Raw genomic sequence first — 72,089 nt, 5'->3', positions numbered from 1 at the left:
TGTCCGAGACTGCAATTAACTGTTAACTTTGGCTTCTGCGAGGCCTCATTGACTGTTTTCTTTTTGATGATCGAGTTGGGTAGAAATGGTCTTCAGCTAGCAGTAGGTAGACACGATATAAGCTCATTCAATCGAACCTTCGCTACGTTGGAACGCGCCTCGGGGACAGACATTCAGACTCCCGATTATTACCATTCTTTTCTGGTCTACTACTTGTTGGTGCTCATTTAAAGCTTTTAGAGTATGAAAATTTTTCACCATCTTAATTTTTCGAAAAGTTTATTTCTCCCCATAGGGTTAACACAGAGATGGCGGCCATCAGGTAATTTGTTTCTCAGTCCAGTACCAAACTTTGCACTGCGATCCCTGATTTTTGTTCATGATTTGATAATAGCTGAAAGTTTCATTGAAGAAAGTTTGAGCGAAAGTTTAAGTTTTCACTCACGAGGCGCGTACTTCCTTAACTACGTATGTCATCGGTGTCCCTGAAATCAGCATTCATGTATAGACCAGAATAGCATGTATCCTTTTGCAATAAACGCTGTTGTAGGTTAAATTCCCCTTAATAAACCTTCTATTTGACTCCTTTTTACATTTTCATCTTCAAAGAGATGAAGTAAGTCAAGCGGTCTTTAGCCGTCATTTTTCTTTGTAAACTGTGTAAAAGCAAGTCAGAACCTTAAAACACAGATGCTAAAACAATGGGTAAGAAAATGAAGAAAATAGACCCCCAGCCTTTCTTGCGGACGAAACTGACGAAGGAATACCATGTGTCTATCAGAATGTATACATTGTTGCTAACGACTGCTTCAGGGAATCAACAACTTTGGTGTAACGTACAGCTAAGTTTCACTTGACATTCACTAGAGAACACGAGTGGAATTTTTGAAGGCGTCGTATGATTTACAAAGGACCAAAATATTGACCTTGTTCCCTTTAAATATATGTGTATCAAACTCTAAGGCACTTCTTGTGATTAATATCCTACCAGACCTAGCCTCTTCGCCGTCAGGAGAGATGCCTTTGGATATTGCAAATTAAAAAAAGGAACAAAAAACCCGAATCGTGTAGAGATGCTGTGATGAAGGCAATGAACGCAGAATAGGTTATGCTCAAAGAGGAAGTAAGCTGAGCAAAAATGTACTGTGTGATTTGTGTTTGTGCTTTCACTTTGATTTCAGGGAAAGAGGTTACGAGCGGATGTTTCCCCACATTTACCTTTACCTACCCACCCACATATCGCCCCAGGAACGTTACACGGCCATGTTTTCGTATCAGTTGATCACTTCACCTGGTGACAGATGGCTAAATATCTCAGGTTGGCTGCATGGTAGTGTGACGCAGGTTGGGAATACATTTACGTTCATATTAATTGCAACCTTCCGGCACGTTTTGCGATTCATGACGATAGTATATCTAGGTGTTGAGTTTGATATTACTGAAATCGTTCTCACTTCGATTAAAATAGATTCTACATTAAACTTTCTGTTCACAAACTGTTGTTTAAAACCTAAAAAGACCCAATGACATACCACGGAAAAGTACACGTGAAATGCAATCACTTGTACTCCAGCTACTAACTAAGTGATAAACAGTATTAAAATATAGCTGCACTGTCTTCCATTTTGTCGGACTTACCAGTAAACATTATGCGTAATTCGTGTTTCTCATTATCAGTCATTAGACCATATAAACCACACTATCTGTCCACAATAATGCTTTATATAAAATCTTAGGGAATATTTTGATCTTGGCTGATTTAAAAGTTTTGATTAATAGTCAGCCTAGTGTTTAGAAAGAACTATTTTCATGAGGTGTGTGACGTATCTGTCAGAAATTGAGATTGGAGAACAAGTCTATAAAAATCTTGTGGAGATAAGGATCGAGTTGGTGACGTGATTGCGCATACAACGTGCGTCGTGTATAACACGCTGTGTCGTGGTTTCTCGATTTGACGAGCATCGGCCGAGGAAAGCACGTTTCATGCCCACCATGAGCATAGAGCTTTCAGCATTTACTCAAAGATTACGGTTCATTCAACTGTTGCGAGTGAGGCCTTGTCTTCTCCGCAAACACAAAGTCGTCGCGACCTTGGCTTAAAGCTCACTCGAAACTTTCTTGTCCTACCTATATTGTTAGCTCGAATCATCCTTTTCTGAAAGCCTTTCTGGTACATTCAAATTAGCGTCACCATCGATGTGCTTGAGGGAACGAGATATATATCGTACCGCTTTGAATATCGCTCTTGACTATAAGCTTACTTCAAAAGCCATGAGTTACCGAGGATAAACGATAAACCTATTCACAAACTGAGATAAAAGCCCTGATGGCCGGCAATTCACAAATCTCATTAAAATAAGATGTTGAGATGGCGATGTTTCTATCACCATTGCTTGTTCATTGCTGTTCTCGTTGGTTGTATCTGGGCGACTATCTTCCAACGAGATCAGCAACGATGGAAACGTCGCCATCTTTATGTCTGATTTTCATCATACTGCATTGGCACTTCACAAGATGTTGGCAGCCTCTTATTAGGCTTGTCTCCTGAGAACTCACGATAGTGATCAGTACATATGGGAGAGATTGACAAGTGCATTCTCACTTTAGAGCTGTGATGTACAGGTATTGTGCATTCACGGCATAAGATGAGTATTGAGGAAAGAATCCCCTTTTTGCAAATATCATCCCAACGACAGATGGCGATCACAGGGAAGCAAGTTGCCATCTCTCACTCTTTCGACGCGGCATCATGCATCAAGACCGACCTGACAGGGCGCCCTCTGAAGGCTCGGTACGAAACTGCTGAATAAGAAGACCAAGATACGATACAACAATTAAAATTTAATTTAAGGTAGAATGCGCCTCGGACACAGATATTCGGACTCAAAGTTTTACAAATCTTTTCTAATCTAAAACTTGTTAGAGCTCCTTTTAAAGCTCTTGGAGTAAGAAAGATTTTCACAGTCTTAATTTTTTCGAACATTGAAAAGCTTGTTTTTAGAAATAAATGTTAAATTAGAATTGAGAAGCGAGGTTGTATTACACTGGGCGCTATATTACCAGTACTAACAGCCCATCAACAACGCACATTACGTTCAGATGTAGATGTAGTCGGTTACACAATGTGAAATATAGCGAATTTAAAATTTACTACATTTGGTGAGCGGGAAGTCTTAAACGAAACTACAGTGGACTCTCTAAACCGCTTACGTGGAATGCTTGAGTCTGTCATCTCAGTAGAGGCCTACTTGAGAGAAAATGCATCTCTTTGTAATTTGTTGTCGTCAACATATCTTTTAGTTTGCTGTGATATTCTTTGAATTCTACCCATCGAATGGAACATCCTTTATCACATCAAAATAAGAATTCATGTGAGAAAGAATAAACAAATACATTTACAGTTTTCATTCACAAGAACAAAATTTTGACAGAATAAACAGGTAAGTTAAAGGGACGAGTAGCAGCAAGTTTTGATGATTTTTTTCATTATTTTTGTTTTTTATGTAAATTGTAAGATCTTGTTCTACTCCCCGAATCATGCTAAATACCTATTTAGCTTGTCAACACAGCTTATTGACGGGCAAATGCATGGTCAATGTTTATATTTGAATTCTAGTCTGGCAGGAATTTACATAGACTGAAAGATCCGTCGCTCGAGGACGCTCCCTACTCTCCTCTCCTTACGAGTCGTCGGGGAGCGTAGAGGGCGCCCTCGAGCGACGGATGTTCCAGTCTGGAATTCACTAATCAACATGCAGTGTAGGCTTAGTATTTAAATTTTAACTGGTTTCAAATCCTTTAGGACCTTGCTAGGGGTTTAATGTGATTGTTAATTCACAAGCACATTTGTAACAGTTTAGGGAGTCACGTTTACCATACCTCTTCCAGCGCAACTAAGATTTGACACATGTAAGCTTACAGGTTGCGTTTACAGCTAGATACTGCGTATCTCAACATGCTTTGGGGAGACGACCTTAAAACAGTTTTAAAAACCTGGTTATATAACAAAGAATGCAGAGAATATGTCATATAAGTGGAGGACATTCTGCGCCATGTAATCCAACGGTTGCCATTGATACTTGAGTGGAACGCCCATTTATTATCCATCTAGTTCAAACGTGCCAATTTAGTACAGTTCTGCTGTTCATAATACTTGTCAACTTAACCCATAGCAAGTATAATAATTTCAACTAATTTCAGTATGTAAAATCATGAAAATAATGAAAAAAATTGCAACACAAGATCCTTCAATAAATAGCATAATAAAACAACGAGTGATTAAATATAGGTGATACTATAGTGTCTCGAATCATCACCAAATGTGTCCGTCGTAAGCTGGTTATTATCACCTAGCAACGACCTATCACCGTATGGCATATTCTGTTACCACCCGAATGTAGCTTACTGACACTAACTGCAGTCTATGTGCATTTACACCTAGGCGCGTAAAAATTGCAATTTGACGCTCTACAAAACATCCAGACACCAAGTATCTAAGCCTGTGTACCGTGACACGTTACCATTCTTTTATACCTGCATGTGTCGGAGAGCATTTATGAAAGTCCTCTTACCCTACCACTGAAAGACTGACACATGACGCGCGACGTGCTCCTTGTTACATGAAAAAGATAGCAAAATATAGATGTCATCATAAAAAGTGAGGGAAAAATATGCCCCCCTTTGAAAGTGAGGGACATTACCCCCCGACTCCTCCCACATTTCTTAGGCCACCGTAGTGGACGTTGTGGTTGGATGCATTCTGCCTTTTGATTCTGCAAATAAATTCGAAGTGCCTAAATCTGGCCATCCAATATGGTAAAATGGAATGTGTGTATTCTTCGCTGAACCTGTCAATTATTGTTACGAATGTTATCCGTTTTCTGTAAAGGCACGATGTAAGTAATATTTAAGCAATAAAGCACACCCAGCGACGGTATACAGTGGTATACCGTCGTTGGGTGTGATTATTGCTATTATATCATAACAGTATATTGAAATTCTGGTGTGGAACGTCAAAAACAGATTTTTCCTCAAGCTGAGAGCACGCGCGTATGCCAGCCGTGGTATATCGTCAATATACCACGGTTCTTTTCGCGCCTCGACCAATCAGATCACTGTATTTGCGCCATCAATATACTGGTATGATATAATTTCGAATATTTTCATGATATTTTTCTGTACAACAAATACATATCCCTCCTCTCAAGTATATTTAATTACCAAGAATAAACTTGGTGGACACATTGCATTTCGTCGTCTATCCACAATATTTGTTGCTGACAAATGAATTCAATCCAGATCCACACATCCAGTTTCCATCATTAACATGGGACTTCACCCGTAAAGATCATGTTGACGAGGTTAAACATTTCAACATGTCTTGTAGATTATAGTGAGCAAAATATTATGGGATTATATGAAAAAATATCAGAAAATACATTAGAAATTACCATTACTAAATATATATTTCTGCCGTCTATTCCATGCAGAGCTTACGAGGGCAAAGTAAGACATTCATATAATAATTTTATCTAAATTTGTTTCATCTGAGATGTGTTTCTTTCAATCGCAACAACCGAAACTTGCCTTGTGATTGGCTGTAAGAATCATACTTTTACCAGCTCCTTGGAGTCAGAAAACTCCAATGGCGCAATGATATATAGACACAACTCTGGAGTGAAACAATATACACATATTGACTGGCCATGAGGGCAACAGCATACGTCTTTAACCCCGAGGGACTGTGAGTCACCCCCAAAAACAGACTGTTTCGACGGCCGAGGGAAACAGTCTGTTTTTGGGGGTGACTCACAGTCCGTCGGGGTTAAAGACGTATGCTTTTGCCCACATGGCCAGTCAATATGTGTTTTATAACACACCTCATCCGTAGCCATGCATAAGAACGTACTATACACAAAACTTGTCGCATGAATGATGTAATACGTTGAAGTGGTTCGGCAAAAAAAGTTTTTCCCGACAGGGTCGCAATAGCCAATACTTCTGCAAAAACGTTCAATGCACCTTTGATTATAGTTTTCGTTCTTTTCGAGTCCTTGTTGGAAACCAGAGCATTCAGTTCTTCTTCAGAAAGTAGGATAAACCGAGAAATTTCTCGACTATCGCTTCGCTCGGCCGCAGACGATATCTTTGTTTACATTCCAGTTCGCGCATGCGCCAATGTTTTTTTGACGTCAGCGGCATCATTTTTCGGAACTGATGCCTGGCAGGCAACAGTTCCGACAAATGATGCCTGATGACGTCGTTTACGTGGATCAGCACAAAAAGAACGCATCCCACGTGACTATCGATTGGCGAATTTGAACACAGACTGCGGATGAGGTGTGTTATAACAGAGTATGATGACCAAAGGACGAGTTAGACCTATACCATATTTGGATGGATACCTTAGTTTTTTCAAATTGCAAAGTTCGGGCATTGTGAACTGGTACAATGTTGTCAAACCAACGTACATTGTTCAGTAATGCAGATTAAAACCGGCTGGTGGCATCTCTCTATAAATCTGGGATTCAAACAAATAGTGTTTGGCGACGGTGTAACATGTCGCGTCATCAGCTTTATTCAACATGTTTCAAAACGGCATGCATTTGGAAACTGCCTTGATAAATTTGTGTTACTGCAAAAAGTAGATGCTCGCTGTAAACAAAATAAAGATTATGATTTTTAAAACAAGTCACAGGCTTATATAAATAACATCAACTTTAATGTTTAAGATAAAAACATGGAGTTTGTTGCCTTGACAACTCCAAATTAACTATGGAAGAACAGATTCGCTATAAATGTTATCATTTTATACGATGAGTCGGCAACGGTATACAATTTATCAGGATAAAATGACCTCTTATAGGGGATGAGACAGGAATTTCTCAAATTGAATAGACGAGCATGTGGTTAAGATTTTACAAACTGAAATATTGTGCATTTCAGTGACCGATTTGAGAATTAAGTTTTAATTTATAGGCATCCTGGGTTTTAAACCTATAAATTTTACAATGGCATTAAATTTCAAAGTTCACATTTCACGTGTCTCTTGTGACCTTAAGGTTTTGACAACCTTAACTGTATCGATGATTTCGTCCTACTTTGTTGTGTTTGTTTGCTTGCCGATGCGACTTGTATACAGCTGCTGTTGACAAGTCATAGCGCATATGTCCAAACTTTAGTAAACGAACAAAGCACATGGACTTTGCTTACATTTTAGATTAACTTGGCATTTTGACAGTGAAGTAGCATCTAGCATAGGACCGAAACAAAATTATGTCAGTTACACGTAATCGATCAGTTGTGCAGATGTTAATAGTCGCGCCAGCGGCTTACTGGTTACGCATGTGCAAATTCATAATATACTACGCGAGTAACCGGAAGTGTACCCTACTTTCTTGGGCGCCGCCATGCTTTTTGAGTACTCGTAAATAAACAAATATGAAACGTGCAAATTGTTATTTTATAACATGCCATTTATAAAATATATCTCTTTTATTAGCCAGTAAGTATTTTATTATCCACCTTGTCGCTGGTACAAAATATCGTTAATATCACGCATAAAAAAATAGAAAAGGGAGAAAACTGACGTGCATATGAACGGGGGGGGGGGGGCATACGCAAAGAATGCTAGGATTGAATTTTAGAAAAGCGCCCCCTGTGTCAATATCTAGATTCAAAAATTGCCAGTTTTTAGACGGAACGCTATAGTTTTCAGCTTGCAAGTGGAAGATGGGCAGTTAGGTTACTATTGCAATGATAATGATGGCATAATACGTCCCTTGTCTAACACAATAGGCTGTTATCATGGTAAAAATTGCCCAATTTTTGTCCAACACTTCTACACAATACAGAAAATCTATATCTGCACAGCTGCAGGGTTTGACTTCGTGTACGTACGTGAACTGCTTTCATCAGAGGGAAACTGGGTATAGTTGTCATACAAATGTATATAGCAAGTAACAGTTAATTCTATTTTATCATGAATCAATACAAATAACATTGCCAATCTTAACTCTTGGCGCGACACTTAGGGCTGAGCCCTATATAATATTAGGAAATATGGAACCCCATCTCTTGCCAGCAGGAACACAGTAAAAGTGATATTTCCTTCATGATGGCGCCTGAACAGCAGAAAATGTAAAAGTCAATGCTAGAAGGTAACGTCCGATATTTATTTTTCTTTTGCGCTAGCTTGGTATCTTTTTTCAGTCCAAGCATTAGTTGCTGAAGTTTCTAATTGACGCTTTCTAGGACCCCCAAGTTGTTCCTTATCCTTCACTAGAATATGAATATGAAATGATCCACCTATTATCATTGGGTATTCAATTTTCTTAATGGTTGTACAACGTCATTGTTTTGACCAGCGTGTGTTGTCGTGTGTATTTGCCCTGCCAAAGGCATGCAAATAAGAGATGGACCATTTGCTATTTGGGAAGGGGGCTTGGAAGATTGACTAAGTAGCATTATTTTTTCCTGCCTTCTTCACACAGAATACTTTTTTCAACTCTGTAAATTTTGGCAGTTTTCTTTCACTTACTCTCTCAGAGGAAACTTGAGGGACGCACGCAATGCGAAATGTCAATGTTTGCTGTTCTTTTGCTTCGACTTGACGTGGCAAAACTGTATTAGGAAAGAAATGCTGAGCACAAAGTCTACATGGAACTATAGGCAAACAGCATCTGCTTCAGAATGCTGGAAAGTTGGAAAGAAAATAGAAGCATCCTTTACTGCAGCAAAATTACTGATGGAGACAAATAAGAAGTCATTTAGGTCTCAATCTGTAAGAAAACGACTATCTGCTGTTAGTGATTAAGTTTGTTCTTAGGCTAAAAGCATGCGGCAAAAACCGACTAAGGATTTGAAAGACTGCAAATGCATAGAGATAGTTGAATACTGAAATGACACAATTAATCAAATTACTTGGAGGTGGCGAGGAATGGGGTATCCCGCCCCTACACAGAGCATTAAAATATTAAAGTGGGGTTATTTGACAGCCATTTTGGGTGTTTTAAACATGAAGAATTAAACTTACAAATGGTTTCCCATTCTTACCTTGTCAACAGAGACAAGTGAATATCTCAATAGGATAAATTTCTGTGTTTTTTCACTACTTAAGGTAGTATGCACCTCGAAAGTGAAAGACTTAAACTTTTGCTCTAACTTTCCTTAAGGGATCTTTCAATCATTCTCTTTCAAAATCAAGAATAAAAATAGGGGGTCACCGTGCAAATTTTGGTACTAGAGAAACAAATTACCCAAGATTTACCGATTTTAGAAATGCAAAATGGCCGCCGTCCCTGTGTTAACTCTATGGAGAAAAATAAAAATTTTCGAATCTCGAAAAACTAAGCCGGTGAAAAGTTTTCTTTCACCAAGAGCTTTAAAATAAACCCCCACATGTGGTATATCAGAAGAGAATTGTAAACGTTTGAGAGTCCGAATGTCTGTCCCCGAGGTGCGTTCTACCTTAATGCAAAGAAATGCAAATTGATGCAAGTAAATCAAAATGAAGCTTCTGCATATGTATATGCTCCAGAAGCGCTTGGGATTTTTAATGTTTCAAAAGTTTATGTGATACATTGGTTCAAATTCAGGGAATGGCTATTCATTTTGGAATGCAGCTTCTATTTTGATATTAACAGGCATATCCTACGACATGCTTTGAAAGACAAAATAAATCATATAATAGGCATATTATGAAGGGATTTATTAGTGGGTCTATTTTATGTCAAATTCTTGCATCCTTGTCCTACCGCCGTCATTTTATTTTGGAAATGTCGTGCATAAAGTTGTAGTTCTAGAAACATTCAATATTGGGGTGAGTGCGGGAACCACTCTATGTACAACAAATACTTTGGTTGACAAGTCATGATTAGCCTAGCACATCATTGCAAAGAACAACAATGGACACACGATAATCGGTGCAATCTATGTGGGCAAGATGAATTGAGTATTCAAGATATTTTAAGGTGTAAGGACAAGAAACAATTGCAGAAGCACAACATAATGAATAGTGCTAATTCATGTTTCAAATTGAAATACCAGTTACATGTTAAAATAACAACAAAATTGAGATATAAATATTATTCAAATCATGTCGTGAATGAAATGAAACGTAATGAATTGAGATGTCATTAAACTGTCGTGTCCAAAGGGTGTGCAGAAAACGAAAGATGTTATGAAAATAGGGTGCCCGAAAGGTGTGCCGACACTGACAGATATTACAACAAGAATGCAAGAAGGGCACAGTCACTAAAATTTAAAGTTGTTACAGAATCCGGGCGCGAAAATGAAAAATAAAGACTTAAAGTAACTGTCCTATGTCCTTGCATTATATTTACTTCATATCTGCTGGCTATCTTTTTTATTTTTTTCTGCCATCAGATCCACATTTTTCGCTCATAGAACGAGGGAAACACTTACAGGTGAACCCTTTGATATCAGGGGAAAGGGGGGGGGGCTTTGAAGATTTTGGGAAAAGATTCCGAAAGGTTGCATTTGAAAAAAATAATGTTCTGTTGACTAGCTTTTCTGTGCATATCGTTTGGATTGCGTGTCAGAGTCTCACATAATCTTGTTGAGTCCAGACTCTCCGTCTCGTTGGTTACGCTGTGTGGCTCGATTCTTAAGCTTGTTGCCGTTGTTTCAGCACGGTATTGTCCCGCTTCGGCAAGCTGGCGTAGCCCCGAGGCCTGTGTCGCGATGGGTTCACCTTCGGGCTTGCTTAGGGACAGTAGATAATTAAAACACACGAATGGTAAATACAATTTTTGTTTTGTTTTGTTTTTTTGTTTTTTTTGGGGGGGTTGGCTGTATTTCGATTACCGTGCACAAAAATCGCAATACATGTTTATTATATCGCATCCCGCTACACATTTTTATGTATCGCAAAATATCGTGGTATATTGTTTGGCGTGTACCAGGTCAGTGCGGCACCAGCGCTACACCCACATTCCTTTAACATACATGTGATTCAGCCTACGAGTAACATAACGTAACATTCATTTTGGATACACTATGTCAATTAATCTCATTCTATATTGTCGAGTTGGCGCCGAACAAAGATTAATTTTAGAGGGGCATGCGGGGGAGGGGGACCATATGCGTGATTTCATAGTGACATAATTACCGATTGTAAGTATGCTGATAGTTTCGCTTACCGTGCGCATGTTTTAATTATCCACGGCCCCTTAGCCGAGACTGTTGCGAGCACAGCAGTTCAGGAAAGAGATTGGAAGCTGCGTACCGAACCAAGGGATTTGAGAAGCTAGTCGAAATCACACGAGCCAGTCGCAGCTGAGACACGAGTTCTAGCTCAGACTCTAAGGCTGCAGTCAACCGACGTACGCGTACTTCGGTATCTCGCGGCAACCTGTCGACGTCTGACTCGTTGGGGTTTGAAGGTACAACAACCGAACAGTAACGCTGGACACAACCCGCCAATTTTAGTGCGCTACCTAGCTACCGGCAAAATATTGACATTTGTACAGCCTATCCGGTAGGCAAAGTTTGCGAAGTTTGTGAAATGTGGCACCGCGGCAGCATACATCAACCGTCAAAATAAACTTCATAAGAACTCCACTGAAGTACTTGTTTGTATAAGGATAATTGGTTTTGTAGTCGTGAATGTTTCGCACTGCAATGACTTTGCTCATTATAAATCAAAGAATGTTTTTGGTTCTTGAAGGATTGAACTGGATGACAGGCAGTGTGCCAGGAGGTAATCGGGCACGAAGGGAAGTAGAAATAATTTGATGACTAAAGAGGACTAAAAAGAGCGCCCCAAGTTGTTTACTCAGGCACACACACGGCCTTGTATCAGACAGAAAAATGATTCTATTTACAGTCTTTCCCGGGTTGCCATCCAGCTCCGTCCTCTTTGAGTTTATGTCAACATTTGCAGTAGAATTCATCGTAGTTTGCTCATTTCGACAGTTGTCACTCATTTTGAAGACAACTTAAAAAGGAATGGCGCCATGGAACTCGCAAACACACCCAAGGCAAGTCCCTGCCAATGCAATCATTAGAAAGGAAAGTAAACTCCCTATGTGAAACTTAGCTGTCCTTGTTACTTATCATTAACACCCTGTAACTACAATCAGTGTGACACCTAGGATCAAGGTAGCAAATGTATCACAGTGCAAGATGCGAGATGGGTATGCATATTCATCTATGCAAATTACATTAATCAGCATGTTTCGGTATCAAAATTTATGTTGATGATTCCTTGTCAATGTAGAATATTCACGTGCCTCGCATCTTGCATTGTATATCAAATTTCGACTCTGTTTAAGTGTTTTCTTCTCCCAGCAGGAAAACAGGGCATTGAGGCCTGAACACATTACATATAGCTGTACTATTAATTGTTAATATTTTATATTTTTGGCTGTTGAAAGATTTTTCTGTTGTCAGTAGTGTTGACAACAAAGTTAAAACGGGCTGACTCAGAACGTTTAACGTCTTTCAGTATTAAGACTTTTTGCCTTTTATCTAAGGGTTTGTTTACTCTTGTCTTAGTTACCAGTACTGTCAAAAGTCGGGAAGAGTGACAGACCCGGAAACTATATGCAAATATGCCCAGCTGGCTAAAGTAACAGATGGCGTATATTTACGTAGATGTTCATGAAGGCTGTTAGTTACAGCAAATATTTATACTTGTCTGGTGCAGAATACTTATTTAGTACACACAGTTTAGCAGGGGATTTCAAAATTTGATAATGCATAAAAGGATGGACATTTACATTAAGCTCTTGTTGGGATACTTGCAAAAACTATTTTTTTCTGTCACTACCAGCCGCGCTATTACAAAGACAGCATAAAGGTATTTATGCAATATCAATTCCATGCAACTTTTTCAACGATACAAGTTTCAAAACTTCAAATGTATTGTATTATATATTATTGCCTGAATACATTAGTTTATGTGCCCGAGAGCAGGTGACAATTTGCCCGACGCCAGGAAGGCGAATTGTCTCCTGCTGCGAAAGCACATAAACCCATGTATTCGCGCAATAACATTTTTATTACATGCCTTTTCACAGTTAATGCTATATGACATTTAGTTACATGCAGGGCATTCTCAAACAATTTTACCATTATAGACCAGCATCAAACAAACTTTAACGAAAGTAAAAAATAGCAGTGTGCGCGCGGATATTTTACATTTAGCGTTAAGCGTCTACCTTGATGTCGAAAACGTCGAAGGGCTTCACAGGACCGAGTGTTACGTGCAGAGAAAACGAACAAAAGGGTGAACTCAGCAGTTAACGTTTAAACAAAATTTATTACGAAAATAAAACTAATTGCTAAGTCAGGGATAGAGTACAAGCTTTAAAAGTGTACAGACTACTTATCTCAGCTGGGACGGCAAAGCTCCAGTCTCAGAGTTGTAACAGTCAGTCTGATGAATGAACAGTCCTTCGGCTTGCAGGCTTGCAGTTGCACAAAGTCCACAGTATAAATCCAGCGTTGACAGTGAAGGTCTTGAAAAGTCTTGAGAATGACTACTGCTGGAGTTCAGTAATGCACAAGAGACACGATCCCAAAAGTCTGACTGCGAGCCTGAGCACGTCCCTTTTATAAAGGCATATAAGAACAATCTAGAACTTTTATTGACATGCTAATTACTGTTCTAAAATTATCTCCCTTACACAACTAATCAACTTTCCAGAACATTCCAAACATGACTAATTGAATTCAAGGTGTGAGGTCATCAAGGGCAGTGACCTTGAGAATGTTCTAGACTAATTGAACTCAGGTCATGATGAGTGTGGGGGAAATGACCTACATAACACACCCCCTCTTCAAAAAAGAAAATTTTTCAAAGAAAAATCTTTCTTTTACAAATGTAATCTTAAAAGTGTGAACAACAATAAGTTCTAAATACGAGAGAGACAGTCTGCAATTAAATTGTCTCTGCCTTTGATATGTCTAATGTCAAGATTAAACTCCTGTAACATTAAACCCATCTTAGCAATCTCTGATTTTTGCCTTTAAATTTCTGCAGAAAAACAAGAGGGTTGTGATCAATATAAACCACTATTGGCTGATTTGAAGAAGTAACATAAACTTCAAAATGCTGTAAAGCTAATATCAAAGATAAACACTCTTTTTCAATTGTAGAGTAGTTTCTCTGGGATTTGTTAAATTTGCGTGAAAAATAGCAAACAGGATGATCTACACCATGACTATCCTCTTGCAATAAAACAGTACCAGCAGCCGTATCACTAGCATCCACAGCTAATTTGAATGGCAAAGTGAAATCTGGTGCAGACAACACTGGAGCACTTTGCAGTATGGCTTTAAGTGTATCAAATGCCTGTTGGCATTGCTCTGACCAAACAAACTTTACTTTCTTTTTAGTAAGTTAGTCAAAGGCTCAGTAATTGTGGAGAAATTTGGACAGAATTTTCTGTAGTAACCAGCCATACCGAGAAAGCGCATCAGTTGTCGTTTGCAGTTTGGTATGGGAAAACTTGAAATGGCACTGATTTTAGCATCAACAGGTTTTACCTCACCCTGTCCTACAGTATGTCCGAGGTAAGTTACCCTTGCCCAACCAAACTCAGATTTGGCAAGGTTGACAGTCAACATTGCTTTGCTCAGTCTCTCAAAGAACTTCCGCATGAGCTTGATGTGTTCCTCCCAGGTGTCACTATACAGGACGACGTCGTCAACGTAGGCTGCACACCCGTCTAGTCCGGATATGACGTCGTTGATCATCCGTTGGAACGTTGCCGGAGAGTTCTTCATTCCGAATGGCATCACCTTGTACTGGAACAATCCGTCTGGTGTAACAAAGGCGGATATTTCACGAGCACGATCCGTCAGAGGACTTGCCAAAATCCCTTCAGTAGGTCAAATTTCGTCACATACTTGGCTTTTCCCACTCAGTCGATGCAGTCATCAATCCTCGGGATTGGGAAAGTGTCTGTCTTTGTTAAAGTGTTGACCTTCTAAAGTCCGTGCACATACGATAACTGTGATCTGATTTGGGAACAAGTATGCACGGCGAACTCCAGTTACTTTTACTGGGTTCAATAAAGTCATTGTCCAGCAGGTATTGACTTCTTCCTGGAGATATTTTGCTTTTGTTGGATTCAGTCTGTATGGATGTTGTTTTACAGGCTTACTGTCCCCAACATCAACGTCGTGATAGATGACGTTTGTCCTCGTTGGAACATCTTGAAACAGGTGTTTATATTCGTGGAGCAGTTCTTTCACCTGTTGTTGTTGTTCTGGCTGGAGGTGTGCCAACTTTGTAGACTCCAGCTTCTCCAGGATTTCTGAGTTCTGAAGCTTGACCGAGCCCAGCTTTGAGTTTAGAGTATTTTCACTCAAGTCAGTTTCAGTATCACTATCTTCATAATGGTTTGAACTGACTGCACTGACAGGCTTTGTTTTAGTAGGATTGTCCCTATCCAAATATGGCTTAAGCATATTTATGTGACATAGCTGTTTTTGTTTTCGCCTGTCAGGTGTTATTATGATGTAATTTAAATCACTCAATTTCTTATCAATTAGATATGGCCCAAAGTAACGAGCATGGAGTGGTTTGCCAGGAATTGGAAGTAGAACAAGAACCTTTTGACCTGGTTCAAACTTACGTTTTGAGGTGCTTTATCATATTTGATTTTCATTGACTGCTGAGATGACTCAAGATTTTCTCTGGCTAATTCACATGCTTTAGAGAGTTTTGTACGAAAATCTGACACATATTGCAAAATATTCAGACAATCATCATCGTCTGATAGGAATTTCTCTTTAACGAGCTTAAGTGGGCCACGGACTGTATGTCCAAATGCAAGCTCAAATGGGCTAAAGCCAAGAGACTCCTGAATTGACTCTCTAACAGCAAAGAGCAGAAAATGAATTCCTTCATCCCACTGCTTCTCTGTGTCAAAACAGTAGGTCCTAATCATGTTTTTCAAAGTTTGATGAAATCGCTCAAGAGCACCCTGACTTTCTGGATGATAGGCGGAGGACCTATACTGTTTAATGCCTAGCTGATCCATTACTTGTTGAAAAATTCCAGACATAAAGTTGGAGCCTTGATCGGACTGGACACATTTAGGGAGGCCAAATAAAGTGAAAAATTGACTAAAGCTTCACTATAGTCTTTGTCTTTATATTTCTCAGTGGTATGGCTTCGGGGAACCGAGTTGATGTACACATTATTGTCAGCATGTACTCATTTCCTGATCTTGTTTTTGGTAGGGGCCCAACACAGTCTATTAGTATCCTACTAAATGGTTCTTGAAATGCAGGAATTGGCTGTAAAGGGGCCTTTGGAATGGTCTGATTTGGCTTTCCTACCATTTGACATGTGTGACAAGTTTTACAGAAATGTGTTACATCCTGCCTGAGATTAGGCCAATAAAAGTGACTGAGAATTTTATGATAAGTTTTCCTGACTCCTAAGTGACCAGCCCAGGGCGTTTCATGGGCCAGGCTGCAATATTTCAGCACGGTAGGGCTTTGGAACCACAATTTGATGTTTTATAGCCCAATCGTCATCAACCAAAACATCTGGAGGTCTCCATTTACGCATGAGAATACCAGATTTTGTATAATAGGAAACAGAGCTATCTGAAGTTTTACCTTCATCATCTACCCTGTCAAACAAAGACAAAATATCTGGGTCTTTGTGTTGTTCTGCAATGAGATTTGATCTAGAAAATGTCTGACTTTGGTCAGCAGAAGTTTTACTGGAAGTTTCAAATCCACGAGGATAACGGAATGATCCGTGTCAAACACCTGACTGAGAAAGGTGTCATTTAAGTCAACATCTGTGACATTATTTTTGAGAGTATTTTGATTCTCGGAAGTTTTCTTTGACATGGCTCGAGTAATAGCACACGAAGGAAATAAATCGGGTATCTCTTGTTCAATTGGCTCTGGATCCTGATCTAAACTAGGATTATCAGTCACAAGTGGATTAGTAATGACCTTGTCCCCAGCAAGGTCGTTTCCAAGAAGAAGGTGAATCCCTTCAAAAGGCAAAAAAGGCCTAATACCTAAAGCCACAGGTCCAGAAACAAAGTCCGAAGACAAATAGACATTATGGAGAGGAACAGGAATAAAGTCATTGCAATCTACTCCCTTAATAAGAACTTTAGAACCTGAAAATGACTTTTCAGAAAACGGCAGGGTATCTGCCAACAAAAGAGACTGGGAAGCCCCGGTATCTCTTAAAATTTTGACAGGGGTAGCGGAAGAGAAATCACTAGAAAGTGATATAAATTATACGGATAGTTTTCAATCGGATTCGAACCCACAACATACGGCATCAGTCGCCTAGCTGAGAGGCCAGAGACAGAACCAGTCGGCTAAATCTCCACTCCCAAAAAAGAGTGGTTCAATAGCCGGCTAAGTTGTTACATTTTTCTGACTGAGACCGCTCAACACGTTGTAGAGTTCGTGAAGCACTCACGCACGCATGCTCACTATCATACATCGCACATACACACTACATCGAAGCGAAGAAACGAATTTCATCGCTTTAACTGGGCGAACGATAACCTCGGGGACAATTCTGTCCACCAGCAGTGTTACCAACCCAGGATAGAAAATACGGATAGTTTTCAATCGGATTCGAACCCACAACATACGGCATCAGTCGCCTAGCTGAGAGGCCAGAGACAGAACCAGTCGGCTAAATCTCCACTCCCAAAACCATCATGAATAAATGGTTCGAAAATACCCATAATGCTATCTTGAGAAGAATTGACCTTGACCTCATTAATTGGGGATGAGAGGGATTTAACCTCAGAAAATGTGTTGCACACATTAGACTCTAATTGAGTTGATGAAGAAATAAAGCCGGTGGGCTTAGATCCACTTTGACCACTTTGACCTTCACGTTTTCTTTTCAATTTGAAACAATCTGACATTAAATGGCCGTCTTTCTTACAATAATTACAAGAAAGTGTACCGAACTGTTTGTCAGAAGGAGATTGGATGGACTTGGGATCTGATGATGTGGGAGTGTTACTTGAACTCTGTGAACTGCTGTCATTTGATTTCCTACTCTCCTTTGAGAAATTCTTGGATGAAAAGGAGGAGTTAAATTTACCTGCATTGTTTCTGTAGGAAAAGGACTGGGATGGTTTGCTGAGAAATGAAGATTTGTGAGTCAATGAATAATCATCGGCCAAACGTGCAGCAACCTCCAATGTATCTGCCTTTTGTTCATTGATAAACGTCTTGATGTCACTCCGGATGCACCTTTTAAATTCCTCAATCAAAACAAGTTGTCGCAATTTGTCATAATTCTGACTGACCTTTTCAGAAGAACACCAACGATCAAACAGTTGTTCTTTTGTTCGAGCAAATTCAACGTAAGTTTGATCTTTCACCTTCTCACAATCCCTAAATTTCTGACGGTACGCTTCAGGCACCAACTCATAACCCTTGAGAATTAATTCCTTCACAGAATCATAATCTGAAGCCTGCTCTACTGACAACTGAATGTAAATTTCTCTGGCTTTACCCACCAAAGCACTCTGCAAAAGCATAGACCAGGACTCCTTAGGCCAATTCAGACTCTGAGCAATTTTCTCAAAATGAAGGAAATATTTATCAACATCCTTTTCTTGGAAAGGGGGAACTAACCTGAAATGCTTAGTGATGTCAAACTTGTCTGAAGGGAAGAATTTTCCTGACTGTCCAAGCTCTAAACGTTTTATTTCTACCTGTAGTCGCTGTTCTTCTAATCGCAATTCTTTTTCTCTCTGTCTTTCTTCCATTTCTAATCTTTCCTGCCTTTCTTTTTCTTTCTGTCTTTCTTCCATTTGTAATTCTAGTTTCTTAATCTCCAAATTTGTCTGCAATTCTAATTCTAATTTTCTTAGTTCGAAGGTAGACTCGGGCTCATAATCTTTCAAGGTGGATTCCTCAAATTGGCCTAAATTAACTAAATGTTTTGCAATCTTGAACTGTATTTCTCGCTTGCGCATAGATCTTTTGACATCTACTTTAAGGAAATTTGCCAGTGCTATGAGGTTGTCTTTTCTGAGGGAATTAAATGTGTCCTGATCAAGGTCATCCATAAATTCGTCTGGCTTGAATTCCGCCATGATTAAATTTCGCTGAGTTAACAGTGTAAAGTAGTTTTGAAAAGGTAGGCAAAATGTTGTCAAACGGCTCAAAATATTCGTCTCCCGGATGAGCCCCCAATTTTGTTACGTGCAGAGAAAACGAACAAAAGGGTGAACTCAGCAGTTAACGTTTAAACAAAATTTATTACGAAAATAAAACTAATTGCTAAGTCAGGGATAGAGTACAAGCTTTAAAAGTGTACAGACTACTTATCTCAGCTGGGACGGCAAAGCTCCAGTCTCAGAGTTGTAACAGTCAGTCTGATGAATGAACAGTCCTTCGGCTTGCAGGCTTGCAGTTGCACAAAGTCCACAGTATAAATCCAGCGTTGACAGTGAAGGTCTTGAAAAGTCTTGAGAATGACTACTGCTGGAGTTCAGTAATGCACAAGAGACACGATCCCAAAAGTCTGACTGCGAGCCTGAGCACGTCCCTTTTATAAAGGCATATAAGAACAATCTAGAACTTTTATTGACATGCTAATTACTGTTCTAAAATTATCTCCCTTACACAACTAATCAACTTTCCAGAACATTCCAAACATGACTAATTGAATTCAAGGTTGTGAGGTCATCAAGGGCAGTGACCTTGAGAATGTTCTAGACTAATTGAACTCAGGTCATGATGAGTGTGGGGGAAATGACCTACATAACACCGAGTAACTATGGAAACCGGTGGTAGCTTCATCTACTTCGGTCGAGTCAATTCAGATATATATCCCTGATTAAGAAAGTTCATCAAATATGCAAATTAGAAATTGGTTGCAGTAAAAATGCAGAACGACTTTCAATAATGCTGTATATCGTATCCTAAATATATGTAGCAAGATTCATCAACTTTGGTCGAGTCAATTCAGATATATATCCCTTATTAAGAAAGTTCATCAAATATGCAAATTAGAAATTGGCTGAAGTAAAAATGTTTAACGACTTTCAATAATGCTGTATTATTGTATCTTAAATATATGTAGCAAGATTCATCAACTTCTGTCGAGTCAATTCAGATATATATTCCTAATTGGAAATGTTCATTACATATGCAAATAAGGAATTGGCTGCAGTAAAATGCTTGATGACTTTCAATAACGGTATTTCATAGTATCACATTGCTATCATTTTATTGTTATGGCGATGCCAGTGAATTTGTAGATGTACGTAGAAAACATCTGGGGCCACGAGGCTGGATAATCGGATACAGCAGCAAGAGTAATTTGTGGAAATCTCAAAATGTCCTCGTAAAATTCTCTGACATTTACAAAGCTATAAATATAATTGACAATATTATAATAAACGAGTCTCGCGGACCGTAAAGCTGAAACCAACAAAGGATTTTGGAATTTGTCAAGTATACTGCCACGGAAGTACCTGGCGGACTGAACCATTATTTTTAGGGGTGTCTGGGACGTGTGAGGGGCTGAATATAATAATAATAATAATAATAATAATAATAATAATAATAATAATAATAACAAGGCAGTATTGCTGAAGGCAATGAGTACTTGGGCTGAGATAGAGTAATTTTGAGGACAATATATACTACTATTCAAATATGGTCTTGAATTTCCTCCTGTCAATTAGGCATTTGATTAACTGGTTATTAAACGAAGCAATGGCATGACAACGGCAAAATATGTCTAGCAACTTTTGTGGAGTTTGAGGCAGGGGTTCTTTATTTATAGTGAAATTGCTTATACTCCTTAAATATTCAAATTACAGCAAATTTCTTTTGTTCTCGATGGTAAATGTCTAATATTTAGATGGGCATATTTAGATTTCTACCCTATAGTTATCCCTATATACCAAAAATCGGACATCCAGCTCTATTGGCTTGCTCAGAATTAGATATGCGAATAATTAATGAGGTACAATATGTGGTGTCATAAGGTGTCCCATCATACCAAATATGAAGGGTGTAGCACTTGTGGTTACTGAGTTGTGGACAAATATATATATTTGAGGTCAAAGGTCATTGAGGTCACGTGACATTTTGTCAAAATAATTGTATTGCTAAGTTATTCCTATATACCAAAAATCAGACCTCTAGCTCTATTGGCTCGCTCAAAATTAGATATGCGCATAATTAATAAGGTACAATATGTGGTGTCGTTAGGTGTCTTATCATACCAAATATGAAGGATGTAGCACTTGTGGTTACTGAGTTGTGGACAAATATATATATTTGAGGTCAAAGGTCATTGAGGTCACGTCACATTTTGTCATAATAATTGTATTGCTAAGTTATTCCTATATACCAAAAATCAGACCTCTAGCTCTATTGGCTCGCTCAAAATAAGATATGCGCATAATTAATGAGGTACAATATATGGTGTCATAAGGTGTCCTATCATACCAAATAGGAAGGGTGTAGCACTTGTGGTTACTGAGTTGTGGACAAATATGTATATTTGATGTCAAAGGTCATTGAGGTCACGTGACGTTTTGTCAAACAAATTATATTGTTAACTTATCCCTATATACCAAAAATCAGACCTCTAGCTCTATTGGCTCGCTCAAAATTAGATATGCGCATAATTAATGAGGTACAATATGAGGCGTCATAAGGTGTCCCATCATACCAAATATGAAAGGTTTAGCACTTGTGGTTACTGAGTTATGGACAATAATGTATATTTGGGGTCAAAGGTCACCAAGGTCACATGATATTTTGTCAAAATGTCTGAGATATCTGTGTGGACCGATGGACTCACTGATGGACTCACGGACGGATATGACCCAATCTATAAGCCCCCTGGACTTTATCCGTGGGGACAAAAAAACTGTGTCACTGCATCCTTTAGGCAATATGAATACGATGAGAAACTAAATTTTTATTTTTCTTGGCCTTATACATGAAAGTCTATGGAGAATTGCCTTATACATGGGAGTCTATGGAGGTGTAAACTAAAAAGTCCTCTAACACGGCCAAATTCGATCGCATTGTGAAACAAATCGACGTGCATCTGTATGGGGTTGGGTACTATTCTTGTGCAAAGTTTGAAAGAAATTGACCAGGGCATGTCTGAGATATCTGCGTGAACGGACGGACGGACGGACTGACATGACCAAACCTATAACTCCCCCAGGACTTCGTCCGTGGGCACTAAAAACAACGCAACAGTTATTACAGCTACACCGGCGGTAGGTTCATATCTAGAGCCCCGTACGGTATGCCGCCGTCGCTTGAAAACAATCTCATAAACCTGGCCATATGGGCAACTGTGTATGAGCAGCTGGATGCTTGACTTCCCGGAGAAGGCGAGCTGTCACGTTCAAGCTCAGGATTATTTGTCGATCAAATTTCAGTAAATTTACCTTACCTAAATGAAATTTTGTCTATATGCTGAAATTTCGCCGAAGTTTGACAAAATTGCATCGATTTTTCAGGTTCATATCCGACATTTTTGAATTTTGATTGCAGACAGAAATAAGTTTTGAGGCAACATGGCTGCGACCCCATGTTGACCCCTAGCCCTGCGTACGATGCTATGTGCTACAGCTAACACACAGCATCGTACGCAGGGCTAGCGAGAGAGTTGCCGACATCGACGGTTATTTACGAGAAGTGAATAAAAGACTGTCATTTTGGAAGCGATCGAGTAGCTGAGGTAGGCTGGGATACGACTTGGGCCCAAAAACGCTGAATTTCGGCAGTAATTTGGCTTTTTACGTCAAGTCCCAAAATGGATTTGAAGTCACCGACCCTACGTACGCGTACGGGTCTTTGCAGGGCTGTGGTGTGCGGGGCGATTAGCTGTAGCGGAACACACAGCATCGTACGCAGAGCTAGTTGACCCCAAGTGAAAATGTGTTCGCGATCAAATCTTCCTATATTTTTTTCAGAATTTTCGACAAAATCATTGCTTCTTACATCTTTTGTAAAATATAAAATATTAAAGCCCCAGTATTTGTAACTTTTAACCTCTTTTTATGTTCGAAATTACATATTATTCTCTTACATCCATTGTGAAATGTTGTTCAGTAAAGAAATAAACCAAATTTGTGCTCCTGTAGTGACATACAAACGCTAAATATTGCCCGATCGAGTTGGATTGCCGCGCGGGTTTGTTGACAATTTGTAGGCTGTGCACGTGATCGAGAACGCCGATACTGATGACATCATCGAGCCTGCAACATTCCTGGGGCCTTGCCATGCCACGCTACACTGTCCGGGTAATCGCCCATGGTCGCCGTCTGAATGACCTGCGAGTGGTTTTATTTTGTTCTTCTCCGTTCAAATACGTACTGCTACAGTATTTCAGAGGATACAGAACTTTGGTAGAGGAGGCTAACATTCTATTCTGGTACCGTGTGCGTTATATACGGATTATCAAACTGCAGTCGGCAGCAGTGCACCGATGCGCACCCTGCAGTTGGTCACTTAGAACTCCGGGTACCGATGTAAAATCAAGACGACACTATATACACTTGGCTCACTTCTGTAGGCAAATAGCTATCAAAATTGAGTAACTTCAAATAATAAATTTCAGCTGATTGTCGCTTTAGCGGCAAGGTGATTGCGAAATCGAAGCAACATAGTTTAGCAATGTATGGTAGGATGTCGAATGCAGTGAACGCGATGGCCTTTGGCAGCAAGTAAGGGAACCGTTAGTATTTACGACCTGGGGGTCGTTCAAAAATTGAAAGTCATGAGGGGGTGCTCAAAATGTTTTTTCTGTGTCTTACTCTGTCCTCAATGACATAATGATCAGTTGATTATATATATTTTACTCTGAAACATATTAAATAAAAAGAAAAATACTCTAACAGTACAAATAAATATCAGCTAGATGAAGCAAGGCAAAAAACTACAAGTAGGTGCTACTACTAGCAATACTTATTATGAAAGAGAAGATAGTGACGATGAGAATGATATCGTTGTTCATGTACGCAATGGCACCAGCAACATTAAGATGAGGATCAACAGTGGTGATGATGATGTCACACAGTAGTTTTCTGCAGTCGTTACCAGGGTTGGAAGGAGAGGCTTGGTCATGGAGAAATGTTCTCGACAGATATCACTATAAGTGCACAGGGTCTAGGACAAAACTGAACTGTTGTGAATTCATCCTTTATATTATCATAGAAATGTATATTTTATTTGACTTGAGTTCAACAACCATTCGGACATTTAACCATACCATAATGACATGCTACCCATCCAAATTTAACAATACTATATGATCGGAGACTGCTTATTAGGTGAGCTTTTATATCTACATATTATTACATGGGCTCAGGTAAGCCAAACTTTCTGTTAGAGAGGGGGTTACTCAAAGTCATCATGGTTGGCTGGGGTGCGACTCAAAATTTCGGAGTTTCTGATGTAATTCCTCCGACCCCCAGATCGTAAATAATGACGGCTCCCTAAACAGCTGTGAACGCCTTAGTCAGAACGATCGGGACCAGTACACGCACTGCTGTATCTCAGCGAAAATTTAGAAAAAAACAATGGAGCTACTGCTAAGAAATTTACAGACTCTTGGCTCTTGATGCATCAGTTACTGAGCTTTTATACTGGTAAAAAGGCATTCTGAATACTGCGGTAAATTTCCTCCCAAACGAGAAAGGATAACACTCGGGCATTCTGCAATGGACGCTGTCAATTTTACCTTTCTGCAGGCCCCACACCAATCTCGGCCCGGCCCCGCTGCACTTGTACAGTCTACTACCTCCTTGTAGTACAGCCATACAGGTCTAGTAGCTGGCCAAACACACAAAAAACAACGTCGCAGTGTAAATTCCGTAGGTCAGAACCGTTGATCATAAATTTTCAGAACCAGTGATGTTTAAAAGTTTTGTATTGATCACTTCATTTAGGTTTATGTGAATGACTTTCTCATCGAGCTGCGTCTATAATTGTCCCGGGCATTGTCCATGCAAATTTGGGGCCTGCCTTCGCTCCCTCCGATCGTCTGTAGACTACAGCCTGAGCAAATTGTACAGTTGTGAAAGTCAGATATGTATCATGAATTTTATACAAAAATATAAACAACGTAACAGAATCAAACCAAGAGGTTAGTTTGCTGTCGGGCTGGGTGCGCAGGGGACGACTTTGCAGTGAGGCCGGGATCTCTCTTGTGTTCGAACTTCCATCGCATCGCAGCTAGCCGATCGATACTTGTTGTACTACTGTAGTCCTTGTGAGGATTAGATACCCATTACGTTCGATATTATTTTGAAATACTTTTAAATTTAATAAGGAAGACTTTTGTACTGCATTCAAGATATAATTTTTCCTTTCTGAGCGTTTTCAATTACGCCGTACGGCAACGATATGCGAAGTTGATAGGCTGTGTTGCCTGCAGCGTAGCCTGGCCCTACACAAAACTTCGTTTGAGTAGAAGGAGCAGAATCAGTCCCGTCATTTATTTTCAACGAAATTTTCATTATACTCCATAATGGAAGAAACTACTAGTTCAATGATTACAATGGTGAAGTGTTGAATTTTTATTCATACATGTTTTTCTCTCTCAATTCATTCAGCAAACTTGATCTCCATACCATCGGTCACAACGTGCAATGCCTTGCATGAAGCTTACAATCGACTGCCTCCGTCGTCAGTTTAGCTGTTCAAGACGTTTGTTTGCACGGCTCATTATAGTCGGAACAATCTGTAAACACTTACATATTTATATCTTTCCGGTATTTCACCAAACGTTCGCGCGTTTTTAGCTGAGTCTCCAGTTTCGATGGACCAGACCTTTTCGAAGAGCATATGGTTTCTACGGACGCCACAGTAAAACTTGCGTAGATGTGGTTGAGCATGCGCGGTGGTGTGATTACGTTTCGTTTCGTGTGTCAACAAAGCTGACTTCTGGTCCGGACAAGAAGTCATTTTTCACTCCTTTTACTGTTAATTGTGAGGCGGGCTGGGCATGCAAACCATGCGATTCATTATTAATTATGGTCTACTTTCACGTACTGAGGATGTCATTTTAATCAAAAATATGAAAAAAATTGTTAAAAGTTACAAATACTGGGGCTTTAAAATAAAAATGCGATGTGCCATGTCTCCAGATTTCTAAAATATCGTTCGTTGACCGTTCGACGGAATACTCATTTCGCAAACTTGTGACGCAGTTGAAATTCAATACTGACCGCCAAATAATCTTAATGAGACGAGATCATTCTAGACATCCTCCAAATTATCCAACCATTCGCGTTAGAGTTCAGCTCGCTTAGAGCATCATAACATTCTTCAGCCTTCGTTTAGATCGACCCTAATCTCTCCCATTTAGGAAATAAATACACAAGCTACCTTGACAAAACTTCGTGCACCATCCAGGACCAAACACACTACAAATCTGTCTTGACGTCATCATCTCCTTACATGGTAATCGGCATACCGTATTTTTTAGCAAAGGAGACACAGAATACGTCGGAGTATTCAGTTTCAAAACGTATTACATTGTGTGATGTTGTCAAAAAAAGGTAATGTTACTGCAGTGGTATAAATTACAAAACACAAAAGTTCAAATCAGTTTATTTTGGACTGGCTTTACCCAACATTTCATATTGTTTCTTATGCCAGATTTGACCACGTGCTTACTGGTGACCCCTTTACATGCAAATTTTGTGTCAAATGGTGTGTTCTCCTGGAAAAACAAACGTACGATTTCTATATGAAGGAGGCGAAATTTGCCCTCAAAACTCGAAACCACCCCTTTATGGGGTGTACCTAGCTATTTTGAACGAGCTTCTCGAATCTGCAGCTCTATTTCGAAATGATGGTCTGGTTTTCTCAGCTCAAGGATAAGTGTTCTCCATCGCTGTGGGCATTACTATTCTCAACTGGGGGTACAGTTTCAGTCGTAATGTTTTTCATTGTGTCCGGGATATAAAACCTTTCCTTTTCACAATTTTACTTCGATTAACACTAGTCCACATCTTGTCAGCGATTAAACATGTTTAAAGTTTAAATGTTAAATTCTGGTCTCGAGCCCTCTTGTTCGACCAAACTGAAATTACCCCTCCCACTTTGGCTCGTCCAGTGGGTGTAGCAAGGGTCGTGCCATCGCCTAGGAAACGGAGGGTGCATTAATTGTTGCATTTCGATGCACATTTTGATTATATTCAGAAGATTTTGTGGCAAAAACTCAGATAGAGAAGCATTAATATTCACATCTCACTTATTCAAGACTGGCTGAGAGCAGCACTTCCATTCAGTTAACATCATTACGCCATTTATTATGCCAAGAAAGATAAAGCCAAGACATTTTGCCCTCCCTGGTCTCAGCCAGGAATGGTTATACCTTACAGAGTTTTTTCCCACGGAATGAAAACAAATGTACTTGGGCTGAGGCCCAAGTACAATAATAATAATAATAATAAGCTTTATTTCAGGATATCATACCCAGAAAAAGTACACAATCCCATAGACTTTTAAAAATACACAACACACAAAAAGAGGTGTTAGACTGTAGTAAAAAAAGAGCTAAAACTATTAAAAATACATCAGTTGCCTATACATCAGATAGATTTTAGATGTGTAATAGAGCATCCGACTTGAGGACGGTTAAAATAATAGAATTGGAATGTTCTTTAAGTCGCTCATATAAATTGTACATCGATTTACGTCTGAGAGCTTCAAATATCAGTATAAGCTTACTATTGAAAACAAACAGCACTGGCACTGCAGTCACGAGCATAGCCCATAATAATTCGGAGAGCATTATTGTAAGATACCCGAAGTGAATTCATTTTTTTCTTGGTGTAAGAAGACCAGAGACTCGAACAATACATATTGGTACAGAAACTTCTGAACAAAAACAGTTTAACATGATCAGAACAGTAAGAAAATTTACAAAGCAAGGTATTTGCGCGGATATAAAGGCCCCTAGTCTGCCGCATAATTGCTTGATGATCAAGGAAATCATCAGTCATGTCATAACCCAAATACACATGGTGTTGCACAACTTGCAGTTGGCTGGTTCCGATCGTTACCAAAGGAAGGTTCTCTTACGCGGTATAAAATACATACACTTGGATTTCATTTTATGATAGATAATGTCATGCTGGTTACCATATTTCTCACACATTGCGACTAACTCACGTAAACCTTTGATAGATGGGCAAAGAAGTGACAGGTCATCAGCGTACATGAGGTGGTTTATCATTTGTCCCCTTATATTACAACCCTTTTTTGAAGATTTAAGACGAGTGCTCAGCTCATCCATGTAGACATTAAATAACAAAGGCGAAAGGATACTTCCTTGACGGACACCGTTCTTTACATTGGACAAAGAGGATTTCACAGTGCCCCATAGGACGAAAAATTTCTGTGTCCGGTACCAAACAAGCAAGATACGTATCACATACCACGGAACACCTCTATCAATAAGCTTCTTAAAAGGGTCCAGTGGTTCACGCGGTCAAAGGCGTTCGTTGCGTCAAGGAAGCAGACAAATATCGGACTGTTGTACGTCTTATAGTAGTTGATAACTTCTTTCAGAATGTAAATACAGACTGTTATATAGCTGTTAGACAACACGTTTGCCAACTGCAACTACGTGCTAGTTTAATAAGTCATATATTCTCTCTCTTCTCAACTCTCTTAACTAAGTTTAACAATGTACTAGTTCAAGAAATCCTACATGGGAACGGGTTATTTACAGTCGTTAGAACTTTCTTGTGTCCATGCACATTGTACAGATACGTTTGCCTAAGTTGAACTACGTACTGTGGTTCAACTACACAAACAAGTGCTGCTGTAATATAATGTGTGAAGAAAGGTGCCAAAATGAATAGGTATAATTCACGGCAAAAAGGGGTGCAGCTTGACTACAAAGGTTGTTGTAGAATTTGTGAAGTGGAGTGCCAAACGGCAAAAGACATTACAGGACAATAAAATTTGCATGGCGTGAACATGTCTTTCACATCTTCAGAAATGGCAAATTTTCAATAGATGGTCACTTGTCTCTTGGCATCCATGCTAGTGCGATTCTTGCAGTAATTGGAAAGAAACAAACTGTCCTATGATTTTTTTTTTCAATCCTCCAAAAAAGTGGTATACCATTAAAACAACTACTGCCACAAGTTTCTCGACTTATAAAGCCTCTACACAATGGGTCAGTGACGATATTCAGCTTCCAGATAACGAACAAACGTGGCGAGCTAAGGCACATGGGAAGGTTCGAAGAATGCAACAGATGCCATTGATCAAGATTGGCATTTCATTGATAAACAAATTCACTTGATGGCTTTCGATTATTTCATTTCATAAAAATTAATGATTAATAATTTTTTTATTTTATAATCAATACTCGTATTCTACTAAATGCATGGCTTCAAGCTGTGACGTAATAATTCTTGCTAAGCCATTGAATACCGACGTGTTGATGGATAGGAAGGCGAGCAGCAGATGTCGTTAATAGGTATATTCGTTGAGGCATCTCTTTTTGATAGATTCATGTGAAACTAACAATATCTCCTTACACACAAACACACCACATATGATCAAATATATAGTCAGCTCCCGGACAAATAGATTGTATTACCATGTACACTGCAGTTATCTAATGTTGCTTGGCCTATACGTCACTGTCTGTTAATGGTATCAGATGTATAGGAAACAGGTTGGTGAAGGGCAGGCGATGGCAAGTCCATAACATGTTCCTCGGATTTCCCAGAACTTTTCGGAAGGGTCTTGTTCTGTTACAGATATGCGATCTTATTAATCAGCTGAAATACATATTGATGTTGCTAAAATTATATATCACCGTAATACAATACATAGATACGAAGATACAAAGATACATAATGCATATATAGATACATACATGCATAGATATATAGATACATAGATACATACATACAAAGCTTTCTAGCTATCTCTCTATCCATATGTCAGTCAGTCAGTCAGTCAGTCAGTCAGTCAGTCTGTCTGTCTGCCAGTATATGTATATATGTATGTATGTATGTATGTATGTATGTATGTATGTATGTATGTATGTATGTATGTATGTATGTATGTATGTTGTGTGTGTGTGTGGTGTGTGTGTGTGTGTGTGTGTGGTGTGTGTGTGTGTGTGTATGTATGTATGTATGTATGTATGTATGTATGTATGTATGTATGTATGTATGTGTGTGTGTGTGTGTGTGTGTGTGGTGTGTGTGTGTGTGTGTGTGTGTGTGTATGTATGTATGTATGTATGTATGTATGTATGTATGTATGTATGTATGTATGTATGTATGTATGGTCATGAAATAAGCCCTCACAACGTTACTAGATAGTAAGGTAAATATTTTGTAATATCATAATAACGCAAAGATGCAAATCAAGTACAATCGGTGCCCACTGTACTGATTCAAGCCATCCCCTGATGAGAATAAGTACCCTTCTGATTTGAAATTAAAACATGGAAAGTTATCTTCCCCCTCCACAAACATTTTAATTAACTTTATATTTATTATATTTGTATTTTTGCTTCCGAGTAGATAACATCTTGTAACAAGGCAAAATAATTCTTGATCTAAGTTGCCCTTAAATTCTTCCGATCAAGCCTTCGTCAAAATGGCGGAACGATCCTATGTTACCATTTCTATGAACGGATCATGGATTTACCTGATTTAAGATAAAACGTGCTCTTACATGAATGCTCCTGCCCCCTGGAGTTTTTACTGCCTGACACACTATCGTTTACACGAAAATTCGAAAAATTGCCGGCCAGTGTATGCAAATGACCTACATCATCAGTAATCCCTCTATTGTGGGGTCATGTATTCCTGTTTAAAGGGGAACATTGAATCCCACGGACGGAAGTGGGCTGCTGCTCCGCCTTTCAGTTGAATACGGCCATAATGTATGATATTGAATTCTGTTGTTATCAACTTCGTAATCACAATAACGTTAACGTTAATGAACGATAATCCCGATATCCTTAGCATGTGAATAGCGGTCGCTGTTAATACCCTTTGAGCGATGTAATTTTCCCACCAAAATTTTATTGCAACATTTTACCAATTTCATGAATTTTTCTGATTTTTTTTTGATAATTTTGGACCAAATGGACATAACATTTCATTGGCTACAGTGTTTTATCAATTTTTTTGCAAAAATCTGAAAAAAATCGACTAGGTATATTTTATAAAGGTGACAAAAATTGACTTTGGCGCTCAGAGGGTTAAAATTTTCAACTTTGTCCATGGATGTGTCTTATGATACGTGTACCCTTGCTTTTACCACAGTACCGATGCAATCAGTGTACCGTTATTCTTTCGTATACACGAATAGCAAAGAGACGTAATGCCGAGAACATATTGACTGAGCAAATTGTTATATTTGCTGGGCAAGCCTTCATGAATTTTCGCAACCACATGACTCCATCATGATTGACAGCAGTTTGAATTCGTAAGAGTCGCAACAGTGCCTTGTTTCTGTCGACCCTTATCTAAATATTTGGTATTATATTCGTTATAACACACAAAATCCTTCATTTTTAGACAACAAATTAGTGCGGTGGATATTCATGAGCTTATCTAGTACGAAATTTTGTTGTGCTCCCACGAACGCTGTTCACCCTTGCCACTCAAATTATGTAGTTACCTCCCACGAAGCTGACTCCCTCTTATACCCGCGGTCTCCGGTCTAACTGACGACGCCACCAAACTCAACTGGCAAATCTGTCGTCCAAACCCATTTGACTTCGTTTCAAATACTGTAACAGTTTATTTCGGACTCTGTTGGCCTAGAGAACCTGCAGGGTAGCGTCAGATATGAGATGGTTCAGAAGAGTGAGCATTCGAATTCGTCGACTGACTTTGGTGTCAGTTTGTCTGTTCATCTGCTATCCCTTATTAATGAAAATGGTCGTGCACCGCAGTGGGGAGAATCCATACGGGAGAGCTGCTGTATTCTACGACGGCGGTGATAACACCACATCAAAGGTAATAACACCTTATCATAAATCCGAAGTATGTTAACAGCTTGGCTTTAATGTGCGAACCCGGCTCTTATGACATCGGATGGTTGTAACGATACTTGCAAACAGATCAAATCGCCGTTTTTAAACATCATGACATAGGCATTTTCGCTACATAGGAATTTGCACCCAGTTACACCACAGGTCAAAATATTCGCTCTAAATGGTTGTACGGGTTCTCAGTTTTCCCAATATTAATAGCTACACTTAAGAGAAGAAAGCCGCCGCCTGAATTGTGGAGATTTTCGTGGCAAGAGCCAGATTGGATCGTGATACTGTACGAAGAATTAGGCCTGCGGTTATTTCAACCAAACAAATACGGACTGTTTAGCTAAAATCAATAACGATATATATGATATCGATGCATAAGTTGCCCGTGAATATCGACAGGGTACGGTCCAGACAACAGACAATGTAATGTATAAGACAGACAGGGCTACGGTGTGAAAACACAGTGACATACATGATTGCTTTCATATGTCGAGAAAACACCGGCATGGTGATTAGGAAACGATGAAAGCAGCACCTCGACATGTACGAGACGATTCTGTAAAACATTGAAGATTTTATTGTCTGTATACTAGCTCTGCAAGTTTTCCTTACAATGTACGACGTCCAGAATAACTGTATTCAGTTCTGAAATAGCTTAAAGGTAGAAGCCCGACGCCGTTTGCGCACAATGGGCAGCGTCGTAATGACGTTGGTTGTTGACAAACTCTGGGCGAAATTGTTACATGTAAACACTCGCCCAGTCGTTGGCTCATCAGAGAAACGTTAGCTATCTGTTACACCCAGGGCTTCCGATTTCACCTTGCCTGAATATTAACCAAATGATCAGCCAAGTATTTTGAAATATATGACAAAGAAAATACTTGTAAGTAACTACTGTAATCTCATTTGCTATGCATGCATACACTCCATAACAGCTTAAACCCCGGTTTGTACCTAATCTGAAAATCTAGCAACATATTTCCTATAACGATTGCAATTTCAAAGGAAAACAAAAGACAGAAACACCCCATAATCTTTTTAATACCCCAGTTAATCCCGATCTCGGGCCTTCGAGGTGGGATTTAAACGGAATTGATGTAAATTTCATAAATACGTGGTTATCTACATATTTGTGTGTTGCAACACCAGTATAATGGCGTTCAAGCACAGAGCTACCTATTGGCAGTGCATTGTCTTCAAATTGCACCCACCTGCATGTAGAAATGCAAGAACGATTTGATGAAATAACAACATGTTCTTGAAACTTCCAAAAGAAACTTGAGATATATTAGATGTGTATTCCCTGTAAACGGTTAGCACTTGTATCATGTATGTTTCATGTACTGTACTCAATAAATGGCACCACGCCATCGACTGTCGTTTACAAGACGGTGTACCAATATGAAAGTCTGTGGCCATTGCACAGGGCGTGTCTAATCCGAACGTCCACATACGTAAGTATATCATACCAGTATATTGATGGCGCAAGCTCTGTGATCTGATTGGTTGAGACATGAAAAGAACAGTGGCATATTCGCGATATAGCACAATTGACACTCGTACGAACTAGAGACAAGAGCAAAAATCCTTTTCTTGACGTGTCAGGCTATAATTTCAATATACTGTTATGATATAATAGCAATAAATCACACCCGGCGACGGTATGCCACTCAGTTTTGAACAGTTCACGACATATATGTCGTGAAATGGTCAAAATCTCGTGGGTTACTGTCGCTGGGTGCGCTTTATTGCTTAAATACATAGTTACGGCCATATACGTAAATATTTTGAACGTATATCAAGCATTTGCCTAATTCATGTAATAGCATACTTAACAAATCAAGCGACTTATACACAATTCTTAATTCTATGATTAATTTTGAATAGGGTTAAGAGACACATTAAATGCTAATAAATGAGTGTTATTGAGTGCTATGGCAGCAATAAAATCACGATTACACATGTCAGCCCCTTAGGGTAGCGATGCATGTTGCCAACACATTTTTTTCAAAAGAATATATCTCTTCTAACCCCCTCGTACTATATATTTTCATAGAGCAGAGAATCTAAAATTTATATGGCAGCAATAGTTTACTGGAGGAATGAGCGGGGTGTGAATTTAGGGTAAAACCCTCAATTTTAGTATTAATAATAATAATTAATTTCAGTAAAAAATTTGACACTAATTTCTGAAATGTAATATTTCAATTGAAACAAGAGTTTACCTAGAAAAAACGGCTATTTTATTTTGCATAATCTCTTCTCATTCTAAAAAGGCAGGGGTGAGACGGGCACTCAACAAGTGATTAAAACAATATTAGCAAAATTAAAATGCCTCTTTTTCATGATGTAAGAACTTTTTGCAAAACAAAATTGTCCTTTGTTATATAGCATTTAAAGAACATTTAGGTCACGTAATAAGAAATATGGGGATCGTGCTTTCAGTGTTGTGGCCCCCGTTCTTTGGAACAATCTTCCACTTAAGATCCGATGCTGCCCTACTCTCTCTTCTTTTAAATCAAACCTTAAGACGCACCTTTTTAAATTAGCCTTTAGTTAATTTTTCATGTCCTTTTTTTGGCGATTTAAGGTTACCACATGAGTTGTTGCGCAAAGTGTTGTTTTGTTGAATTTTGATTTTTTATTACTTGTATATTTTTCTTTTAGTTGTGAAGTTTTTTTTCTCATTTTACTTGCATATTTTACATTTTAAAATAGTAGTGTAATTTTATAGCGTCTTTGATCACTTTTTATCACAGTGGATATAGACGGTTTATACATAAATTATCATTATTATTATTAACATGATTCGAAAATTTCAGAAATTTTGACCCAGCCAAAGTGGATTAAATTCTTTGAAAATCTTTAAATTGGAAGAAAAGAGAGGCCAGGAAATCGGATGATTTGCATACATTTGCATAAATTAACACTTCTTTACCACGCAACCTACGACTGCTTGACAAGATAAAAGGTGAACCCAACATATTTTTCAATCTTGGCTTAACAAATCAATTAAAATTGAACGAATATTTGCAAAAACGTGATTTTGAGAAAAATACGCTGTGTTGAGAACAACGCCCCCTTAAGCCACGCAAACGTCCAAGCTGTAGCCTATTAATTCTCCGTCATTCAGGAGTCTGGTTATGTGGACTAAGAGGATGTATTTCATCAAACGATATAAATGGTCTCTGTGCGTTTTGATTTCAGAGGGTCGAGATAAGCCTAGAGACGAAACAGCTTGTTTCACATTCAGACGAGTTGGACAATAATGTCGGAAGGAGGAATACGTCACCGAAGAGAAGGAATCACTCTTCCCGCCCAGGGCGAGTCAATTCCAACAGACGACGGAAACATCACCAAAGGTTTCAGAAATTTTCCGGTACTTGGGAAAAGTTGCAATCTGGTACTTACACTCTCTCATCGGCTACACATCACTCGATGCCAGATCGTTACCTTTTTCCGATCGTTAATTTTGACGGTGGTCCGAATTTTCAGTACCGACAGTTGAAAGTGGCCATCCAATTGGCGGTATACACAAATCGGACGATCGTTATGCCTGAATTCAACCACCAGCGTTTGTTACCGGATGTAGGCAGGGTTTCATTTGCCGAAACATTTGAAATCGCTGTCTTTAAACAGTTCATTCCAGCCGTCTCAATTGAGGAATACTTAGAAAAGTGCGCCGCCGTCGACAAGGTGGTGATAAAGGTCCCTAAAATGGCAACTTTAGTCGGGATGCCTGATTTACACGAAAGATACACGTGGCAAAGGACATGGCTCAGAGATATGTACAATATCACAATCCCAGACCAAAGAACTTTCAAAACGCCTGGGTCGAAAATGAAAAAAGTACTCCGTCGAATGAGTGAAGAAAAGTGTTTAGTGATGGTCTTACCTTTAGCGTTTGAAAACACTGAGATTTTGCAGAACGGAGATATCGCAGAGGGCGCTGACCAACATTTAGTTAGGACGCCACCTCTGAGGGAAGCTGTGAGTGATATACTTCATAGCCTATGTAATGACAGACCGTTGTTATCCCTCCATTGGAGAAACAAAACTGGTGAAGTGTGAGTAGAATTCACAGATAAGTGCCATTAATTTTTTATCAAGTACTTACATACATGCGTAAATAGATACATGAATAGACATACCAGATAGATAGATAGATAGATAGATAGATAGATACGTACGTACATGCATGCATGCATACATACTACATACATACATACATACATACATACATACATACATACATAGGTCATTTCCCCCACACTCATCATGACCTGAGTTCAATTAGTCTAGAACGTTCTCAAGGTCACTGCCCTTGATGACCTAACAACCTTGAATTCAATTAGTCATGTTTGGAATGTTCTGGAAAGTTGATTAGTTGTGTAAGGGAGATAATTTTAGAACAGTAATTAGCATGTCAATAAAAGTTCTAGATTGTTCTTATATGCCTTTATAAAAGGGACGTGCACAGCTTCCAGTCAGACTTTTGGGATCGTGTCTCTTGTGTGTTACTAAACTCCAGCAGTAGTCATTCTCAAGACTTTCCAAGACCTTCACTGCCAACGCTGGATTTATACTGTGGACTTTGTGCAGCTTCAAGCCTGCAAGGACTGTTCATTCATCCGACTGACTGTTACAACTCTGAGACTGGAGCTTTGCCGTCCCAGCTGAGATAAGTAGTCTGTACACTTTTAAAGCTTGTACTCTATCCCTGACTTAGCAATTAGTTTTATTTTCGTAATAAATTTTGTTTAAAACGTTTAAACTGCTGAGTTCACCCCTTTTGTTCGTTTTCTCTGCACGTAACAAAATTGGGGGCTCGTCCGGGAGTCGAATATTTTGAGCCGTTTGACAACATTTTGCCAGCCTTTTCAAAACTACTGTACACTGTGAACTCAGCGAAATCCAATCATGGCGGAATTTAAACCAGACGAATTTATGGATGACCTTGATCAGGACACATTTAATTCCCTCAGAAAAGACAACCTCATAGCACTGGCAAATTTCCTTAAAGTAGAAGTTAAAAGATCTATGCGCAAGAGGGAAATACAGTACCGTATTGCCAAACATCTAGTTGATTTAGGCCAATTTGAGGAATCCACCCTGAAAGATTATGAGCCCGAGTCTACCTCTGAACTCAGAAAATTAGAATTAGAAATGCAGACAAATTTGGAGATCAAGAAACTAGAATTACAAATGAGAGAGAAAGAATTACAAATGGAAAAAGAGAGACAGGCAGATTTGGAGCTTAAGAAATTGGATTTAGAAAAGGAAAGATTGCAAATGGAAGAAAGACAGAAAGAAAAGGAAAGGCAGGAAAGATTAGAAATGGAAGAAAGACAGAGAGAAAAAGAATTGCGATTAGAAGAACAGCGATTACAGGTAGAAATAAAACGTTTAGAGCTTGGACAGTCAGGAAAATTCTTCCCTTCAGACAATTTTGACATCACTAAGCATTTCAGGTTAGTTCCCCCTTTCAAGAAAAGGATGTTGATAAATATTTCCTTCATTTTGAAAAATTGCTCAGAGTCTGAATTGGCCTAAGGAGTCCTGGTCTATGCTTTTGCAGAGTGCTTTGGTGGGTAAAGCCAGAGAAATTTACATTCAGTTGTCATTAGAGCAGGCTTCAAATTATGATTCTGTGAAGGAATTAATTCTCAAGGGCTATGAGTTGGTGCCTGAAGCTTACCGTCAGAAATTTAGGGATTGTGAGAAGGCGAAAGATCAAACTTATGTTGAATTTGCTCGAACAAAAGAACAACTGTTTGACCGTTGGTGCTCTTCTGAAAAGGTCAGTCAGAATTATGACAAATTACGACAGCTTGTTTTGATTGAAGAATTTAAGAGGTGCATTCGGAGTGACATCAAGACGTTTATCAATGAACAAAAGGCAGATACATTGGAGGTTGCTGCACGTTTGGCCGATGATTATTCATTGACCCACAAATCTTCATTTCTCAGCAAACCATCCCAGTCCTTTTCCTACAGAAACAATGCAGGTAAATTTAACTCCTCCTTTTCATCCAAGAATTTTTCAAAAGACAGTAGGAAATCAAATGACAACAGTTCACAGAGTTCAAGTAACACTCCCACATCATCAGATCCCAAGTCTCAATCTCCTTCTGACAAACAGTTCGGTACACTTTCTTGTAATTATTGTAAGAAAGACGGCCATTTAATGTCAGATTGTTTCAAATTGAAAAGAAAATGTGAAGGTCAAAGTGGTCAAAGTGGATCTAAGCCCACCGGCTTTATTTCTTCATCAACTCAATTAGAGTCTAATAATGTGTGTAACACATTTTCTGAGGTTAAACCCCTCTCATCCCCAATTAATGAGGTCAAGGTCAATTCTTCTCAAGATAGCATTATGGGTATTTTCGAACCATTTATTCATGATGGTTTTATATCACTTTCTAGTGATTTCTCTTCTGCTACCCCTGTCAAAATTTTAAGAGATACCGGGGCTTCCCAGTCTCTTTTGTTGGCAGATATCCTGCCGTTTTCTGAAAAGTCATTTTCAGGTTCTAAAGTTCTTATTAAGGGAGTAGATTGCAATGACTACATTCCTGTTCCTCTCCATAATGTCTATTTGTTTTCGGACTTTGTTTCTGGACCTGTGACTTTAGGTATTAGGCCCTTTTTGCCTTTCGAAGGGATTCACCTTCTTCTTGGAAACGACTTGTGACTGATAATCCTAGTTTAGATCAGGATCCAGAGCCAATTGAACAAGAGATACCCGATTTATTTCCTTCATGTGCCATTACTCGAGCCATGTCAAAGAAAACTTCTGAGAATCAAAATACTCTCAAAAATAATGTCACAGATGTTGACTTAAATGACACCTTTCTCAGTCAGGTGTTTGACAAGGATCATTCCGTTATCCCTCGTGGATTTGAAACTTCCAATAAAACTTCTGCTGACCAAAGTCACACATTTTCTAGATCAAATCTCATTGCAGAACAACACAAAGACCCAGATATTTTGTCTTTGTTTGACAGGGTAGATGATGAAGGTAAAACTTCAGATAGCTCTGTTTCCTATTATACAAATCTGGTATTCTCATGCGTAAATGGAGACCTCCAGATGTTTTGGTTGATGACGATTGGGCTATAAAACATCAAATTGTGGTTCCAAAGCCCTATCGTGCTGAAATATTGCGCCTGGCCCATGAAACCCCTGGGCTGGTCACTTAGGGGTCAGGAAACTTATCACAAAATTCTCAGTCACTTTTATTGGCCTAATCTCAGGCAGGATGTAGCACATTTCTGTAAAACTTGTCACACATGTCAAATGGTAGGAAAGCCAAATCAGACCATTCCAAAGGCCCCTTTACAGCCAATTCCTGCATTTCAAGAACCATTTAGTAGGATACTAATAGACTGTGTTGGGCCCCTACCAAAAACAAGATCAGGAAATGAGTACATGTTGACAATTATGTGTACATCAACTCGGTTCCCAGAAGCCATACCACTGAGAAATAAAAGACAAAGACTATAGTGAAGCTTTAGTCAAATTTTTCACTTTATTTGGCCTCCCTAAATGTGTCCAGTCCGATCAAGGCTCCAACTTTATGTCTGGTATTTTTCAACAAGTAATGGATCAGCTAGGCATTAAACAGTATAGGTCATCCGCCTATCATCCAGAAAGTCAGGGTGTTCTTGAGCGATTTCATCAAACTTTGAAAAACATGATTAGGACCTACTGTTTTGACACAGAGAAGCAGTGGGATGAAGGAATTCATTTTCTGCTCTTTGCTGTTAGAGAGTCAATTCAGGAGTCTCTTGGTTTTAGCCCATTTGAGCTTGTATTTGGACATACAGTCCGTGGCCCACTTAAGCTCGTTAAAGAGAAATTCCTATCAGACGATGATGATTGTCTGAATATTTTGCAATATGTGTCAGATTTTCGTGTGAAACTCTCTAAAGCATGTGAATTAGCCAGAGAAATCTTGAGTCATCTCAGCAGTCAATGAAAATCAAATATGATAAAAACACCTCAAAACGGAAGTTTGAACCAGGTCAAAAAGTTCTTGTTCTACTTCCGGTTCCTGGCAAACCACTCCATGCTCGTTACTTTGGGCCATACCTAATTGATAAGAAATTGAGTGATTTAAATTACATCATAATAACACCTGACAGGCGAAAACAAAAACAGCTATGTCACATAAATATGCTTAAGCCATATTTGGATAGGGATAATCCTACTAAAACAAAGCCTGTCAGTGCAGTCAGTTCAAACCATTATGAAGATAGTGATACTGAAACTGACTTGAGTGAAAATACTCTAAACTCAAAGCTGGGCTCGGTCAGCTTCAGAACTCAGAAATCCTGGAGAAGCTGGAGTCTACAAAGTTGGCACACCTCCAGCCAGAACAACAACAACAGGTGAAAGAACTGCTCCATGAATATAAACACCTGTTTCAAGATGTTCCAACGAGGACAAACGTCATCTATCACGACGTTGATGTTGGGGACAGTAAGCCTGTAAACAACATCCATACAGACTGAATCCAACAAAAGCGAAATATCTCCAGGAAGAAGTCAAATACCTGTGGACAATGACTTTATTGAACCCAGTAAAAGTAACTGGAGTTCGCCGTGCATACTTGTTCCCAAATCAGATCACAGTTATCGTATGTGCACGGACTTTAGGAAGGTCAACACTTTAACAAAGACAGACACTTTCCCAATCCCGAGGATTGATGACTGCATCGACCGAGTGGGAAAAGCCAAGTATGTGACGAAATTTGATCTACTGAAGGGATTTTGGCAAGTCCCTCTGACGGATCGTGCTCGTGAAATATCCGCCTTTGTTACACCAGACGGATTGTTCCAGTACAAGGTGATGCCATTCAGAATGAAGAACTCTCCGGCAACGTTCCAACGGATGATCAACGACGTCATATCCGGGCTAGACGGATGTGCAGCTTACGTTGACGACGTCGTCCTGTATAGTGACACCTGGGAGGAACACATCAAGCTCATGCGGAAGTTCTTTGAGAGACTGAGCAAAGCAATGTTGACTGTCAACCTTGCCAAGTCTGGGTTTGGTTGGGCGAGGGTTTCCTTGGACATACTGTACGATAGGGTTAGGTAAAATCTGTTGATGCCAAAATCAGTGCAATTTCAAGTTTTCCCATACCAAACTGCAAACGACAACTGATGCGCTTTCTCGGTATGGCTGGTTACTACAGAAAATTCTGTCAAAATTTCTCCACAATTACTGAGCCTTTGGACTAACTTACTTAAAAAGAAGTAAAGTTTGTTTGGTCAGAGCAATGCCAACAGGCATTTGATACACTTAAAGCCATACTGCAAAGTGCCCCAGTGTTGTCTGCACCAGATTTCACTTTGCCATTTAAATTAGCTGTAGATGCTAGTGATACGGCTGCTGGTGCTGTTTTATTGCAAGAGGATAGTCATGGTATAGATCATCCTGTTTGCTATTTTTCACGCAAATTTAACAAATCCCAGAGAAACTACTCTACAATTGAAAAAGAGTGTTTATCTTTGATATTAGCTTTACAGCATTTTGAAGTTTATGTTACTTCTTCAAATCAGCCAATAGTGGTTTATATTGATCACAACCCTCTTGTTTTTCTGCAGAAATTTAAAGGCAAAAATCAGAGATTGTTAAGATGAAGTTTAATGTTACAGGAGTTTAATCTTGATATTAGACATATCAAAGGCAGAGACAATTTAATTGCAGACTGTCTCTCTCGTATTTAGAGTTTATTGTTGTTCACTTTCAAGAAGTTTTACTTTAAAAAAAAAATTGAGTACTTAAATCTTTTCAAGATTACATTTGCAAAAGAAAGATTTTTCTTTGAAAAATTTTCTTTTTTTTTGAAGAGGGGGTGTGTTATGTAGGTCATTTCCCCCACACTCATCATGACCTGAGTTCAATTAGTCTAGAACATTCTCAAGGTCACTGCCCTTGATGACCTAACAACCTTGAATTCATTAGTCATGTTTGGAATGTTCTGGAAAGTTGATTAGTTGTGTAAGGGAGATAATTTTAGAACAGTAATTAGCATGTCAATAAAAGTTCTAGATTGTTCTTATATGCCTTTATAAAAGGGACGTGCACAGCTTCCAGTCAGACTTTTGGGATCGTGTCTCTTGTGTGTTACTAAACTCCAGCAGTAGTCATTCTCAAGACTTTCCAAGACCTTCACTGCCAACGCTGGATTTATACTGTGGACTTTGTGCAGCTTCAAACCTGCAAGGACTGTTCATTCATCCGACTGACTGTTACAACTCTGAGACTGGAGCTTTGCCGTCCCAGCTGAGATAAGTAGTCTGTACACTTTTAAAGCTTGTACTCTATCCCTGACTTAGCAATTAGTTTTATTTTCGTAATAAATTTTGTTTAAACGTTTAAACTGCTGAGTTCACCCTTTTGTTCGTTTTCTCTGCACGTAACAACATACATACATACATACATACATACATACATACATACATACATACATACATACATACATACATACATACATACATACATATACATACATACATACATACATACATACATACATACATACATACATACATACATACATACATACATACATACATCTAATCACTTTCCTTGTTGTCTATATTATTTCAAAGAAAATAGTCCACATCTGTTCATTGCAAGTTGTAAGCTTACGTACTAACGACAACCAATGAAGTTAAAGCCTCACTAGCTTTATATTTTAGCAGTATTTTTATGACTTTACTATCGAACTAAAACAAGTTTGTGAGAATATACTAATTTAAGCGTGTGTATGCACTTATTATTAACTACCCGCTTGGACTATATGTACAATTTTTAACAGGATAAAGATTACACCGCGATTAAATATTTGCCCAAACATTATATCGCAGCCCCGGGAAAAGCGTGGATACTGTGCATATATGCACTGAAATCTTCACTTAAACTGCACAGAGTAGTCCAGTGTAATGCACAGAGGTGAATGTTTTCTACTGTGACATTGTATGTCCAGGAGAGAATAGGACGATAATTCGAGGTCAATAACATTCAAGAGTTACAGCTATATATCGGGCCTTTAATTATGCATGTAAGGAAAAAACTGTCCGAGTCAACATCTGCGCTTTCCTTTGTTGACATACCGGTACACTTTCTTCGGGCCGATATTTTTTCGAATATAGGATAGCGTTTGCCACGATAATTATTAATCAGCTTAATTGCTAGACAATGTACGCCAAAAGAACCTGCCTGTAATTGAAGAAAGGATTGTCCACTTCGTGAAAAATAATATGCGAGAATAATAATGTTGTACTTCAGAGCGAAAGCGAGGCTGAACTACGGACCAGACCCGTCGCTTCGCGTGTGTGTTTATTCTAGGTTACTCAAGGAGAATTGGCAGGCTATTTCAGGCCTTAAAAGGTCGAATAACATCCAAAGAGCCACACTGAAGCGTTTATAGGCAGAAATCCCTTACAATTGGCGCAATACAGAGAGAAAACTGTTTGCACTGGAAAGTTTGAGCCAAGTCATCTTGCGACGTGAATAGACACAATGGCAGCCCGTTACTTACTGAGAATAATGCAGAAGGTAACTTTGAGGAATGCAACGAGGAGCGGGTCAAACCCGTCTTCTTGAAGCACTTCGATGTAGTGCGACCAAATGCATCTATACTCTCTGGGCCAGAAATATACAAGGCGATGGCAGAAGTCATTGATCCGGATGGAATCACGGGCATCCAGAGAATTAAAGGTTTATGGAGGTTGTACGTGCAGGACAATGCCGACAGAATTATTCTGCTAACAGGTGGCATGGCATTAATCTACGTGGCAAGTGTGTACCAGTCTTTGATGAAAACCCGTTCATCTCAATGCAAAGAGAGCAGAACGACAAGATAATAGTGAGAAACCTGCCGCTTTCTGTCAACGATGACGTGATTCAGCAGAAATGCATAGAGCTGGGCATGAAAGTAAGGAAAATAATCCGTCCTAAACGGAGAATTGATGGTAAGCTGACAAACATTGACAATGGTGATAGATATGTGTATGTAGAAAAATTGAAGAAACCAATACCTCCAGAATGGCAGGTTAAAATGGGGAATTTTGTAGTGTTAATTATGTTCAGAGAACGGACAAATTCAATGCAACAAACTGAAGCAGGTATGTCATCCCGCTGCTCAAACTGTCTCCAACCTGGCCACTTGAAAAGAGAATGTAGAAGCGAGATAGTGTGTCGGCGGTGTGGAAAAGTTAGGCATATTCAGGTGAATTGCCAAGAAAAGGTCCAAGTTCAATTGAGAAGTGAAGGTAGCGAGACAACTGCTGGTCAGGGAAAAGAGAGATTAGATATGGTTGAAAAATCTGTAGCCATATTATCGTATAACAACCAAGAGAGCGAGGGAGGCATCAGTGAAAGAACAAAAACTGTCAGCACTGTTCAACAGAAAATCACCAGTTTCACCACCGGACAACGGCAACAACATGTGGAGGAAGGTGTCGCAGATCAGAAAAGAAAACATGTTAGCACATCTACTGAATTATCAGCCGGTACACAGATATCTGGTGAGGAACTCTCTTCTGCCGAGGGAGAAGACGCAGCATTCGAATCGAGAGCAAGTCTGAGAGAGAGTGTAAAGAAAAACAAAAGAAAGAAGGGGAAGAGAAGAAAGAAACAGTAGAGAGTTAAGATACAATTGATCTGTCTTTTTTCTGAATTAATTTATTTTTCTGTGTTTTTATTATTAGATTTTTTGTCATTAAACTGGAGAGGTTTAAGAGGAAAGGATAAACGACAGCAAATTTTATGTTGGTGTCGATATCAAAAAGCGCAAATAATTTTTCTACAGGAAACGTATTGGGATGAAAACGTGGCTAATTTTGTTGGAAAAGAGTGGAAAGGGCAAGCTTTTCACTCGTTTGGTAATAATCATAGCAGAGGAGTATCAATTTTATTTGATAAAAATACTGACTGTGTAATTAAGAAGGTTAAATATGGTGAAGATGGGAGAAAAATACTTGTTAATGTTGATTTGAATGGCGAAAATTTAACTTTGGTGAACGTTTATGCACCAAATCAGAAAGTTACCAGAGAGAATTTTTTTGTTTCTTTGAAACACTGGATTTACAAACATGTAGATGACGAGAACAATATATTTATTGGAGGTGATTTTAATTGTGTTTTAGACCACACTTTAGATAAACGCCCTCCAAAGTGCCTTCCAGAAAAGACAAGCAGAGTCTTCAGTTTATTAAATCCTTTAGCCTTTGTGATATTTGGAGGGAGCTAAATCCCTCAAAACAGCAGTTCACATGGCGACAAGTCTCAATGGGTCTTGCAAGTCGTTTAGACTTTTGGTTAATGTCTGTTCACCTTCTGTCAGGTGTTAAATCGGCAGATATCCGCCCAGCAGTAAGAACTGACCACAATGCCATCTCGCTAGTCTTTGATTTTACCTCGCATTGTAAGGGAGGTGGATATTGGAAATTGAACACCAGTCTCTTAAGGGATATAAATTATCAAACCATGGTAAAGAATGTGATACGTAATACAATACAGGAATATAAATCAGAAAATGATCAAAGATATGTGCTAGATTTACTTAAAATAAAGGTTAAGGAAAATACCATAAGGTTTGCACAGAATAAAGCAAGAGAGACAAAGAATAAAAGGGATCTACTGCAAGAACAGATACGGGATTTAGAGAGAGATTTGAATGAACGTAAGCGGAGGGATACAGAGCTAGAAGAAAGATATTTGGAAAAGAAGAAAGAGCTTGATAAGCTGTATCTTAGTAATTTACGTGGAGCACAAGTAAGATCGAGGGTGAAATGGTATGAGGAGGGGGAGAGGAACACCAAATATTTTCTTGGTTTGGAGAAAAAGTCGTGCAGATCAAAGCAAATCAATAAGCTCTTGGTCGACGGCAGTATTGTTACAGATCAAGAACAAATTCTCAATTCTGCCGTTGAATTTTACCAGGCATTATACACCTCAAAAAGAGTAGATAACAGTTGTATTCAGAATTACATAAACAATATTGGTATCAATGTTGGTCTGAATCAGGAGGCAAGTACAGCTTGTGAAGGATTAGTTGACAATTTTGAGTGTAAGAAAGCAATATGGCAATTGAAAACGGGAAAATCCCCAGGGTTAGACGGATTACCTATTGAATTTTATAGAGTTTTCTGGGATGAGCTTGGGGAACTTGTAGTCAATGCGATTAATGAAGGTTATAGAAAGGGATGTCTGGCAAAGTCTCAGTGTGTTGGTCTGATTACCTTGATACATAAGAAAGACACAAGGACAAATTTGCAAAACTGGAGACCGATCTCGTTGCTAAACCACGATTACAAAATCTTGTCGTGTGTATTGGCAAATAGGATTAAAAAAGTGCTTCCAATTATTATTAATAGTGGGCAGGTTGGATATCTAAAAGGGCGCTTTGTGGGACAAAATGTTCGGCTCATAGAAGACGTTATTGATTTTGCTGAAAAGAAGAAAGGGGGAGCTATTTTGTTTTTAGATTTTTTTAAGGCGTTTGATTCCGTAGAACATAATTTCATGTTATTGGCACTTAAGAAATTTGGTTTTGAAGAAGATTTTATTAGATGGATAGAAACAATTTACAATGATTGTAGCAGCGCGTTAATAATTAATGGATGTATTTCAAAAAAGTTTAGAGTGCAGAGGGGCATCCGGCAGGGTTGTCCACTGTCAGCACTACTTTTCTTGGTTGTTGTAGAGGTTTTAGGACATGTAATTAGAAACGATCCAGAATTGGAAGGATTCACCATTAAAGTGGGGAAAGACAATAAGTCTTTAAAAATCTCACAGCTTGCAGATGATACACAAATATATATTAGTAGGGTAAAGTCACTAGCAAGGGTCCTCAATTTAATAGATGAATACGGTAAATATGCAGGTTTGAAACTAAATAAAGATAAAACCGAAGGTATGAAGTTGGGTAACTGGAAAAGAAGAAAAGATTTAGGGATGATTTCATGGCCAAACAAGCCGATCAAAGCCTTAGGCATCTACTTTGGATATGACGAAGACGAGCTGAAAAAACTGAATTGGGAAAAAAAGGTAGAAAATATTACATCAATGCTTGATTCATGGAAAAAAGACACCTCTCTGTATTTAGGGAAAATTGCCATACTTAAATGTTTGGCATTGTTTAAAATTTTATACTGTGCGTCGATGATAGTCATGCCGAAAGATGTGTCACGGAAATTAGTAAGCTTTTCTACGAGTTTTTATGGAAGGGGAAAAGGGGGAAAGTTAATAGAGCCATTGTGATAAACAAAATAGAAAAGGGGATTGATGATGATTGATGTGGAATCTATGGTTAAAGCACTCACGTGTAGATGGGTATCAAGAATCATTAATAGTAGGGATGAAATTTGGAAAACCATTCTTGAGTCTTATCTGAGTAAATTTGGAGGTAGTTCTCTTGTTTTTACATATGATTTAGACAAAGCTTGGCTTAATACAATAACGAAGAATTTACCTACTTTTTATAAAGAGATTTTGAGTAACTGGATGGAGGTAAGAAACAAAAGAACGGTTTATATGAAGTTAACACCAAACAGCATCGGGAGCAGATCATATGGGAAATAAGTTCATTAAATTCGAAAACAAGGCTCTGTTTTCAAAGAATTTATAGATTCTGGAATAATTTACGTAGCAGATGTGTTTAGTAATGGGAACTTTATATCGCCTGTAAGTTTATTTGAGATTTGAAATGTAAAAGAAAGTGGTTTTCACAACTAAAAGTGTTGAGAACGGCTATTCCAAAGACGTGGGTTGAGGAGATGGAAAAAGTACAAAGAAAGATACATGTAAAAAGACAAGGAATAGACATGTTGATGAGATGTGATGATGGCAAATATAGAAATATATTACACTGCTCTTGTAAAGATTACTATTTTAACTTTGCCTAGGCAAAATCAGAAAAATCATATGCTTATAGAATCTGGGAAAGATCTTGTGGAGAGACGTATATATGGGAAAAGATATGGTGTTTTAAGCTGAAGGTGATGTATATAAGGAAAATTGCCCAGTTTAATTATTTTATGTTACATGATAAGTTACCGCATATGTATAACTTATGGAAAATAGAAGACCACTTTGAGTGTAAGACATGCCATAAGAAGGACGATTGTGAGCATTTCCTGTTTGAGTGCACTACTACAATCCGTTTTTGGCAAAAAGTCAATGAGATTATTAATATGGTGTGGAAAACGAACTTTAAAATACTGTGGAAACACGTGGTGTATGGTTATATGTTAGGTATTGATACGTTTAAAGAGATGAATATAGTTATAAATATAGCTACCTTTGCAGTATACAAGACAAAGATATTGAATGAAAAATAAATTGAACGTTTTCTGAAGGAAGAACTAATGTATCTAAAAATCACAAAGAAGAGTAACTACATAGAAGAAATGATAAAGTATTTATAATGGATTAGTTTTGTGAATAATACTGTTGCGTTGTATTTTTTCTTCATTGCTGTTGTTGTTGGGTTTTTTTCCTTTGCTGACTTTTCCAATTGAATTGTCTTGGGAAAGTTGTGTACAGTTTAAAAATAATTGGGAGATGAATAAAAGTGATTTTTTGTAAAAAAAAAAAAAAAAAAAAAAAAAAAAAAATGTTGTACTTGTACACATGGATTATAAAAACTTATTCTCATGACTGCATATCGGTACGAGCGCCATGTCTATGCTAGTAATATGTATAGCATCTGAAAAATATAAGACAAAGAGAAGCTAAGGGACTGTGATTTTATTTTACGCCAAGCAGTGCGCTTTTAGTGTCATGTCAATGTATTGCTTACTCCACGTTGAAGAAGGACAACTTTAGAGGTTTGAAGTTCGTCTTAAACTGTACATTTTGCAATAAAAAAACAATTCAAACATATCCATTTAATTTATCAATGACTTCGTGGGATACTAGGGTGGGTGTTATTTGACATAATTCACCCAAGCGACAGAACATCGCTACCCGAAACGGAATAGTTGCGTTGGAGAAAATTGGCACGTAGTAGCAGTATTGGATTCATTCTTGAAACCTATCTTTTCAAATTGGATATCACTTGGCGCACCGTGTCCGATCGGGTTTGAATTGTCTTTGGATCATTTGTAGATTTCAGTTCTCTGAATGAAACTGTCAAACTTGCTATAACAATCATGTTATCGCCATATTGTAAAATCCTGCATTCTTTCAACGATTAATCGCGAAGATACATGTGATATCGCTTTAGGGTTACAAAATAGCATGCGGCATCAATTGCATCAAAAATACCAATGAGTAAAAATGAATGAGGTAAATTAATCTTAATTGTGCGAGTCCGATAACTTAATATTATGCCTACACCTCATCCATCTGTTATGTACGAGAGTTGGGAATGAAATGAAGAGCTCACTACAAACCAATCTGATGCAACATACGAGGTTCAAGAATATTCCGCATTGATAAGGAATCATTAACATACAATTTTAATACCGAAGCAATGCTCATTAATATAATTTGCATAAATAAGTAATAAACCACCTCGTATCTTGCAGTAAGTGCCGTCTTAACACCTGGACATTCCAGGTGCAAAGTGACTTGCGTAATATTTGGTTAACCAATTTGCAAATATCTTTCAATATGCAAAATTGTGGCCAAATTACACAAAACCAATCTTACACTGACAACAATTTTCGGTATAACAAATAACATATAAAAAATAGGCTGATTAGTAAGAACGAAAACAGCCAAGGAGAAGACTAACACACTGCAATGCCAATTAATTAGTTTATTGAATTTATGGTAAAGAGATAACCAACAAGACCAGAAGACCAGAACGAAAGTACTTGCGACATATCTGGATTGTTTCATACAGGAGTGCACTTGACCAGAATTAGATTTTTATCACGACAGATTTAGCACTTTCAAGTTACAATTATCATAAAGAGCTGTTTTCCAAGGTTATACATTATCTATTTTGTTCGGTTGTATTACCATTCGTTTTTTCGTGCTTGTTGGATGATTTACCCGTTAACACGTCTTGGTCTGCTAAGAGGTACTAGGAATCTTCAAAGTATTGACTGCATGAGACGTTCAGAGTTCATTGGTGCTACGTAGAATTTATTTCTCGGTGGACAAGCTTGACAGGTGCCATAGTCCAAGATACGCTTCTCCCATTGTCTAAATGCCTTTGGTTTTACTCGTTGGTCGTTCTGTCCTCGTATCTGTCCTAAGCATCCCTCTGTGGAACGCGCCTCGGGGACCAAAATTTGAACTCTCAAACTTTTTCAATTTTTTTCTGATCTGCTACTTGTGGGGGTTCATTTTAAAGCTCTTGGTGTAAGAAAATTTTTCACTGGCTTAGTTTTTCGAAAATCGAAAATTTTATTTTTCTCTATAGAGTTAACACAGGGATGGCGGCCATTTTGAATTTCAAATATTGGTAAATCTTGAGTAATTTGTTTCTCTAGTACCAAAATTTGCACGGTGACCCCCGATTTTTATTCTTGATTTTGAAAGAGAATGATTGAAATATTCTTTGAAAGTTTGAGCAAAAGTTTGTCTTTCACTTTCGAGGCGCATACTACCTTAGTAATTTGGTTTTATTTGTTATGTTTAAGGTGTGATTTGAGCATACGATTGTAATGATAAAACAACACGTCAAATCATAAGCATCAATGTATCTTTTGATATTCAATTTACCTGTCACAACTAATATTTACAAGTCACTGTGACACATTACAGACTCATCACGTGAAACTTTCATGTTTCTTCATTAAGTGTTAGCTATTTTCATTATTTTAATACCTTACGTCCTTGCTTCGTAAACATCCTCGTAAATGGCAGCAAGTGTCTCTGTGCATTTGCCGCCAATATTGTGTGTGTGTCTCGGTTGTGTGCAAATCAACTTATAATTGAGATCCTGTTGTTTTAGTCACGGTCCCTCTATCACGTAGAGGCACCGTGTTTTAGTTGATCATTTTACTGGTGCAATTACTCGGTGTAAGATAAACCACCTTCATAACGGTTTTTTTAACTCAAAGTTGATTTCACACAATTTCAGATGCAGTATCGGCCGTCTGAGCGTCCGACGAAGCCCGCGATGTCTTGATTTGCAGCAGGTTCATGAGAACTTAACTTATAGCCTGTCGTTGTACTTGCAAAGAATCGCCAGGGACAACAATATTGGGTGTATGTATGTGGCCTACCCACCAACCGAATCAGCGGTAATGGTTTTGCGTAATATATATTTTTAATTTTCATTTTATTACTCATCCAACAGGCAAACCTAATTATAGGATGAGGTACCCATAACCCACTACCCAATGGAACGATAAGGAGTAAAGGGCCTTGCTCGGGGACACAACACCGTACTGGAGTCTCGAACCCACCATCCTCTGACAGTGAGTCCGTTACTCTGGACCTACCGGGTCTCGAAAAACTCACCATCCTCCGATATTGAGCCCCTAACCACTGCCCCACGGTGTATATAAGATTACTAAATAAAAAAAAATAAAAAGCCAAGGGACGGGTAAACCGTAGGATATTTTTCCTATACGCACTCGCTATTGCTCGTCCAAATACGAGGGGGATTGGTCAAAAGCGAGGGGTTCCCTCCTCCTGAGGGTGCCAGCAAAACAATCCAAAATGTTTGTCTTTAATGGTAGGTTCATGAATGAGTAGAGTGAGCTCTTCCTCTTGTATTGCAATTGCTCTCGTTAAGTGGTCAGAAAGTGGCCAGATGCACGGGTGATATGTGTGTGTGTGTGTGTGTGTGTGTATATATATATATATATATATATATATATATATATATATATATATATATATATATATATATATATATATATATATATATATATATATATATATATATATATATATATATATATATATATTTAGACGCACGCACGGCTTAGGCCATATCTAACGGTATAATTTTTTGGAGGAATTGCTATTTGTGAAAACAATTATTATAGGAAGAACACCATCAAGCAATTTCAACAATATTCTTAAATGAGTGCTTGGGACGACACAAACTTTTTTCTAGGAGAGTGTTTTACGTCATATTGCTTGGTTCAAAGATGACACATATTGCTGCCATAAGATCATTGAGTGTATGTCTTTAGGGAGGTGTAGCAATAGAACTGCCAGAGGGTAAATTGTGTTTCATTTTAAAGTTTGGGTCAGATTTACAAGTACTTTCATTGGTGAAACCATTGGTAAATTTTGTTTCATTTTAAAGTTTGGGTCAGATTTACAAGTACTTTCATTGGTGTTAACTTTGTGCAGAGTTTCACTATATTGGCACAAGACCGCTAATTCATTTACGACGATAGTTGGGTTAAAATAGATTTGATTCCTGCATGGGTGCGTGTTTGGTTTGAACTTAAATTTGAAGTATATTTTTAGAGATATTTGCCTGCTTGAATCAAAATGCACACTGTTGTGAATAATGGTTGTAGCATTCTGTGGTAATATGATGAGTTACAAGGCCCATTGCAATCATAGCAATAAGCGTGTATTTCTGCAAAAAACACCACTGAGGGCGCTATTTTCATCAATAATTCAAAATTTCCTTGGGCTTGCCCACGCGAAAAAATCGTCAGTTGTCAAACTGACATTAACCTAACACCTGCCAACTGGATTCCTGCCGCTGAATGTTCTAAAATAGGAAAATTTAGCGCAACGCTACTGTGGTGGCCTGTGGGAAATAATTTAGTGGTCTTGTGCCTACTAGTATTTTATTCTATCACACTACAGTGACGCATGCGTATCAGTGAGCCTTCGGCGGCCAGCGGAGGTATTATCCTTGTACCAAGTTTATAAGTAATCGACTGGGCCATGTCTGACCTGGGACGCACGGCACACACTCAAGGCACCAAACCTATAAGTCAGCCGGACGACTAACAAGCACAACACAATGAAAACTCTTACGATGACCGCAAGTAATCATTGCAGATTACCACATAATATTTCTCCTGTCATATCGTTTCAGAACATAATTCATCTTTTGCGATCAAACAATTTGTCGAATATCCTCACTATTGATGACGTCATGGCACTGCACCATCCTTATATCGAATCGCTCAATGGTGATGACTATTTCATTTCTCTCGTCGAGCAAGAGATCTCTGCAAGTAAGGGCATGTATTTGAGTGCTATTGCTTTTTTCGTGTCATTGACCTTTTACCTTTCACGGTAATATTGAGCGACAAATTTTAATTTTCGCTTTCATTACATTATTGTCGGTCCACGCCCTTTTCTCTGCTTCTTATCCGTAGAATTTATTTTGTACGCTACACCAATGTGATATCTGGTAAAACAAGGAATGGTCGCAGTTAGAATTATTGATTTCAAAGTAGAACGTACGGTGGCCGAGAACGACACTTTCCCCAGGTCAAATAATGACCTTCAGCTGATCATAAACCTTTCATAACATCGATTGTTTTTGTGCGTCGTCACTTTTCTCAGGATCAAGAGTTTTCGTCGGAAATGGAAAATCAAACTGGTCGACGTTCGTATTTCAAGAAAGAAGAGCCTTCTCATATGGGCCGAATTTCGATATACTCACTGACTTTGCAGAACTGTCAGACGCCATGCAGCATCGATTTTAATAAGTCCATAGGGCGTCTGAATTATTCAGTCTTTATTTTCATGTGAATATTTGACATTTTATACACTGAAGCTGCGATGCATTGAAAATGTCATCGAGTTATAGAGACTTTTCCTAACACACGGAGAGATCAAGGTAATGAATCGTTGAAAACACTGGAAGTTGGGAGACTGATATGGGGTCAGTGTTATTCTTTTGTTCGTCTGCCCACACTGAGTAATACTCAGAAAGTAATGTTTTACGAAACTGCCAGTGTGAATTATTGTGATCTGTATGGAAACATTCTACCAAAGATCGTGGAGAGAGATCAATAGTAGCCCCAGACTGGAAGTTTACAAATAGGTGCACAGTTGCGCAGTGGCTACAATGGCCCCGTCCATTGTGGCATACAGCAGTCATGTGTATGACTTTGAAATGTAATGTTTAGTGGAAAGACACAGCGAAATAAGAACAGTAGATTTGAAAATAGCACGTCACCGTGACGATGTAAAGTGTTTATTGAAAGCTATGAAGTGAAAATGAAAATAAACACAGAGTGTGAATAAGTGACTTAAGCATGATGTCTTAGATACCATACCAAAAACCGTAGCCCACAATTTTGCACTTGGTAACGTTTTACACCAAGCAAAACATGTTTGGCATATTCTTTGATTTTTAGAAAAGATAAAAGTTATCTTGCACAGAAAGTTGTCGGACGCTCTTCAATTTTCGTGTTCCCAAAAATATGCAGCAAATCATCACAATTTGTAGCAAATCCCCACGCGACGTGCACCGAGGCAAGCGGTGGCGGCGCTCTAACAAGGTTGCCACCATTGCAACCATAGGGGAATTACTTACATACCCGTCCTCTGTGGAGGGGTGGAGATGAGGTATTCTGGTCTCAGCACAAGTTTCTCCTTGCTATTGTTTATTTTATTTTTAGTACGTTTGACTATGATACGTATTGCCAATAACGATTTATACTGCCAACCTTTGATGTCTTGGTCTCATGTTTAATATTTTATGAGGGCGAGGGAGCGTAGAGAGCGCCCTCCAGCGACGGATCTTTCAGTCTAGTACTTAGCCTATTGTGCAGCCATTGCAGCTGTCTTCGATAGACCAAGCTCTTTTTCCACGAGCGTCTATGCTATTACTGGGTATGAACCTTTGGAACCAAGTTGATTGCGAAATACTGAAAAAAACATAAGTCAATACGTAGAGCTTGCACGGAAATTCAGTTCCCTTGATCGATTCATATATCGAAGATCTTACAGTCCTATAAATAAAAATCCCAATCGAAGAGCACTGGCAATAATCTGGTCGAGCCCGCTCGAATTATAGAACCAGTCATTTCGCCTTTGGTGTTTAGAAACCTGTGGGCTAATAAAATATCTAAGACGAAAGACTACTATCAATAATTGCTAAGTTTTATTTATTTTCTTCCAGTACAGTAGATATGTCGAAGGTAAGGTATGACACGGGTGTCTTCTCAACATGGCTGTCAACAAAGTATTTTTTGTTAAAGTTAATAGTTATCGTCGTCACTAAAAAATAACACACAGTCTCACAATCGGTTCACAAATTTGTACTATTTTAAGAGGTAATTTACATAAATTTACATAAATAATGGCAAACTGGCGCGCTGTCTCGGAGATGTTGCGTGTTCACTTCAGCAACTCGGCGGAAATTCCTGGCAAATCGGACAGGTCGTAGGTCGTCATGTTTCCAAGTGCCAGTCTCTCTTTCATGACAAAGGCAGACCAGTTGGAAGTTCCGCTTGCGATGAACACCTCCGACCCTGAATGAGAACGAGAATCATATTATGAACATGTTTCATGTATTGAGAAATGTCAGCGGCTGAGCCACACTATGGACAACTTACATTCAACAGTTGTTCCATATTAAGTGAGATGCGCCTTTTAGGGTAGATATTCACACTTTCAAATTTTCACAAAATACTTCTCTGGCCCACTAGCTGCTTATTCATTTTGAGACTTGTTGAATAAGTGAGGCTACACAAAATTTCACATCCTTGTTGGTGTGGAAATCGCAAATGTAATTCATCCAACAGAGTTAACACAGAGATATCAGCCTCTTTGAATTTTAAATATCGGTAAACTTACGGAAATTTGTTTCCACAGTTCCACAATGGGAATGGTGACCCTCGAATTGTATTCTTGGTTTTGAAAGACAATCGTTTAAAGTTTCCTCCAGCAAAGTTTGAGCAAAAATTTGTCTTTCAGTTAAGTGGCACTTACTATCTTAAAGTAAACGACTAGAATGATTTTAAAACGGGCATACGTTATAACTTGCGGCTTAGTAGAATATGGTAGACTTTAAAACTTGTCTTAATTTTTGCATCATTTCGTGTAAGCATGCTTCATCCGCCCACTCTATCGAACGACGGAACCAACTTTGTATTTTAACGCATAACAGTAAAGGAAAGTTGACCCATATTCTGCGGTTTTTGCTGATCAGGATCCATTGACAGTTCGCCAAACTAGCACCGTGCGAAGACGCCACCCAGTGGCAAATTACAACAGAATATCCGCCGCTGATTTGAACAACATGACGCGACATTGACCTCACGCCATCAAATGTTTGTTGCTTATATTTACAGGGCATTTTAATTGTCGCAAAACGTAATTTCAAATGGTTGACTCTATATGAAAAGATAGTTTGACAACATCCGATTCGTTTTCTAGGTATATGCTGTGTTTTGCTAAATAAAAGATGATTAAGCGTATTCAAAAAATCACCAAAAAACCTGAGATTTTTTTAGATAAATTCACTTGTCTTACTTGAGCAAATTTCTTGTTCCAGTAAAGACGTGTAGTAGTCGTCATCTTTGAAAAGTTCTATGAGTGGGTTGTGAAGCTGCAGCACGTCTGCGAGGTGGTGGATCCGTTGAATTCTTTCCGAAAGTAGTGGAAGGATTTCCTGAGGGAATAATATGAAACACGGGTTACACTTTTGAAAGGCGATGATTCAGAAACGATAAACGTTACTGTAGTCGCGGCGTCTGCTGTATGCATTTATACATTCACGCATTAATCATTCAAAAACCTATCTTGATAAGCCTTGATGTGCTGGGCCAGATGGAATTCTTATGAATCGAGTACTAACCAAATGTCGTTCATTTTAATGTTTCCTCTTTTTGTTTAATGTTTCATTCAAATTAAGTCCATGACATCTAATTTCCACTCCCGTCCAGACTTGCTTGGTGCACAGGGGCACAAGAATGGTTCATTAAAATATGAGAAATAATGAAGAATACTGCTATTAAACTTTGTCTTGTGAACGAGCCTTTTTTCCTTGTTCTTTTTTCTCTTGCCATATTTTTCCTCGTTTTTTTTTGCATTGAGTCATGGCACAGCAGTGTTCAGTGTTAATTATGTATGCACTATGTAGTTCACCCTCTCTTGGTGACCATTTGACACACTATACGTACAATACGTAAAACAGAATTAAAAATTGTACAAGAGTACCAACTGTTAAGATATTTTTCTGAGCACGAACTGTGTTTCTTAAATGGATGGTATATACTTTATGTTTTTAGAGTAGCAAACCTACATTCTTTAAAGAAAAGTAGTTTAGGTAACGAAATTTGGGCCCCTTCATCATCCAGTCGCTCTGTTGTTATGTATCCCTTCCGTTTGGTTGTACGATAGCCATCTTCCCTCTTAGAGGTGACGGCAGATACGTTATTGATAGAGTTAGTCACTTGTGACTGAAGCTGAGGGTCCGGCAGATTTGACCGATACGTCAGTCCGTCAAAATAAACACGGAGGTAATTGGCCATGAAATAAACCAGAACTTGCTCAGTGCAGCATAGCCTTCTCTTTGCTGAGTTTGAACTCCTTCAACGGCCCCTAATACGGGCATTGTTGGATACCTTCACTTCCGCCGCAAAGAAAAAAGTATTTTTCTGTCTCGAAATATATGTTGTCATCTCAAAGGAAAGTTTGAACGCTGAAGCCTGGAACAACACTCTCATGTAGAAGACTTAGTCAGTACCATAGAAAACGCGTACGCCCTAACAGAAGTTGTACTAATAGTAATTATAATTTATCGCTGTAAAAGAAAATTTTCACCCAGAAAAATATTTTCCTTTCAAAAATGAAACACATCCTTAAGAAATTAAAACATTTTTAAAATAAAAGACTTCCATATAATATAAACTTTTTTTATCTCGAAAACCGACATTCTTTTTATTTCTTGGGAAAAAGATTCATGCAAAATTTTAGTGTTGGAACATGGAGCGAGAAACTAGAAAGCTCCATGGTTGGCATAGCCAAAGTTGGAATAACCAAAGTTGGCTTTTGAAAGTTAAGTTTTCCTTGTCTAAAATGCTTATGGCGAGACGCAGCCGGAGTTATGGTGTTACAAGAGTTGATAGATTGGCCCTTTAACGTTACTGTTCTTCAAGTAGCGAAGCCAGTATATGTATATCTGGATCGCGTTAAAATCCATTTGGCGATCTGCATATTTCTGAGTGTTGCGTAATTGTTTTTCGCATTCGTGTACGTAATCTTTGTGTTGAGATGACTGTGCCTTGACCTTTGTCGAAGGGTTTTATGATAATTTGTTTATTGTTCGTAAGTTTATTTATGGCAACTTTTTGGGCACTCGACATGGTTAGTTTTTTCATGAAAATCTATACATAGAAGTGCAAGTTAAGTTGCTTCAAGATAACTTTAAAGTCTTGTGTTTTGTGTCGTTCGGGGATTTGAGTTTAATTTTTATTTGAATGGGTGTTGATGCGATTATTTGAGTGTCATGATGTATCGTAGTCTTGTTTTCCGACTATTGTTAAGATCATGAAGTAGTTGCTTTCTGTTTGGTTTTGTTTGTGTTGGAATAAATTTAGGCCTCCTCCTTGCACTATTATTTCGATGATTGTTAGTTTGTGAGTCGATAGGTTTTTGATAAATTTCATGTTGTTAGGATGATGGTCGGGTCTTCGTCGTCAGGTTGGGAGTGATTTTGTGTTTCTGGTTGTTGAGTAGCCTCCATTCTAGCAGATGTGTGCCAGAGGAGGCCAATTTTGGCCCTTTTTATGGTAGACGGACAGGAAGTCTATTGTTATAGGAGTGTATTGTGATTGGTAGGTTATCACACCTAGATTCTTTGTGATTGGTTGTTAGCTCAGGTAATTTGGTTGGTTGGTGTGTTGGATCCAATGATCCTAATTTTGGTTTTTAGTTCGGATGAAAGATAGGTGACTCGAGTTGTGAAACACAAAAAATATGTGTTAAATAGGATTCCTACATTACTATCCGATTGTTTAGGCTGCTCAACACCAGCCTAAAAATGAAAATGTTAACACGGATTCGATAAAAGTACGATAAAAGTTTTTATGATTGCAGCATTGACACTGAGTGATTTAAGCTTCTGGAGGCAATGAATCCTGGACTTACACACTGAGTTAATAATCAATGTGTGCTTTAGATTGAGTTTGTTGTCTAAGATAGTACCTAAATATTTGTATGAAGTGACCCTTTCTACTGCAACATCATCTATCAAAAGACTGGGAATAACTTTTGGTTTTGTCCTGAAATCAATAACCGTTCCTTTTGTCTTTTTCACATTCAAATCAAGATAGTCTTCTTTACACCACTTCGAAAAATTTTCAACTTCACTAAAGTAGAGTTCGATAGATCTACTAACGCAGAATCATCTGCATATTTCTGAGTGGTGCGTAATTGTCTTACGCATTCGTGTACGTAATCTTTTGTGTTGAAGTTAGTATATTAATGTTTTGATCGCGTTGTAAGTCCGTTTGGGGATCTGCATATTTCTGAGTGTTGCGTAGTTGTTTTTCTCATTCGTATGCGTAATCTCTTGTGTGGTGACAATGACCATGGCACGGACCCTTGTCGAAGGGTTTTATAGTAATTTATCTATTGTTCGTAAGTTTATTGCGACTTTTTGGGCACCCGACCTGAAAAGGTATATCTAAAAGAGCAAGTGTAGTTGCTTCGAGATAACTTTCAAGTTTTGTGTTTTATGTTATTTTGGGAGTTCAGTTTGATTTTATTTTGAATGGGTGTTGTTGCGATTGTTTATGTCTAGTGATGTATCGTAGTCTTGTTTTTCGACTGTATTTGTTATGATTATGCAGTACTTGCTTTTTATTTGGTTTTGTTGGTGTTGGAATAAATTTTAGGCCTTTGCCTAGTGCTATTATGTTTGATAGCTTGTGCGTCGGTAGGTTTATGATGAATTTTATGAGAAACAAAAATTTAAAAGACACATTAGTCAAAACAAATGTAAACATAAAACAAAAAAACTAGATCGCCAAACGGATTTACAACATGATCCAACCATTGATATACTTGCTTCGCTACTTGAAGAGCAAGAAGACTTAAATACACTTAAAAAATTTCATAAACACAAACCATAGACCCTCGACGAAAACGAGGGTCTTTGCACAAACAGAGGAAAGAATCTACACTGCGACTGATGAGAAACCACGTCCGGGTTTCGAAACGCAAGCGTCAAAGGGCCACTCTATCAACTTTTGTGACACCATAGGGTACAACAGTCAGTCCGTGGGGTGGGAGAGGGGTGGGGAAGGATGGCTTTTTGTCCAAAGGTTTACTTTGTTTGATTTTGTTTTGACTGTGATATTAGCGATAAAGTTTCAACTCCAAACCGGTACGTCTGACTGCTTTCTTTATTACTACCAGTAATTTTATTAATTTTGACTTGGGTATTTCAAATAAAGATTTCGACTCCAAACCGTCTGACTGCTTTTTTACAAGTCCATCATATCTCCTCTCAAACCTTTGTATACACCACTCTTATTGCTCCGCAAACATTGCCAACTGGCTAATCAGCTTTACGTATCAGCTGATTAATTGATTAAGTCAACAACACAGCCGTCACACACGTAGCTCTTATTTTACTACGTGTGTGACGGCTGTTGTGTTGACTTAATCAATTAATCAGCTGATACGGACAGCTGGTTAGCCAGTTGGCAATGTTTGCGGAGCAATTAGAGTGGTGTGAACATAGGTTGGAGAGGAGATAAGAATTGTAGGCATTAAAAAAAGCAGTCATACGGTTTTGAGTCCTGCTACGTCTTGCCATAAGCTTTCCCCATTCAAACAAAACATTTTATTACATAATAATCTTAACTTCTCTACACAAATTGAAAAAGAAACAAACACTATTGTAACACAAACAAGCGGATAGTAATGCTGGGATCCTATTTCACATATATCCAAAACTAAAGAAACATGATCGCAACACAAACATAAATTTTAGTCTTGGAAAAACCAAAGTTGGCTTTTCAAAGTTAAGCTTTTATTCTCTGTGTTCTGAACAAATAACGGCTATTAAAATAGCTTTAAAAGTGTACTCTTCATAAAACACAAAAAATGTCAGTCTTCAGAAATAAACATTGTTTTAAGTATTAAACACTTACTCTTGTAAAATACGATAGGAAAGATTACTTCAAATATTAAACATTAATCGTTGTAAAAATAAACTTTTACAAAACATTATGTTAACTCACAAAAAATACATTTTTTAAAGAATTCTTACCTTGAAAATAAAATTAGGCCAAGTGTGTTAGAGTTGTGCCCTAAAATATTTAGAGGGTTGTACATGCCAAAATTAAAGTTGCGTCTACCAGAATTAGTTTTTGTTCTCGTTATGAGTTGTGCCCATTATCGATAAAAGTAAAGTTGTACTGTCAGAATTAGAAAGTTTAGTCAGTCATAAAATAGAGTTACATCAAAAAAATGTAAGTTTCTTTTGGTAAAATAAAATCGCATAAATGTTAAAGATACTGTCTAGAAAAATAAGAATTTTGACGGTACGCCATTTAAACGTACATTATATTGTACCTGGATGTATATCACAGAGCGATGCAAAAATATAATTACACTGTATGTATGTATGTATGTATGTATGTATGTATGTATGTATGTATGTATGTATGTATGTATGTATGTATGTATGTATTTGTGTATGTATGTATGTATTTATGTATGTATGTATGTGTGTATGTGTGTATGTGTGTATGTTTTCTGCTCCGTATAGAGCCTAGGGGAACTGACCAAGATGTAGCAAAAGGTTTGCAAAGAAAGAGTTTTTATCTATGCCCTGTGACCTTAATACATGTGAAAATAGGCACTTGTCTTCTTCAAATTTGTCTTGTAGAAAGCAAACGCCTATAACGACCTTTGAACTTACCTGGATCTCACGAGGAGGAAGGGCAACGTACAAGCAGCTCAGTCTGTGTCGAGTCATGATTCTGTTGACATCTGTCGCGATGTGATCTTTGATTTTATGCGAATACTTTGCAAAGTCAAGGCACAATGTGGAATGTCCAAACCCACGAAGGTTGACACGACATCTGTGAACCGGCAGAACAACATAGACGGTGCAAAAAATTAAGCTTAGTGGAAGCTATATTTCGTGGGGGGATGGAGGGGAGTGGCAAGTGTGAAACACTGAGTTTGTATTTTGTCTAAATAAAATTAATAATTAATCCGTTTAAAAGTCTGATGTCGCTTTTAGTTTTGTCACCTCCTTGTTTCAATATTTTGACTTTATACTCTTTCTCCTCCTTACGCTTGAGCCAGCGTCCTTGTCTTCAGAAATCACGCGTAAGTATAGCACTTTTGGCAGCCAGCTGAAACATTCGTTTCATGAAAGCAGGTTATTTCAACAAAGAGTAAAAACAGTATTTAAAGCTTGCCATTGCAAGGCAAGAAAGCCTTCAGATGGACATCTATCACATTGCTTTAAATTAGTTTCTCTTGAAAATCAATTGAAATAGTCGTCGCTTCCCTTAAGCAACTTCCATAAACTCTCCCTCTTACTGTTACACGTAATTTCACATCAGCATCTGCTACTAGCATGGCAACATTTCAAAAAAACCCAAAAACAACAACAACAAACAACAACAACAAAAAATCCAAACAAACAAACAAAAGCAAAAACAAAAACAAAAAACAAAACAAAAGAAAAACAGCAACAGTAAAAACAAGAAGTTGATTTCACTTGGTACTATTTGATAGACAAGAAAGGTTCTGACATATTTGCCGCCAGTTTGAAAGTAACTACGCCTTAACTTAGCAACAGCAGAAACACTTCTTGAGATAAAAGACCCCATTCAAATGATTTTATAGCTTAATTAGACTTCTTACCAAACGTAAAAATGTGTTGCAGATAAATAAATCTAAATATTCCCTCTGCCCCTGAAAGAGATCTTAGGAGTGTCACAGCATCACAAATAAACAAATCCACAGATGTGACATCGGAGAGAGCTGGACAGAAATTTGGAATACTTTAAAGCAAGCAACAAATGAATTTTCAGTGTGCTAAAAAGTACTTGTAATTTCACGTCGTTAAAATAATTCAGAATTTCAGGAGAATTTAAAGCATTTGTCACGATTGTTACCGTTGTGTGAACGGTACTCCATTTACGTTCAGGTAGACAATCAATCTGTGACAAATCGCGGCCAAGCTGTTTCCTACAATGAGATTTCAATAAAGAAATTTGAAAATATAGTTTTTGTCTATTTTTCTGGTCAGCTAAAATATATTGCACACTGAAATATACCCATATTTCTATTTCCTATTTTTCAATATCGATTTATGATTTTTCAAAATAAGCTGTCCTATTTATTCATCAGGCTCACGTAAATTGAACATAGGAATTGAAGTCTTTTTCCTGTTTTCAATTTGATGCAGACATGTGCAATGACATGTAGCGCCGACAAACTAGACATCGAAGACAATCCGACACGATAATAATGATTACATTGTAACAAAATGTCTCTAAAAATTATCCCACGGATTGAACAGACTTTGGCGTGAAGATATACTGACCATTGTAACAGTGGCACATGCTGGAGTAACCTCGAAACGAGCGACGACAGATCAAACATGTCGTACCCTATTCTAACTTGAACGAATGGCCCACGTAATCTTTGCCCACCTTCCTATTGGCATGGCATGACTTTAAAGATATACTGTCACCTGTTCCAATTTTGCCACAGTTACCATGGAAAGAGAAAATCTAACCAATTACAGATTTTAAGTGGGTTGCCGCTTTTTAAAGCAGCGCCCTCATATGGGCATTTTGAATACCAAGGAACACCCCTTTGACCATTTATGGGCATATTTAGATTACAGGTGACTGTATACCTTTAAGTGATCATAATTCAGTTAAATACAAAATGGAAATTGACCTAAAATAACACGCTTGATAGCCAAGCAACGTTTATTTTGTTTGCCCTGTCCCAACCAGCCCCTGACAAGAGGTGGGGGCTTTGATTGATAATGTGAAGAAGAAACAGTTCTCCCTGGCATTCGTTTGGTTTGATAAATGCAATGATTCATACATAGCAGACCATGTTTGCATGGTCGAGGCTCTTTTATAACCTCGATGGAGGCACTCACAGGAATGGCTGGTTACCAATGTCTGTTCCGCTAAATTTCAAACACCAATTATCTGGGATATTTAAAAAAATCCACACTGTTATTGTTTGCAATATCAAAGAAATATAAACCAGAGAACACCACCTATTATTAAAGCTAAGTGTGGGTGAGATAATTCAAATACAGTTACAACCATGTTTTATAGACTGATGATAGACTGATGACTTTAGCAAAGCATTTGATACCATAAATCATTCTATTTTGTTGTCGAAACTTGAACATTATGGTTTTAGGGGTCTCTGCCAGCAGTGGATAAAAAGCTATCTTATGGACCGTTCCCAATTTGTTTATTCAAATGGCCAGTCATCGGAAAGGTCCCCTATCCGTCATGGTGTCCCTCAGGGGTCGGTTAGGACCCACTCTTTCTTAATTTACATAAATGATCTTCCAAATTCATCCACGTTTTTTGATTTTCGTTTGTTTGCAGATGATTCAAACCTGTTTCACACTTATTCAGCTGCTGAATGCATAGACCTCACAAATGTTTCACATCATTTAGACGATGTCCAGTTATGGTGTCATGCAAACAAATTAACTATAAATAGGGGAAAGACCAATTTTAGTGTATTTAGAGGACGTCAGACGAAATTAAATGTGTGTGGCTCTGTCTCAATCAGTGGTGAGCACATTGTGGAGGCTGACGTAGTTTCATTTGTTGGTATTTTGATAAATAAACATCTTTCTTGGTCTGACCATATTGATAAAGTAATAAGATCATTAGGAAGAAATGTGGTATTTTGTTTAGGCTGAGACACATCCTGCCCTACACATTCGGTTGTTATTTTATAATGCTTTTATACTTCCTCACATAAGTTATGGTATCGAGATTTGGGGTAATACCTACCCAACGCACTTGCACTGTATTTTAACAGCTCAGAAGATGATTGTTCGAACAATACTTTTTAAAAAACAGACGGACCACTCAGCACCATTATTTATCCAGATCAACATCCTAGACATTTTCAAGCTTCAAGTGTCCTTGGCACTTTTATTCATAGTCTTATTCATCAAAACTCACCACACTCTATAGCAGACTATTTCAGTGATTATAAGCATGAACATAATACTAGAATGAGCCTTCAGACGCACCTTCGACCATATCATGCTAAGTCAAATTCAGGTCACTTTGCCATTTCTTTTTCAGGTGCAAATGTATGGAATAATATTCCAGTTCATATTAGACAAATTGTCTCACTGTACAAATTTAGGCAATATTTCAAACGCCATCTTTTGTATGGACTTTGATTGGTTCTGTGACAGCTTTCTAGCTTTTGTTTGATAGGCACCTTACATGTTTTCCATAAGTTTTTGTTTTGGTTTGTTGTTTGTAAATTATTTTTTATTTCTTAATGTATTCATTCTGTGAGCCCTCGTTAAGTATTTTTTACACCTCAATTTTCACATGTCGGGGTTCAGGCTCGACTAGCTACCAGCTATATCCTGTTTCCTTTTGCCCAGATCATTTTTGACTTATTCAAACTTGTTGCTGTCTTTCATATTGTATGTAACTTTTCTGGGTAATAAATAATTCATAAATTCACTAATGATATTGTCTTGACGCATCAATGTAGTCTTTGTTGCTATCTAACAGCTGATGACTATTACAGTCTGAAGTAACGAGATAACTTTTGCGAAGAGAGATTGCATGATGATGCCCTCAGAACTCAAAATTACATTTTCAGCATTGCGCAGGCATGGCTAAATTTATCTACCAGATTTCAGTATTCTAATCATGTCACAGATCAACGTTTGCAAAACAAGTATTCCTTTTTCGTGTTTTCCGAGGCGGACCTAGATGATGAACAAACAGGGCACCATCGGGGTTATACACCCTCTGTCAAGAGCAAATCTGGCTCCACATACGAGTCTATTTGCAGGCTGATGATTCGATGAATGCAACTTACCCACAGTGTAACAATTACCGTGCAAGGCACCGTCTTTGATGTCTGCGTTGGCGGTGCAGTATGCCACTGTGCATGTCTGCACCAAATTGAATACAGAAAAATAGACTGTATTTCTTTTTTTCATATTTAGAAAATGATATTTACGGGGGACTGATGAATAAATGAGACATCGCGTTTGGCCGCAACATGCTATCCAGAACCATTATGCTTATTTCGAAATCATACATTTATATTGAAAATAGGAAATAGAAATAAGAGTATATTTTATTATTCAATAGATTTTAGAATAATAGAAAAAATGATTATCTGTTTGCAAAACCCTTTATTGAAATCTGATCTCGGTAAATAGGTTGGTCGCTATTTGTTACGGATTATAATCACAGTGAAGAGATTTCAATCATTTAACGCGATTTACATTTAATTTTCATCACAGAAGTCATTTCGTTTATTGGCTAATCAGATGTAAAACATCCATCAAAGCCTGCTTTCGATTGTTCCTCATTCATTGAGCTGTGCTATCAAAATGTTACGAAGTCTACAAGTGGCTTACCATGATGTTTGGATAATTGGATATTTACTCAAGAGCTGCTCAACAACTTAACTCACCGTTCGCCCGTTTTGTTCCTCCAGTGCATTGCCACGAAAGGTTGCCCGTCACACAGCCTCGGTATTACGTCATCGACTGCTTTCCTGAGGAATGGCACCCTCGCCAGATGGCCATCGATGGCGACTGAGATTTTGTCTCTGTTTGGGAAAGGTACTTGCATTGCTTCCATTTTGATCGGGTTTGTCACAATAACGCAGGGAGAATGTGCTGTGTCTTCGAACGCCCTTTTCCACTTGGCGGAAGCCGTTTTTGGAATGTTTGATTGATGTGGCACTTCTACTTGCAACTGCTTTCTGAGCCATGCCTTTTGGGATCGGTATGTGCGTTCAAGTACTTTACCCTTGAACCTGCTCGGAAGTGTCCACACGTCGGTGATGTTAGTGCCACATTCGGATAAAAACTCGTGTATACTTCTTGTAGGTATGAACTCCCTCAAGCGATCACTATCGAACGTGTTCTGGGCAGATACTCTTCCGTGACCTAGCACAGCCCGATGATGCTTGAACGCGGGAAGAACTATAGTCCTGTTTGTAAACACAGCCAACTGAAGAGCGTCTTTGAACTGCTCGTACTGGTAACTCGGGCCGCCATTAAAACCCGATAATGGGAAGAGATAGCGATTTTTCATAGCCAGTCGCTGCTCAGCCGGAAGAGTATAGGCACCTTCTGCAGACGGTGCTCGTTTGTCGTAGCGGGGAGAGCCAGCGGCTCTTATCAGGAGCTCTAACACCGTCGAGTTAATGTGACTAACGCTGACAAACTTCTCAGGCTGTCTAATGCTGACAACATCACCTTCCATGATTTTCATCGCAGACACTTTTTTATTATCATTCTCCACCTGGACATCGTTTTTACTACCTTCAAATATCCATGCCTGAGATTCCACCTACGGAACGTAAGAAACATACATCATTTAAAATGTACCAGATAGATACATTTACAGAAATACTAGCATAGTCAAAATCCGGATGATGAGCCGAGGTCATAAAAATATACACTGGCTCATAAAACCGTGAAATGAATGCATTATAATATAACATAGGACTATTTTATTTGTCTTTATTTTAACTATAAATGCATTTTGTAATATATCTATATAATATATATATATATATATATATATATATATATATATATATATATATATATATATATATATATATATATATATATATATATATTTGTTTTACCGTCTCAGTAGAGTTGAAGAGAAATAAAATGGTCCCTGGGTATGAATTATCTTATGCATTGAGTTTAGTTTTAAATATTTAGATATTACTTAAAGATAGTCGACTCCATGCAGTATGTTCTTATCTCTACCAAATATAATGGACGCTTATTGTTGAATGAGGTAAGCTTTTTAAGGGAGACAGGGAGTATCGTCAGATGAACAACTGCAAAAGCACTTGAATAATGCTCAATGTGGAGAGGGGTATAGGTACAGAAAAGAAGAGTCTTCTTTAGGCTTTGTCTTTTGCGAACGGTGGCGCGAGTGACGTAGGTCTATTATTGAAGACTGACCGCTCAGTCATCGATGATCTTCAAATCTTAATTGCAATAATACTGACGCCCAAATAAGCGTCTATAATGCCCTTCTCAATCAAGTTCCAACGATCTATGAAACGCCGTTGACTAGTTTTCATGCAGGTATACAAAATTGTGATAACGTGATGTTCGAAAACTTCAATGGCAGTTTTGTTTTTGTGAGTGTGGCGCTAAAATCATTTTTAAATTATCGACAGTCCAGTCAAAAGAATGATTTTCTTGATTGTCAATTTTGACACTCATCCCTGTTTCAAGGATATAGCATGTCTGAAACAGCTTTTGATTCACGTCTTTATAGAGAGGTTCACATAGATAAATGAGATGTATGTCGGTATTTTTGTCAGTAAGTAGAGTACATGGCGATCCCTCAAGTAGACTCGATTACGTCAGTGTTGTGACGTCGTCAGATAATAACGTGCATTAATCATTGCCGTCGGAGCAACGTCCCCATCACTTGAAATCATAGTGTAATACTGGAACTGTACTTTCTTACCTGCATTTTGCACATGTCCCAACGCTTTTTTTTTTAGTTTTTGCATATTTGAGTTTTGAAAAAAGCATATGGAGCTAAACTCGTGCATGGTATATGCACGTATTAAGATAATTCTATCAGGTAACAAAGGAGATGAGATAAATATGTGAGTGAGAAGATTAAGAGTAGCCAAATATCAAGGTAGATTTAAGAAGACTTGTCTTGTAACTTGTGCTATAAGGAGACTCTTTGTAACAAAATATCAGAAGTGAGAAAAATAAATTTTATTGTCAGACTATCGAATCAAGTAACGAATCTGCATGATCAATGATTTTACTCTTTCGAGCTGAGTTCAGGGGTCATAATCAAACTTGTAAACAACGTAATTCGGTTATTTAACAATGTTTTGTAGGCGTGATGCATGATAGCATTTTACATCGTGGTTTCCTATTGTTTCCATATCCCCATCGATCAAATGCGGAATACTTATCCTTAGAAACCATATAGAATATAGAGTTTTACCACTTCAGAATTTTTCTTGATCTCTTTCAGTAGTGTTCTTGTAAAATGTCCCAGTGGACCTAATGGAGTTTAAAGAATTTTTAATATAATTTTAACCACCTCATTTAAAGTAAATACGATGTCATAACGCGATTAACCCTTTGAGCACTGTAATTTTTACCCTCAAAATATTAGGGCAACATTTTACCAACTTTTATGAAATTTTCTGTAATTTTTTCTATGATTTTGGACTTGGTGGACATAAATTTTCATGGGCTACACTTTTTGACCAAAATTTTGTGAAAATTCAGAAAAAATGCCTACATCTGAAAAAAATTGTCGGCGTTATTTGGCAACAAAAGTGGACCTTGGCACTCAAAGGGTTAAAGATCTATGAGGAGAAGTCCAGGGCTCACATCTACAATTGGATGTCATTCAGTAGGTTTGAACCTATGTAAAGTAATGGTTTTCGATATTTCTCTTAAGTCCTGTGCATTTCGAAATTGTCACGAGCTTCAGTTATGTGACTCATTTTGTGTGGCTGATGAGTCTATAAGCAATGTCTATATGTTCGGGATTAAAATATCATAGGGTGTCAGATAATCGATGTGTTTGTGCGTAGGACAATGTGTTCTACATTTGACACGTCACCCACAGGCATGGTTATTCAGCGGAGGTGCGGATCTGGCTGTTTTAAATAGAGACATAACTCTCAAACCATATTATCTGGAGAAATTTTGACTCGCTACATACGTACTCGTTTATAGTAGTAATGTAAATGCATAGCAATATCTATTTTCCAATTCTCAAAGGCTTTTATTTTTACTGATTATTAAATCCTGGCAGATGTTAGCGATAAAACTTTGTTTGGTTTGACAGGAATATTTTTATCTCGGAACGGACTACGCTTATGTATATTTATCAATTTTCTGAATTATTTGCATCGATTTCTAAAATATAGCAGAAATGGATTAGGGAAACCAACAACCAGAAATTGAAATTACTCTTCTAAAACTAATTTGCGGCTGGAGAAGATTCAGCCGTGGATGGACATACGTTTATGTTTTCTAATTTGTACATTTCAAACGCTTTTATTTGTATTGATTAGCAAAACTTGACAGGTGCCAGAAATCAAAATATAATTATTCTGAAATGAATTTTTGCTTTTAAATATGTATTCAATAAATGACCCTGTTAACGCTGGTTGGATCTACACGTGTATATGGTAATCAATTCCCCAATTCCCAAACGGTTATTGTTTACTGTTTTATATATCCCGGCAACCGCCAGGAAAGATAAATATTATTCCTTTAGCAGGGGACTTTTTTCCAGCAGCAGTTACAGACTCCAAATATTTTTTCCAAACCCAACCCACTTTGATTTAATATATTTTATATTCGTATTAAGTTTCAGGTTACAGTGTTTTCCTTCTACTACAAGTTTCTAAAAACGGTGCTTAGCCTTGGAACATTTTGATCAGGAAATTTGCTCCCCAACTATATTCTGGAAAAATGCTGGAAACGGTATATTTCCTTCGCGATACATATCTATCGGCAAGTGCACAAACAATAGTAATGGAATGTGTGCAAATATTTGTGAAGAATTATACCGTAAAATAGGTAATTTGTAATGGCCCCTTTTCCTATTTTACGGAGAATTCTTTTACATACGCTCCTGCTTTCCTAAGCTTATCATCTCGCTCCTAATATCACGGTTGCACATGGTATTTTACGAGCATTTAGCGTAAATCGCGAGTGTGCTAATGTACGAGCCATCTAAGAGAGAATATTTTAATCCCCAGTAAATCTGTTCACTGCGTTGATATGATCAACATATGAAATGTCGACAGATTGTTCACTTGCACATCCCACCATGACTGAGGAAATCACATTATCCTGTACATTGGCCATTTTGCCTTGCCATTGACAAGGCAAACTAAAAATCCAAGTCATACGCATGTGAAATAACCACTTTGGAAATATACTTCATTAAAGAAGCAAGACAAGAGTATTTCATTTTTTCTGTGATGGGAGTGTTGCGTTCGTGAAATGTACGCCAGCTGGAAACATCCTCTTCTTTTTCATTGGCGGCACTGAATCCGTTATAAAAAAGCGAGTCAGACTCCATTTTAAAAGACTCACTTTTGGCAATATCTCTCCTGGGAAACTTTGTGCGAGATGAAACAATACTAACATACACCTGTATCTTGCTAGTCATAAATATTCTTTCGAAATACGTTTCGTTGATGTGTTTGATAGTTTGGTGATAATTCTCACCAATAACCCCAAATGTTAGTAATGGCACCGTACGGTATAATGGGAGAATAAAAAAATCACTTACAGGGCCTGGACGAACTGTGGCGGGCTCACTCCGATCCACTTCAGCATTGTATCCCGCGATCCACTCATATTGAGCGCGAAAGTAAACCTCTTTTAAGCAGAAGAAAACTGTTACGGTAATGAAGACGTCTGCAATGATGATAATCGACAGTAACAACTTCATCTGCATCTTCTGTTCAAAACGAAAGCCACGCTGGATGATAGGAAGAGAAGAAAGGAACGAGCCGCAATTCTTATATTTTACTCCGCGAAAATGTCACATATATGACGATCTTTTCCGATTTCAGTGGATCAACATCAGTGTTTGAAGGGTTGCACCAAGCAAAATCTTGGGGGCGGGCAATGTCATCTCGATGAGAAAATAATCAGACTGGCAACAGATTCGCTACAGACCACTGATAATGTATGAAAAGTAACATCATCGAAATGAATCGTAATTTCATTTTTTCTTCCACGGAGATTTAAATTCTGAAGGGAAAAACCAAATGGCTTGACCACCCCTATATAGGATCAAACAGTCTATGGTAATGCAGATGAGAGCACATTACCACGTAACAATAAAAACATCAATCACCAGCAGGCTTTATGTACAAGAGAGAGCGTTAGAGATGATCTCTGCATCTGTAATGGTATCTGTCATTTCGGGATAACAGCTGG

At 38.3% G+C, this 72,089-nt stretch overlaps 2 protein-coding genes across 2 annotated transcripts; one reads left to right on the top strand and one right to left on the bottom strand.

The window, feature by feature from the left end:
* The first annotated feature begins 31,668 nt into the window (after positions 1 to 31,668).
* On the top strand, positions 31,669 to 54,178 carry LOC139142590 (uncharacterized). Its single transcript, XM_070712574.1, has 5 exons — positions 31,669 to 31,985; positions 35,219 to 36,078; positions 51,072 to 51,234; positions 53,007 to 53,148; positions 53,483 to 54,178. Exons 1-5 carry the CDS (start codon positions 31,815 to 31,817, stop codon positions 53,623 to 53,625), a joined length of 1,479 nt encoding a protein of 492 aa, XP_070568675.1. The 5' UTR covers positions 31,669 to 31,814; the 3' UTR covers positions 53,626 to 54,178.
* On the bottom strand, positions 54,080 to 71,720 carry LOC139142588 (uncharacterized). Its single transcript, XM_070712573.1, has 5 exons — positions 71,434 to 71,720; positions 66,575 to 67,461; positions 61,809 to 61,971; positions 56,405 to 56,543; positions 54,080 to 55,401 (listed from the first exon to the last, which is right to left on the bottom strand). Exons 1-5 carry the CDS (start codon positions 71,599 to 71,601, stop codon positions 55,268 to 55,270), a joined length of 1,491 nt encoding a protein of 496 aa, XP_070568674.1. The 5' UTR covers positions 71,602 to 71,720; the 3' UTR covers positions 54,080 to 55,267.
* Between the last annotated feature and the right edge of the window lie 369 nt (positions 71,721 to 72,089).

This window comes from Ptychodera flava, chromosome 10 (genome assembly GCF_041260155.1).
Source record: "Ptychodera flava strain L36383 chromosome 10, AS_Pfla_20210202, whole genome shotgun sequence".
NCBI classification, from domain to species: domain Eukaryota; kingdom Metazoa; phylum Hemichordata; class Enteropneusta; family Ptychoderidae; genus Ptychodera; species Ptychodera flava.
The sequence above is the reverse complement of the archived record's forward strand: the minus strand, read 5'-3'. Positions and strand labels throughout refer to the sequence as shown.

What these genes read in the sequence shown, in the direction of transcription:
- LOC139142588 (XM_070712573.1), bottom strand. Translation starts at nt 71,601, where the DNA reads ATGCAGATGAAGTTGTTACTGTCGATTATCATCATTGCAGACGTCTTC. An exon ending in AGGAACAAAACGGGCGAACG is followed by an intron (nt 61,972 to 66,574) that starts GTGAGTTAAGTT and finishes GCCGGTTCACAG; the next exon opens with ATGTCGTGTCAACCTTCGTG. An exon ending in TTCCTCCTCGTGAGATCCAG is followed by an intron (nt 56,544 to 61,808) that starts GTAAGTTCAAAG and finishes TTATTCCCTCAG; the next exon opens with GAAATCCTTCCACTACTTTC.
- LOC139142590 (XM_070712574.1), top strand. Translation starts at nt 31,815, where the DNA reads ATGAGATGGTTCAGAAGAGTGAGCATTCGAATTCGTCGACTGACTTTG. An exon ending in GTGATAACACCACATCAAAG is followed by an intron (nt 31,986 to 35,218) that starts GTAATAACACCT and finishes TTTTGATTTCAG; the next exon opens with AGGGTCGAGATAAGCCTAGA. An exon ending in ACCCACCAACCGAATCAGCG is followed by an intron (nt 51,235 to 53,006) that starts GTAATGGTTTTG and finishes ATATCGTTTCAG; the next exon opens with AACATAATTCATCTTTTGCG.